General features: G+C 40.8%; 1 protein-coding gene and 1 pseudogene across 1 annotated transcript; both read left to right on the forward strand.

Moving 5' to 3' along the window:
* The first annotated feature begins 2,625 nt into the window (after positions 1–2,625).
* FOXB2 (forkhead box B2) lies at positions 2,626–4,364 on the forward strand. The gene has a single exon (XM_045781016.2). The coding sequence runs from the start codon at positions 2,957–2,959 to the stop codon at positions 4,253–4,255; it is 1,299 nt and encodes a 432-aa protein (XP_045636972.2). The 5' UTR covers positions 2,626–2,956; the 3' UTR covers positions 4,256–4,364.
* Positions 4,365–31,343: 26,979 nt separating this feature from the next.
* Positions 31,344–32,874, forward strand: LOC123781515 (replication factor C subunit 5 pseudogene; annotated as a pseudogene).
* The last annotated feature ends 39,215 nt before the right edge of the window (positions 32,875–72,089 follow it).

Consider the following 72,089-nt stretch of genomic DNA (forward strand, 5'->3'; position numbering starts at 1 on the left):
CCCAAAGAGGAGGCGCTGCTTTTCCAGGAGCCGGCGGAAAACAAACTCTCACAAGGCGTCCACAAAAGCCGCCGTTGCCCGCGCTGCGTTCAGGGCCAGAGCCTTAGAGCGCTTAGGGCACTCGGCACGCTGAGCTCCCACCGGCGGCCTCTGGGCGGCTCCTGGGCCTGGATAGGGCTGTTCTCGCACCACGTCGGGCAAGGGAGAAGGGGACACCCTGGCTTTAGCTGTCGCTTTAACTGTGGAATTCCTCCGTGGCTTCGTGAGCCCAGGAGGCCGACTGCCGCTTGGCTCCTTAAACTACCTCAGTGGACTAAAAATCCCGCAGAAATTCCATTGGTGGAAGGAAAGTTCCCAGCACGGAGTGACAGCGAAAGCATCCTCCTCTGAGATCATCTCCTCTCCTTAGGACAGGCCGAGAGGCTGCTCTTTTCCCCGGGGGCTCTCTTGCACTCTTCACCTTAACGCCCATTCTAAAACGTCAGCTGGCCTAGTACAAACTGGGCAAATAGCACTAGCCGGAAATCTAGCTCCTGACTAAAGATGAAAATTAATCTGCCCCACTCACTGCACTCCTATGAAGAGGAAGCGCCCGACAGGCAGACAGTCCCTCTCATGGTCCTGCCCTCGGGCAGCTCACCAAAAGTCGGATGCGGAAAAACACGAGACCTCGTGTCGCCAAGGCTGGAGGGTAAAAAGAAGGCTCCCAAGCAGGGTGGGCCGACAGCCTTCTGCCTTCGGGTTTAGGTAGGGAAAAGAAGAAATTAAAAACCCAATGAGACACAGCCCCTAGTTGCTCTTTTCTCTTCAAATGGCGGAACTGAAGCACCCGTGAAATTTCCAACTTCACATACCTCATTTTACAAATAATGAAACTGAGGCCCAGAGACGGGAAGACGGTATATTTTCCTCCTAAACTCTGCTTTTCCTCCCAGCCAACCGGCAAAGGCAGCCAAAACCAGAATGTAACTTCCCTGTGGTCAATTGGGATTGCCCATGGGTGTCCCCATGCGTGCAGAGCAGGAACCTGCTTCCTGGGCCCCAGCCAGCACCCAGCCCTCCTGGCTGCCGCTCATCCAGCTTTCTCTCACGGGTCACACCAGGGCCCTGTGGGTTGATCATTTTGACCTCCTATTTAATTGCAATCAGCTCGCTTTCCCTCAACGTGCTGAGGATAGCAAAGGCCGCGTTAGGACTCACCCAGGTGAGGGGACCTGTGAGCTCCCAACTTCTGGCTCCAGCTCAGACGTCACCACCCCAAAGGAATGCCTCACTCTGCCCCATCTACCCGCTCCTAAGAAGCGCGGTGGAGCCTCGATCCACCAAGCCCTTACTATCTATCCTAATGTCCTGACTACTGTCTCTCTCCCCCTCCAGGCCGCGGTCGTGGAATGCAAAGAGCCGTCTCCTGCCTCCCTATACCTGGAGCGGATCACCGGGCCAGACATACAGTTGGTGCGCAAGAAAATCGTGATGAAGCTGGCATTTGACGAAAATGCCCTTGGCTCTTCTCCTCATTAGCTTTTCCCTCCAACCCTCTGGGCATTGGGATTTCTTGCAGAGAAGAGGCCTTGAGGCCACGGTGCCCCGAACGTGGCCCAGAGTGACTAGTCCAGGAAAAAGGTAGCGTAAGGAGCGATTAGTTCAGAGCAGGTAGGTGGGAAACAGGAAAGTGAAAGGGCGGGGACAGGCGGGAGATGCATGAGAGGAGAAAGAAATTGGTGTCCTGTCCCCCTCTGCCGGGCGTCGCGACCCGGGTGGGGTGCAGCCGCGGGGACCGCACCCGGCGCTGGGCCCCTCCCCGCGAACTGCCTGCGCTCCCCGCCCCTCCTGGCGGGCGGTGAGTGCTGGGGGTGGGGGCGCCCGAACTGTGGCGGAGGAGGGGGCGGGGGCGAGGCGCGGCGCCTTGGTGCCCCTTCTTCAGCGAGAGACGCGGCGGCGGCGGAGTCCCTCAGCCTCGGTCATGTGATAGTCTCGAAGCGCGAGCTGCGGGGGTCTCCGGCGTCTCGGGGACCATTACAAAACGCAGCCAGGAGAGCGCGTCGCTGCCACAGCCGCCGCCGCCGCCTCTCCAGCTCGAGACGGGCCCGGGAGAGCGGCGGCAGCTGCGGCGCGGACCGCTGAGCCGGCCCAGGCTAGCCTCGCATCCTCCCGGCCTTCGCAGCCGCCCCCTCGGGCCCGCAGCGTGCGCCCCGCGTCCAGCGCCCCGCCCCGCCGCGGAGCCCGCCCGCGCCGCTGCTGCAGAAACCAAACTTTTCGCCCCCAGCGACTGCCTACAGCTCTCTCCCCGGCTCCCCTGCGAGCGGCCAGAGAACAGGGAGACGCGGGCTGCCAGGAGCTGAGCTTCCTTCTTACCTCGCCGCTCGCCTCCAGGAAAACCACAACTCCGGGGCGGGCTGGCTAGGTGCCCGACCAGGGGGCAGCCTCCCGGCGCTGCAAGTCTCGCCGCCCCGGCCTCCGGGAACTCGAGAGCCAACTCGGATTTAAAGGGCCAGAGTCCCGCCTGTCCTGTCCTTCCCAGCCCGCTGGTCCTGAGCTTCCCTCGGACCGAGAAAAAGCAAAGAGGACGCCGGAAGGGAACAGGGCCCTGCCGAGGTCTCCAACGCCAGCTCCAGCACTCGGTCTCTGACCACCTGGGGGAAGCTGCCGGGAGGGTGTGGCGGGGAAGCTGGCTCGCCCCTCCCGCCACTCTGCGCGCGGGTCGGCCACCGTCGGGCCAGAAGTTGCGAGCAGCGGAGAGCTGAGCTGGCCCGAGAGGGCAGCAGGCGCGGAGCCCCCCGAGCAGCTGGCAGAAGGCCGGAGAGAGACGGCGAGAGGGTCTGGGGACAGAGAGGGCAGGGTGGCGGGGCTGGGCGGGCGGAGTGGGGCTTAGTGGAGACAGCCAGGCCCGGCAACCGGGTGCGGAGCGACACTGCCGTCCAGTAGGGGCCAGAGGGCGGTGGAGGCGCCGGGGGCGATGCCGCGGCCGGGGAAGAGCTCTTACAGCGACCAAAAACCGCCCTACTCGTACATCTCGCTGACCGCCATGGCCATCCAGCACTCGGCCGAGAAGATGCTGCCGCTGAGCGACATCTACAAGTTCATCATGGAGCGCTTCCCCTACTACCGCGAGCACACGCAGCGTTGGCAGAACAGCCTGCGCCACAACCTCTCCTTCAACGACTGCTTCATCAAGATCCCGCGGCGTCCGGACCAGCCCGGCAAGGGCAGCTTCTGGGCTCTGCATCCCGACTGCGGCGACATGTTCGAAAACGGCAGCTTCCTGCGGCGCCGAAAGCGCTTCAAGGTGCTGCGCGCGGAGCACACTCACCTGCACGCGGGAAGCACCAAGGGTGCATCGGGCGCCGGGCCCGGAGGGCACCTTCACCCCCACCACCCGCACCACCCGCACCACCACCACCACCACCACCATGCGGCCGCGCACCACCACCACCACCACCACCACCCACCCCAGCCGCCGCCGCCCCCGCCGCCGCCGCACATGGTGCATTATTTCCATCAGCAGCCTCCTCCCGCCCCGCAGCCGCCGCCGCACCTCTCGTCGCAGCCCCCGCAGCAGCCGCCCCAGCAGTCGCAGCCTCAGCCGCCGTCCCACCCGGGCAAGATGCAGGAGGCGGCAGCGGTGGCGGCGGCGGCGGCGGCAGCGGCGGCGGCGGCCGTGGGCAGCGTGGGGCGCCTGTCGCAGTTCCCGCCCTACGGGTTGGGCTCAGCGGCCGCCGCCGCAGCAGCAGCAGCGGCATCCACGTCGGGCTTCAAGCACCCGTTCGCTATCGAGAACATCATCAGCCGGGACTACAAGGGCGTGCTGCAGGCGGGCGGGCTGCCCTTGGCGTCCGTCATGCACCACCTGGGTTACCCCGTGCCGGGCCAGCTAGGTAACGTCGTCAGCTCGGTGTGGCCGCACGTGGGCGTCATGGATTCGGTGGCAGCGGCGGCCGCCGCCGCAGCCGCGGCGGGAGTCCCTGTGGGCCCTGAGTACGGGGCCTTCGGGGTGCCGGTCAAGGCCTTGTGCCACTCGGCAAGTCAGAGCCTGCCTGCGGTGCCGGTGCCCATCAAGCCCACCCCCTCGCTGCCGCCCGTGGCCGCGCTGCCTCCGACGCTCACTGTCCCCGCGGCCGCGCAGCAGCCACCTGCGCCGTCCACCGTGTGCCCTGCTGCTGCGGCCTCGCCTGCCGCCTCCCTTCTGGAGCCCACCGCCCCGAGTGCGGCCGAGAGCAAGGGCAGCTCCCTACACTCGGTGCTGGTGCACTCCTAGGGGACACGGCGGGCGGGGGAGACGAATGCGTGCAGGGACTCCCGGCCCTGGTCAGCCCGGGAGGAGAAGGCGCCCTGGGGCTGGGCAGATCTGGCGAGCCTGAGCCTTTGCGGCAAAGGAAGGTCTTTGAACAGACAAACCCGAAAGCGGATTCTCCAGTGGTCTGAATAAATATAACACTTTTGGTGTCTGTGTTTATACCATGTTGTACAATCAGATTAATGAAAGGCAATTTTCAGGTAAGAGTTTCTATTGTAATTAATATTGTAAGTCAATAAGTTATGGGGGGGGAGGGAGCGAAGGAGTTTGGGAAGCCTCATTCGCTGGCAAATTGGAAATGGATTTAGACCCTCATTCCTGGGAGCAGAAGCTGGCGGAGCTAAACCTCCCGGGGAGAAATCCAACAGAGAATGACGCTTAAAACAGACCTCAGCCACCAAGTTTCTCACCTCGGGCAGCGGCCTCTCGTGAACATCCAAGACAAAAGTGCTATTCACTAAGGAAATCTCGTTTTATTAAGAAGGAAAAGAGAGAGCATTTTCATATCATTATCTTGCTGGTCAGTTAAACGGGCGAGGACACGGTGTCATGAATAAAGTCGCTCTGGGGCGGGGGGCGGCAGCAGGGACTCCACGAAGGATCTTGGGAAACAGTTCAATTTCTTGCTCTGACCTGGGGGTCGAGAAGGATAGAAGGAACAGCTAAAGCAATTAGTTTGCACAAAACAGAATGGCGGCGGCTTAAAGAGCAAAGCCCCAGATTCCAAAAGTAAAGTTCGGAGAAACACAACCAAAGAGAGACAATAAAGGCAGCTTTTTACCTGCAATTCGTTTGTGTATCAATCGGATAAGGCCGTTAAGGAGCCCCAAAATAATGTTAATTCCCACGCTCCGTTCCATTCGGAATTTTAAAGGGGAAAAAAAAATCACTTGCATCATGGGATTTTGTTCCTCTAATCATGAACGCAAGAAACCCCGCCACATCACCCGACAGTATTGCTCCTAGCGCTTCCAGGAGCGTTTCTTGGCGGTTGGCTTCCAGCCTCCGGACAGATGCGAGAGGATGACCCCGTCACTTTGGCGCGCCGCGGTCGATTTGGTATTCCCAGTGCTGTTTGGGTGCCTACGACTCTCAGGCGAATTCTTCGGTTTCAGTTCGTGAATGGGAAAGAAACTTGCCGCTGTTGCCCCTTCCCCCTTTCTGAGCCCCAGGAATAGCACTTTACTCGCAACAAACTTTTGGGAACGAAGGGGGGCGGGTAGGGAGGAGGCAGCTGCCCTTTGCCTCATCTTCTAACTCATCTTGGGCTTGTGTCCGCGCCGCGTTCGGGTTGTGACTTTGTGACAAGTTCATGTCTGCCGGTGTTGTACGCGGTGTTCTCCATTAAAGCTTCTCTCTGGATATGCCGCTGCGGGTGTGGGGATGTTTCGCTTCTCCGGAGAGGAGGCGGCAGTCTGAGCGCTCACGGGGCGGTCAAGGGACTTTACAGATCCTCCCCCTCCCCTTTATTTCTTAACTTCAAAGCTTCATAAGGGTGAGTTCACAGGAGAACCACCACCAGGGACAAGCTTCCTCCATTGCTCCTTTTATCCGTTGGCGCGATTACCTCCTGGAATTCCACCCGTCCTTACGCTGGTTTCCTGGGCTCTAGCCTGCCTCAGTGCAGGGGACTGCATTAGCAAAAACCCGCAACAGGGAATTTTTTGTCCCCACTTGAGGTTCGCTTCAATACACCATCACCACCACCCAACACCCTTTCCCTTTCCTGAGGGCCTGGAGGGCGGGCCACACCGGGGACTCCGTACCCTTGGGTAGGTGCCTGCGGCGCCCCCTTAAGTCTGGAAGGCAGACCCGGGCGGGGAAGTTGGTGCCAGGCCAGGTCTCTGGCACTGCCACGGCGGCCGACACTGACGAGGAACGCGAGCCCCGCCACCGAAGCCTGGGGGACCTGTTGCGCACCCGCTCGGGGCGCGTCCTCGGCGAGCAGGGCCTCGGGAGGCGGCGTCAGCCTGGGGCCCGGAGCCTCAGAGCGCTGGGTGGGCGAAAGGCCCCGGGCCCGCAGTCCGCTCTTCCCGGAGGGACCCTGCGGGCTGCGGCGGCTGCGGAGCTGCGCGGGGAGCTGGCGAGGCGGCCCGGCCCGGTGCGGGGGACCCGGCTGGAGCGGGGAAGCCACGGCCCACTCTCTGCTCTCCAACCTCGCGCAGCGCTCCATCTTGAACCGACTTCCCTCTGCCCAGCCAGGCCGAACGGCAGCCTCCTCTAACCTTTCATCAGAAAAAAATAAAGGGCCAGCGAGATGACCGGCACACAGTAATGACACTGAGGGGAGGGAGGGGACGGGGGAATTTTGGTTATATCTTAAAATAGGTGTTTCCACGTATCCCTTATTTTCAAGTTGCATCTCAGCGTGCAGCTTAGTTTTGGTCTCTCCGTGGAAGGTCTCAGTTTAGGTCACTAACTCCTTGAGAGCTGAAACAACTCCAGTGTCTCCCTTTCTTTCAACTTGAGACTCGCTGAGGTTTTCTGCCGGGTTTTCCTCTTCACTAGTCTGATGCTGTCGAAAGAGAGAAAAGAAGGGGGGACACTGACACGGGGGTCACAGATTTGGAGGGACTTGAGAGTCTGGCTTCTTTGTCCTTCTCTGGTTGAATGGGTGCCTAGAAGTCCTAGGGTAAAAGGACCCCTAGTTTAGGCGAGTCAATTGGCTGGAAGAAGGGGGGCACTGGATCCCAGGGGTTTGTTCAAAAGAACACCCCTTCCTTCTGATCCAGCTGCCCAAAAGGTGTGCTTTTTAGCGGTGCCCAGGGCCCCACTTCCAGGAAAGGGGTGCAGCCCAAAGTTTCCTTTAGCACATAGAGAGCTGGCCTTAGTGATAGCCCCTCCCGAGAAGAAAGGAGCCTGTGGGCCACCGCAGCAAGAAATGAGCAATTGATCCTCACAGTTTTCCTGGACCCTCTTAGCAAAGTCCCTTAAACCCCCTCCTACCTCTGTGTGGAAAACAAGGGTGTTTTGTATTTACTGGAAGGAAAGAGAAAAAGAAGAAAGGAAGGCCAAGTGAACTTAGAGATGATTCTACCCAAATTTTTATCCAGGAGGAGATCCAGATACCCAAAGGAAGCAATTCATGGCATTGAGAGTGGAGAACCTGGGCATTCATGCAAATAACAAGGGTGGGGGAGCTTTCTGCCCAAACTCGGATCCCAAGAGAGGTCCCAATTAAAGCCCCAGACACTAATACCGTCCTGAAGACCCCTCTTAACTAAAATGGGATCGCCCGTCTGACTATTGTGTGGGGCTTTATCCCCTTAAGCATCCACCACCCCATTCCCAAGCCAGGAAACTGGCAGGATTAGTCTTGGCAGACCTCTGAGATACCAGGACTGGGAGGACTCTGGGCCTGAGGCTCACTGCTCATCACCAGAATCAGATTTTCATACCTATGTGCTGTAAAACATCCATTCAAAGATGTTGGAGCCAGATTCAGTGCTTATTTTAAACATGTTAATAGAGGTCAAGCCATTAAAAAAAAAAAAGTATCGGCCTGGTAATAATCAAAGTATACAGAGAACTACAAAAGCTAATCAGAATAATAAACTGATGGTAATATTGTGGTAACCCTCTGAACTGAGTATGTGATCTCCTCTGATCTCACAGTATTTTCTCACTAGCGACAGGTTGAGATAGAGGGAAAGTAAATTCTGGATACAAATGAGATGCAAGTAGAGACACTTAGAAATGTATGACCATCTCAGTTCAAATGTTTAATAAAATCCTTCCTGGTATGCTAAATACTAGGCGAGAGAACATGAACTTCCATTCTTGCTTTCCAGGATGATAGAAAAGAATGGGCTTGCTTAGCCTGTATCCCACTTATCTGAATGCACAGGACCCTGAGTGAGAAGGGAAGAAGCAATGAGAGAAGAGAAAGATTTCAGTGTAGATATCTTTACAATAAAGGTAAGAGGAAAACAACTTGGAATCACCCATTTGATTGTATTTCCTTGGGAAGCTGAGACAAGAGCTAAGGGCGGAGGGAGGACAAAGCTATTTTAGCTGTGGTCTCTAGGAGAACAGGCTTTCCTGCAAAGGCCAGGATCGGCACAGTTGGCATCTGGCACTTAGGAAGCCTGTCAGTCAAGCTGGCTTGTGGTCAATTATCTCCTTAAGTAGACTGGCATTAGTCCAGTCAGGGAGGAGGGCTGGTAGCATCCAGAGGAATCAGAGCCAGTCAGCTGGCAGGGGTACCACTGAACTCCAAGCATCTTTGCATGGGCGGGGGGGGGGGGGGGGGTGGTCGGTTGGAAGGCTGATCAACACATGTCCTCCTGGGATTCAAAGGTGACATTTGCCTGCTTGGCACTAGTACAGAAAGACTCCAGAAGAGTATGGAAACAGAATGCCTTAGGAGGGGGGGAAAATTGATCCTCAAAACCACCAATTCTCCCTTAAATTCCATTCACTGACAAAAATTACCATCTCTGATATCCACAAAGTTATACAGAGATCTTGGTAAATTGTGGCGGGATTTGCTTCCACCACTGGACAAGAATTCTCGTTCTTCATTGTACCTAACTATGGAATGGGCAAAAAAGATAGTCTGGGGGCATACTCTGGCTTGGATGACGAGGCAAAGGTTTGAAGTGGTGGTAGTGTTAAGCAGACTATGGGGATGCGATTCTGCGTGGGGGTGTAAGAGTAGGGTGGGGGTGGCATTGGAAATGGGAGAGTAAAGAAAGGGTTTCAAAAGCCAGTGATAACCTCTTTGTAGGTCAAAAGGCAGAGTGCAGATTCAAGTGGAGGTGGGAAGTCCTTGAATTCCAAAGGGCAAAACAGTTTCTTCAAGTCCAACGTTTTCATTTTGCTCATTTAAAGTATTTTCATTAACTTTATCTGTCAAAGCTGAAATGCTACCTTATACACTTTGGGGGAGATTGAAGAGATCTGCTTGGGATTTCAATTCAGTCTTAAACCATTGTTTAAATGGTATGAGTCTGGCAAAACTCCAGATGTACTCTGTCCCAAGCACTTTTCCCCCTTAACTATCCCCTGTGTATTTTAAGGAAAATTTAAGCCACATGTTGCTCTTTCCCCCTTGCATCCAAATGTAGTTTTATTGAATTTTAGCATGGTCCATGAAATTCAAATTCTGAGTTTTAAGCTATAATATATTCATATGATCTACAGCACAGTCACATGATATGCACATATATCATTAAGCAGAAAATAAAGCATCTGAGAACTATAGTTGTATTATTATAGTAACATTTCTTGAGACTGAAGAACCATGCTGAGAATGTCATATTAAAAAAGGATTTTATAAAATTATCAAAAAATTCAGAGAAGCGAAATTCGTGACCCATGAGACTATTTTTAAAAGAATACTGCTAAGAAGGTATTTTGATTATGCTTACTGTGATCCAAATAGTTGTTTCCTGCCACAAGGAGCAGGTCTTTTGTGTGCACGAGACACCCAGGCTTTGCTTGTAAGTCACAGATCTCATTACTGTGGCATCATTTAAAAAATGCATTGAAATAAGCTTTCCCATCTGAGCCACTTCCAGCCCTGTCAGCACCTTCACAGACAGCGTGTTTTTACTGTTACTGCGGATGAATGCTTAGTAAGAAGGGAGCTGGAGAGCTGTAGTCCAGGCCCAGCTGAGCTAGATTCATTCCAGAAAGGATCCACAACATTGAAGCACACAGATGAGAAAAAGAAAAAATGGTGAAAGGAGAGGGGATAGGGAGAGAGGGAGGAAGCAAGGAAAGAAGCAGAGAGAGAGAGGCAGATGTAAGCATCTAATACTGACAAAGCAAAAAAAAAAAAGGAATTATAATTTTCTGACCAAATATTGCTTTGCTTTATCTCAGGAAACTATAGATCAATTTTTCCAACGTACGTGTCTGTAACACTACTTACCTGAAATAATCTTGGCTTAAAAGCAATATCCGTCTTCTCTTAAACATGTTTCTTAGCTAGAGAGGACAAGGCACTGTATCACTAGCTGGCAACCTTATTTATTGCCTAAAAAGAAGAGGCTAGAGTCTTCCCTAAGAATTCATCTCAGGGGAGAATTTTGCACCATTAATTTTGTTGCAATTTATTTTATAGGGATTAACCTATATCCCCACAGGGAAATGTTTAAGTGATGCTATTTGTATACTATGGAATATCATGCAGCCATCACAAATAATGTTTGTGAAATTTTACTCATATAGAAAATGTTGATGCACCAGCTGTAAACAGCGGTATGTTGAGATTGGTGAAATTGTTAAGTCATCTTCTTTTCTTGTTTTCCATATGATCTTGGTTGTTTTGGATTGTCTGCCTACACCGATCGTGTTTTACTTTTATAACCAGGGGCGAGATTACTCAAAGGTCTCTTCAGGCAGTACAACTAGCATTTCAACAAAACAGAAATTATTATTTTTTTAATGTAGCATCTTAAGTGTGGGGGAGGGGTGAAGAACTGACTGATTAAATGTACTTTAAAGGCAAAGAGCTGCAGAGGAGATGGAACCACACACATCTCGCTGTCCTCCTGCTATGCCTTTGACAAGACCCCCTTGCAGCAGATCCTTCTGCTGGGAAGAAAAGGAGCTGTCACTTTTAAGTTTTGACTCTGGGGGAATTTTGTGAAAATTGCTGTCCCATAAAACTACAATGGGAAAATGCAAAATAGTTGAAATTACAAAGAGGGCTTGCTAAAAACAACAACCAAAAAAAAAAAATTTTTTTTTTTAGTAATCTCTACCCAACCTGGGGTTCGAACAACCCCAAAATCAAGAGTCAAATGCTCTTCTGACTAACCCAGCCAGGCGCCCCAGATCTTGTGTTCTTTTGTTCCTTTTTCTACTAGCTTTCTCTCTTTTCATCTTCCACATTGCATGAAGTTTTGTAGTAGCCTCAAAGTCTTCTTGAAACTAGGCAGATAATGGGCGCTAAGGAAGTACATTCTGCTAGCTTAGGCATTTCCCCCAAAATGAAAAATAATATACAGTTTTCCAAAATAGTAATATAATTTCCCCCTTTTCCTAGTTGGCAATTCCTTTTTGTGTAGTCACAATGTTTTCAAGAGGAATGTTTGAGGGGTGCCTGGGTGGCTCAGTTGTTTAAGCGTCTGCCTTCAGCTCAGGTCTCAGGTCATGATCCCAGGGTCCTGGGATTGAGCCCCGAGTTGGGCTCCCTGCTCAGAGGGGAGCCTGCTTCTCCCTCTGCCCCCCAGCTCATGCTCTCTCTCTCACTCTCTATCTCAAATAAATAAATAAAATTTAAAAAATGGGAACATTTAAATACTATTTGTACTAGTTCAAGTAAACCCGTATTGTGTCTTCCCTGTCTACACTGAAGTTGTTTCTTTTCCAAAAAATGCAGAAGTCTGGAGCACCTGGCTGGCCTCAGGCAGTAGAGCATAGGACTCTTGATCTTGGGGTGATGAGGTCGAGCCCTATGTTGGGTGTAGAGATTACTTTTTAAAAATTTTTTAAAATTAAAAAATGCAAAAGTCTGCAAGTACCCAGAATATGCACATTTTCAGAAGATTAAACATGCCTCAACTATTATGCCAGAAGCCTGATTACTTCTAAAAATGGCCACAGGGCACTGAGATTTGGGTTTTTAAATAATTGCACTGGAGATTAAAGTTGTTGAAATTGTAAGACTGAATTTTTAACCCAAGAGAGCCAGAGAATGAAAGTATGATCAAATATATCTCATTTCACCAGCTTAGAGAACAAAATCACATCCTATTTCTTTGGTATACAAACATTTTGAACCCTCTTCCCAGTTATTCCTGGAAAACATCTTTTTCCCTGACAGGGAACCCCAGGCTGACTCAGCCCTGGTTACTCCCACCTTACCAAGAAAAAAATGTAAAGTCGAATCAGTCTGTTAACATTGCCTCTCAAACTTGAGATGCATGTGAATCTCTGGGGGAGGTTTTTAAAACACACTCCGCTGCCCCCCCACCCCCACCTGCAAAGATCCTGATTCAGCAGGTGTGAAGCGGAGCCTGAGATTATATATTTCTAATGAACTACCAGGTGATGCTGATGTCGCTGGGCCCCAGACCACACTCAAGTTCTTGGCTAAAAGAGATTTTTTTTTTTTTCATCAGTTTACCTCAGTAACAGCCATCTCAGTCCATCAGCGATACCCAAATAACTTGGAACATTAGTTAAGATCCCTACCTTTTTTTCTCTCAAGAACTCTCGGGTCCCAGGGCATCTGCGTGGCGCGGTCGGTGAAGATTTGGACTCTTGCTTTCGACTCAGGTGGTGGTCTCAGAGTCAGGGGATTAAGCCCTAAGTCAGGCTGGTGCTCAGCGAGGAGTCGGTTTGAGATTCTCTCTCCCTCTCCCTCTACCCCTCCTGCTCTCGCTTGATCTCTCTCTAAAATAAATAAAATCTTTGGGGAAAAATCCAACTCACTGGTGCCTATCAGACTTACCCATCCCCTTCCCAGCTGTCTGAGTATTATGCACTAATGCACAAGGGAAACAGAAAACCCCCACATGCCCCAGAATTGGAGCACTCCCCACCGTCAGTCACGTGAGGACAGAATAGTCAGGTTGGAAAGCAGCCGTCTTCTTCATCTAGGAGGCGACTGAGGTGGCAGCTACTTAAAAAGCAAATTAGTAAACACTAGAGCTAGAAGTCAGTTGTCATGGGACACCTGGGTGGCTCAGTCGGTTAAGCGTCTGCCTTCAGCTCAGGTCATGATCCCGGGGTCCTGGAATCAAGTCCCAAGTCAGGGAGTCTGCTTCTCCCTCTGCCTGCCTCTCCTCCTGCTTGTGCTCTCCCTCCTTCTCTCAAATAAATAAACAAAATCTTAAATAAATAAAAAGAAGTCAGTTGTCTTCTTGCTATTCCCATCTTTACGTCATAAGCCAACCCCTTTACAAAAGCATTTTAATCAATGGGCTTAAGGAGCTGCCACTTCACTTCCTTAATGTGGTGCAATTATGTTCACAGACCACACTTTCCCCTGATGCTTTATCTTTATGTCTACTATTTTATATAGGGGAGATAGGTTTTATTCCGAGTTTATATGTACGCAGGCTTATGTCTAAAATTTGGAGGATGGACCTCATGGAGATGTTCGAATGAGGAGTCAATTTAGTGAACTCACACTCTGCCTAAAAATGGAACCATTCAGCCAAATATTTACAAAACTGCGTTGTTTTCACAGTGTGCAATCTAACACAATAGTGCGCATGCTAACAAAACAAATGTTACCAGGACTCAAGCTAGCATCCCCTCTAATCCTTGAGAGTTCATGAAATTTTCTATAGTCTTATCCCATGTTCTGTGCCAGACTCACACCCCTGTCTCTTTGGGGACTTATAGTCCGTGACTTTAGAAGGTATAGAGGCTTTGTTGCTTTGTTATCTCTGACGTTTAACTCTAGCTCCCAGAGACCTGGTTCACTTTCTGGATCATCTCCACATAAAAGCATTCCGCCTCCTTTATTTGCAACCATTCCAGGGGTAAAGGGCATGAGAAGCAAACACCAATGTCTTGAAGATTTGAGTTTACCTTACTTCACTGAATTTAAATATTTATTATTTTTAAAAGTACTTCTATCATCTAGCCAGGCTTTCTCTGATCGTCTTTGCCATCCAGTCTCGTCTGACAGTTTGCTTGACCTTGACTCTCTTCTTGATCTAGTTGACCCCCCCTCCCCTCCTCTCCACCTGTTTACTTTGCCCTTCACCCTACTCCACCCCAATTCCCACTAACTTCTTATGAGGGACCATTTAATTCTCTTTCTCTCTTTGGAGACTGTAACCATTGGGACCTCGTCTTCTACAGTGAAAGTGGTCTATCAAGTTCTTTTCCTACATGAAGACAGCTCTTTTTATAAGAGGGGCTACGAGTTAGCTATTAAAATCACAGTTTTAAATCTAACTACCCACACATCTTCATCCCACAGCATTTATTCCATACTCTAGGGCGGGACCTATGCCAGGTGCTGACTATAAGACATGTTCCCGGGGCGCCTGGGTGGCTCAATCATTAAGTGTCTGCCTTCGGCTCAGGGCATGATCCCAGAGTCCTGGGATTGAGCCCCACATCAGGCTTCTCCGCTAGGAGCCTGCTTCTTCCTCTCCCACTCCCCCTGCTTGTGTTCCCTCTCTCACTGGCTGTCTCTCTCTCTGTCAAGTAAATAAATAAAATCTTTAAAAAAAAAAAAAAGACATGTTCCCTGCTGCGTCAACTATTAAGCTATTGTCTCTCATCTCCAAACCTACCCTTCCCTACTCTGCTCTGGGATGCTGGAGCTGGGACTTTGCAAACCATGTTTCTGCTTTGCCTGCTGGCTATATGTTGAGTCCTGGTAATATGGGGCTCTAGTGGTAGTTAGCAACAGTAGAAAAAGAAGAAGGGATTTGCTCCTTTCTGCTTGTTCCTTCTGGGGCTTCCTTTCTATTTGTGATTCCCGAAAGCATCGTGCAGCAAAACTTCTTCACCTTGCAGTTTCTTCCTATAGCAGCAGCTGAATCCAGTTGGAAGTTTTCCCAACGCTTGCAGAAGCAGCCTCATCACGCCCCACCTCAGAGACGCCATCACCAGTCAGCAGGTGCCCCCTGTGTTCTGAGGCTTAGCTCCATAAGGCTCGCCTCTGAGTTTCTAAGTGTTAAGAATTCCAACTTCTTCCCTTTGTACTCTCCAGTCTAGGTGTGGTAGCTGCTTTCTGCCTTGCTACGACTGTGATAGTTTAGAGTTCTCTTTCTACACAGTTATTAATATCTTTACACCTAGTTAACTATTGTTATATTAAATTCTGTTTGTAAAAATAACTGGAATGGTTTCTGTCTCCTGGCTGGATTTTGATGCATCTGCCCCAAAGAACCCAATAGTCTGAAGCAGTAGACCGGCTCCTCTGACAAAGGTGGATACAAAGTAAGTGCAGGAAAGCATGGAGGAAAAAGTTCAGGTTCAAATTTATAATATGAAACCATATGCATAGGCATAGATATGCTAATACATATCAACGAAGAAAAACATTTAAAATGTCTTCGCTTTTACGAGTAATAAAATATACTCTTTTAAAATAAAATTGTTAAAGTGTGTATTTATAGTAGCATAACCTTGTGTTCCCTGCAGGACTTCATTGCAACATGGCTTTGAAAAGTGGCATGGATTTGCAGAGAACTTTTGTGATTGCAGTGTGACAGACCCAGTCCAGCAGCTAATTCCCCAGGATGAGGCTTCTCCAGACCACACTGTTTGATCTCCACTCTCCAAGAGTCAAGGAACAAAATGATCCAATGCTCCCGGGAAGGTAGGAGGCTAGAGAGACAAAGTGGTCAAACAAACAATCAATCAAATAAGGTCAAAACTAATCGATTAGGTCGAAGGTAAATAGAGTGTTTTTTGAAATTTCTGAATTTGATAATTCTGCTTATAGATGTAATATGAGGATATTGAATTTTTAAACTAGTTACAATAATAAAAGTAAGTAGTTAGCAGCCAAAGCCAGAGCTTTTCACTGGAAGGATACTGGCTCACCTTAAGCCCCTTAAGAACGTCCCATAAAATAATTAGCAAGTTGGAATAAACACACATCAGGGAATTTTGTATGGTTTTCTATTAGAGCAGCAAAGATATATTTAGAAATAGTAGTTCTGACAGAGTATTCAAGTGCTTTACAAACCAAATAGCTATTGAGGAGTGTAAGAGAAATTTGAGCATTATAGGGTCCGTGCCAGATTTATTTTGATGTCAGAGAACAAGTTGGCCAACTACCAACTATTTTGCTGCTTTGATACTAATATTTGTGGAAACTTTTTGAAAGTTTCTAAAGCTATCTTTTTCATCTTTGTATCTCTACTGACTAATATAACACCTGACTCATGTAAGTTCTTAAAGGTTTGTTGAAGAGGAAGAAGAATTTAGTTAATACATTCCACCATCCTGATTTAATGAATATTTAGATGTGTAGACCATCTGCCTAACTGTTTAAAAAACAAAAACAAAACCTTAGATAACTAAATCCTAGTAAGTTGAAATTGCTTCAAGAGAGACTGAGATTCAGCTACTTTGCCAAGGTCATTTAGCTACTTGGTGATAGAGCCAAGATTGGGTCTCAGGGCCGCCAAACTCACACCAAGTTCTTATCCACAGTCTTTTTTTTTTTTTTTTAAGATTTTATTTACTCATTGGACGGAGATAGAGACAGCCAGTGAGAGAGGGAACACAAGCAGGGGGAGTGGGAGAGGGAGTGGGAGAGGGAGTGGGAGAGGGAGTGGGAGAGGGAGTGGGAGAGGGAGTGGGAGAGGGAGTGGGAGAGGAAGAAGCAGGCTCACAGCAGAAGAGCCTAATGTGGGGCTTGATCCCATAAGCCAGGATCACGCCCTGAGCCGAAGGCAGACACTTAACCGCTGTGCCACCCAGGCGCCCCTCTTATCCACAGTCTTAAACTGCCTCAAAAAGTCTCTGAAACTCTTTGTGTTTTGGTTTTCACATCTGTAAAACTGGACAAAGAATACTTACCTAATTAGGTTTAATTTAACCAATAAATAAAATCGAGTTTGTTGACAATCAAAATTGAAATTCCTATTTTCAAAAACCAATTGAGAAATGTTTCTTAGTAACTGGAGACAGATTGGGAAAAAAACTCTCCTAAAAATTAGTATGATTTAGTAAAGGAGGACAGCTGAAAGGGGGAAATTGTTTTGGACAGTATTTTTTTTTTTTTAAACTAAATCCAGGCAATATTTCTTACAACTTTTCAAAGCTATGTGATGATTTTAAAACCATATTTATAGAAACAATTTCCTGGCTTTAAAATTAATTTTGGTATTATATGGTATTTACTTAAAAGTAACTCTTCCTTGTTTCGAAAATATTAAAAGTATACTAACGGGAAAATTGTAAAATGATTTGAACATTATTTAGAATGAAATTTTAGAATATATCATGGCAAGAAGGCGAACCTTGAAACCAACCATAATTAAAAGTTCATGTGAAAATATGGACTCACCCAAGATGATGAGCGACAATGTTCCATATAAATCATAACCGCTCTCAGCACCCCTGGCATATTTTTTTTCTATTCATCTCTTGGGCTCTCAATTCTTTCTATATCCAACTATTAAATTGTGTCTTTCCTTCAAAACCCAACTAAAAACCAACTCTTATAGTGCCTAATGGATTGCAGGAACACAGTATTTCCTTTCCTTTTTTCCAAGGAGTCTTATCAATTTTCCTCTACCTTCCTCTGGTCTCTGCTATTAATCTCTCTTCCTCATTCTTGGAGCTTCTTAAATCCATGACACAGTGTGCCTTGATTTGGGCTGGGTTTGTCGCCGGTTCTTCTGCCAAAATGAACTATAGAATAGGATGGACTTCATCTTTATGGAAATCTTCCTATTTCTCACTGCATGCTGTATGTACTCAATTAATGTGTGTGTGGATAAGAGAATTACTCTTGGCTGGTCTCCTTCAAAGCTGATTTCTAAAGAGACAGGTAAATTCTCTCTTGTCCAACTCTGTTTGGACATCTCTTGATATCCATTCCATGTCCTGCAACCTGAAATTATGTGGGACTGATGGTCTCCATCTCATATTCTTGTAACCACTGAGGGTGCTCAATTTAAAACATAACAGGTGCCCCAACTGTAGGTGGGCAACTTGCTCCATAGCAGATTTAAATTGACCAGGAAGATCATTTTAAAGTTCTAACCCTAGACCTCTCACTATGAGAAATTCTGACCTTTGTGAACATCCAAAGGGCAACATGGTACAATGAGAAGCACTTAAGCTTTGAACCCCATATCTGAAATTTACTACCTCAATTGCTTTAATGATAGTAATTGATTGAATATTTATAGTTTACCATTAATCCTCAAAATAACTGAAGGCAGTTAGTCTAGACCAAATCCCAGAGAGTCAACTTTCTTCCCAACGTCACGTGGCTAGCTAATGGTTGTACCAAGAGTGGAAACCAAGGCAATGAAACTCAAGCCCCAACTCTTCAAGTGATACTGCTTCATTAAGTTCCTTAGCTTCTCTAAATTTTCTCATCTTAAAAACCAAAGAAGTAATTTCTATTTCATGGGGTTGTTGAGACAGCAGTCCAATGAACATTAGCTTCCTTTCACCTGGATCTGTGGAACTTCATCAACCTACATCTATCTAAATTAAGATCTTTGGTAGAAACAAGGGAACCTTCCATGTAATGCCCTAAATTCCACCCCGTGTTTTTCTAACTGATTATTGACTTCCCAATGACCCAGATGTTCAGTGGATGCAGAATTGGGTCTCCAACAGGGAGCAAGATGCCTTCCTTGGTCCTCAGCAATTTAAACACATTTGCTGTGAATGATTGAGGGTTTTAAAAGAGCACTTGCCACATTTTATTGACAATAGCTTTTCTCTTCACAAATAGAAACAATTGTGTGAATTTACATATGTATCAACCCAAGATGGGTTAGCTGTGTAGGACACTGGTGAGGAAAACTAAGGTCTAGCAGGGAAACTGTCTTTCACAAAGAAGAGGAAATCTTACTCCTGCTTCCCACTGAGAAAAATAATGGACAAAGAAAGTACAAAGGACCTATAGTACCCTCCTTTTTTTCTGTAAAAACGACCAACAACCAGTGACAACATTCTGATGTTGATTTTTTTTTAAAAGCTGGTACATCATCAATTTTCATTTCTTTCTTCTTTATTCTTCACATATGGTGAGATAAGGCCAATGAATATACACTTTCTGCTGAATCATTTCCTTTTGATCCTTTCCCCAACTCTTATTCAACTGAGAAGACGTGGAGAGATATATATATATAAAATCATGTATCTCTCTCTCTCTTCCTCTCTCTCTCTCTCTCTCTCTCTATGTATATTCCCCTCAGGTAATAGATGAGGGGACCCTCATTCTTGTGTGTGCAATTCCCTTTCTGCCTATGCGACACTGGGAAAATTACAGAATTTCTCTGAAATGTCGTATCCTCACTCACAAATGGTAGTTGTGCAAACATTTATCAAGCACTCTTTATGTAACACACAGTGTGCTGGGAGGTGTGCAAGGAGGATAATGTTGCCCTGGTTCCTTTATAAAACCTTTGCAAGATGAAGTGCTCAAATGCTTTGTTCAGCTCCAGGGGTTGGTCAGTCTTATGCTGATGAGGTCATGCAAACGGAAGCTCTTTGTGAACTGCCAAGTGTGTGAAAGATACTAGTGAGGCCAACTTTGGTAATGAGGGTAGCAACAGTGATGGCCATGAGGAGGAGGATGCTGAGAATCACCACCAACCTGGGTTTAGGAAAGGGTTGATGCAGCTCTTCTGGACTTGCCAAGGGTTTCAAAGAGGCAAACAAAACCTGCATGGGCATGGGCATGGGCATGGGCTAGGAAATGGGGGAAGTGTCAGCCTTGATCTACTAGAACGTTGCTCCATGGAACCTACAGAACATATACAAACATTGAGTTCAAGTTCTTAGAGATTAGATTCCTGAGATCTCAGTTACATGTGTCAGTAAGCAGCTTAACACATATTACAGACAAGATCCCAGGCAAAGTTAGGCAGAAACTCAGACATAAAAGGGTCTGCTGTGTTTTCAGTAATTTTCTAAGTTGCTCAATGGAATTTACAGGCTGAAAATTTTCAGAGCATCTCACTGGAAAAAACAGTCCCGGAACTGATAACTTGCCCCTCCACATACTGTTATTTTTAGTACACTGAGTGCTCGTTGCCGTAAAAGAGCAAAGTGAAATACTTGACATCCACGCTAGTTTGCTCCTTGAGTTAAATGAGATTAAAATCTAGGCATGAGAAATTTTTATCTCTCATTTTTTTCACGTGGTATCAATACAGCTTCTAAAAAGAATCCCAAAGTCATTGCACTCTATTACTGTCATTCTTTAAATAAACGTACTTGAGATTCCTGAATTTCTAACTTAGACAGCTAGATGTGTATCATATCATAATTTGTACTAAAGCCAAGATTCAGAACTCGGCAGCCAAATATCCGCTTCATTTTGTGTAACGATGTGTCATTGTAGATATAATCAGTGTGGATAAGAATCTAAAATAAGAGTTCAAAATTATTTGTATAAATGCAAATCCAAGGGCTTAATGCCAGATATATTCATTCCCTATTGCTCCTGTAACAGATCACCACACAGTGGCTTAAAACCATGCAGTTCCGGACGTCAGAAGTCCAAAATCAGTTTCACAGGGCTAACGTGGAAGTATTTAGCAGATCTGGCTCCTTCAGGAGGCTCTGACTAGGATTGTGTTCCTTTACCTTTTCCCACTAGTAGCCACCTGTATTTGGCTTATGGCCCCTTCCTTCATCTTCAAAGCCTGCTTCCTTTATCACATCACTTTCTCCTGTAGTCAGATTTCCCTCTGCCTCTCTCTTAACAAGGACACTTACAATGATACTATCATAAAGATATATCCCCATCTCAAGATCCTCCAGGATAGTCACCCCATGGCAAGATCTTTTATTTAGTCATATTTGCAAAAATCCCCTTTACCATGTAAATGAACACTCACAGATTCTGAGGATTAGGATGTGGACATGTTGGGGAGCAGTTTGTCTATCACCAGATGCATCACTCATGATTGAGGGCTTGTATGGACCTCACCCAGACTTCCTAATGATAAAACAGCTTTTGATTCCATGTCTTGATTTGTTTATAACAGCGAGTTCTATGGAGAACTCCAACTAGAGCAGCTGGCATTCAAGATCATGAGAGGGAATAAATAGAATAAAAGAGAAAGTTGGGGCACCTGCCTGGCTCAGTCCATAGAGCATGTGACTCTTGATCTTGGGGTGGTGAGTTCAAGCCCCATGTGCAGAGATTACCTAAAAATAAAACTTAAAAAAAAGAAAGTAATAAATATAAAAATCCCATTGTATATTTCTTAGATTAACTGAGGACAGGATGATTTTATCTCTGAAGAGATCCCTCGCTTGCCCTCAATCTCCATATGTTTAATTAAAAGCACACCCAAAGCCAATGAAAGCCAGCCCGTGTTGAAAATCTTCCGGAGTAAACAAAACAAGAGATACTCAGTGGAGATGTATTAGTTCTTTATCCAGGTGGTTCCTCCTGGAACAATTTTCTTTCAGTTTTTGATACTAACATAATATAAAAAAGTCAAATCTGAAATCTGATTCAGAACAATCTCCTAAAAAAGAAATACAATTTTCCAGGAATAGCTAATTCCTTAAACTAGATATTTGAGATGCGTCCTCAAATACCTAGACCAAGTGTAGACAATCTGACTAGTCTGTCAGTATAACCATAAAATGTATTTGAAAGCGCCCTTAACAGCCTAATTTAAGGTGAAGAATAGATATTTCACTTTGCTAGGCAAATGCAAATCTATCACAGGAGAAATCTTCATTTGACCTTTGAAGTGAAGATTACAAGACAGGGAGAGTTTGATCCTTCCAGCTTTTAGGATCTCATCCCTTTAAGGGGCGGGGGAGACAGGGGGAAGGCTGGAGGAGGGGGAAGTCTGCCTTTAATCCCTGTGGGATTGAGAACCACGGATCCACCCCGAGTATTGATATGCAGAGAAGTAGCAAGGTTCAAGGAAAAACTGGTGAAGGTAACTGTTCCTCGCTTCAGTGAAAAGGTAGAGATTTACACTGTTAACACCTGAGGATCTTCACATTTCCTCATTTAAAGAAAATCTATGCATGTGTTAATATTAATTATAAATTTCAGGGGTTCAGGTGCTAATACCTGGTGACTCCTTTATAAACCATATGACAAGCAGATGTCTGTAATAAGGCAAACCTTATCTTATAAAATTGTGCAGGAGGCTATTTTATTTTCCAGAAGATTTATGACATGTGCTCAAGTAACACAGATCTGTGCATCTAAAAGTTAACTTAAATCTCAGTTTTCCACTGTTGTCATTACTGGGCATGTGGAGAAAGTGTTTTGAATTCCAAATAGGATTCCCCCCCAAACAATTTTATTTTTATTTATCTGTTTATTTTTTTGAAGTAATCTCTGCACCCGACATGGTGCTTGAAATCACGACCCTGCGATCAAGAGTTGCACACTCTACCAAGTAAGCAGCCAAGTGTCACGGTCCTCCCCAAAACAATCTTAAATATCTTTTCCAATAATCGTATGGGATGGTATACTCCATTTGTCTCAATAGTTGTGTTCTTAAAATATAAACTACATTTTTATAACCCAAATTGAATGTTAATAATCCCAAACTCCCACGATGTAAAGAAATTGGTGTGCTTGTGTTAAAAGCAGATCCCACAAAGATTATACATTATTTCCAGTAATGGAGAAACTGAGGCACAAGATGAATGAGTGGCTGGCCCAAAACACCAGCAGACAATTCTAGCACAGTGAACTGACATCAGACTTTGGACCTCCAACCAAAATCATGAAAAATATACTAACTTCCCTCCCTAAAGCTGAACATTTTAAAATTAAGATATTAACTGCAAATTTAAAATGTTAAAAAAGATTAATCCTCTTTGGTCTTCCATGACATTGTTTCGAACACAAATTCCCTGGAAAATTACTTCAGTTGTGCACTTCTTCCTGTCCTATGTTGACCCAAACTTAGTTGTCAATGGATTTTGTTTTGTTTTATTATTTAAGTCTCATCCAACCCTTTTCCCTGGCAGTCAAGGGAATCTTCTATCCTGAATAGAAACATTCAGATTTGCTACTTTTAAACTCAAGGATTAGCTTTGCACTTGGGGAATCTTTGGGTAGCATCAAACCCACCCTACAGAATTCTGCAATTTAATTTCACCTATGAATTTAAAGGGCTTACAGCTGTCTTCACAGTTAAATGAGGATTTACAGAGACGTTGCCTTCCCGGGTGGTGGAGAGAATCCCCCAACCAGAGGACTTCTGCACTCCCCGAAGAAGATGGTTTGACCAATAAGGGTGAAATTAGCACGCACACATAAAACATACATGAGACTTTCAGAAAATGCAGATCCAGGGGGAAATCTTAGAGCATCAGTTACTTTGAGGATTTTTTTTTTTCTAGTTTTGATTGGTTTTTTTGCTAGATCTTCGTTGGAAAGATTTGTGTGCTTTTACATGCACAGCTGTGGAGTCTCTGGGGAGATTTCTTGCTCTTTTTCATTTTTGCATATCGGCCAAAAACCAAGATCTAAGCGCCAAACATAGTATCATAAGCCCCACATATGAAGTAGGTGATTCTCCGAAGGGTGCTACACAAGGAACTGATTAAAATCCAAAGTGGGCATTGTTGCCGCTAGACAGCCCCAAGGGTAGCATGATGAGGAGAGAAACAACTGAACAGGTGGGAACCAGGGCTTTGTGTTGTGGTTGTGCTTGTTGTTATTGCCGTGTGTTTGCGTAGTTCTCACTCTGGCTCTAACCATTCAACATAGATGTGGCCAAATTAATGGAACTTTTGTTCCGTACCGGTGAGATAAGTATCTGCTGCACAAATAAATCAATGAACAAACCTGAGATTGATCTTTGCTACTTGAACTTGGCTGAGCAATTTGATCTCTGTGCCTGTATTTCTTTGTCTCATGAATTAATCTAAATAAACTCTAGGATTTATTCTGGTTCCAAATATTAATAGTTAATATTTACAGAGCACTTACTGTGGGCTAGGCAATGTTTTAAGCACTTCCATATACCAAATTCTTTAATCTTCACAAAATCTTAACAAGTAAGTAGTAGTAGTACCCTCATTTAACAAATAAGGAATCGGAGAGAGAGGTTAAATAACTTGTCCAATGTCAAATAGCTTGTAAGTGGCAAAATAAAAAATAAACTAGGAAGATCGATTCCGAAGTTCATACTCTAATGACAATTCTATTCCAGCTCTCTAAAATGCTATGGACAAAAGGTGAGGATGTGAATTTTTATGTACTACCTCAATCTAGATCTCTCCAAAATGTAAACATTTTATTTCTATTAGCAAAGAATATATTAACCTTAATCTTTGAATCCCACCCCAACCTGAATGCTCACTGCCTTCCGAAGACCAATCCTATCTCTTGGTACCCCACCCTTAATGTCATCTCTTGCTTTACATCATCTGGCTCTTACCCTGGGTCTTTGCCTGTGGCTGGGAGAAGATAGGAGAGAAGCCATTGTCAATCATTTGAAAACAAACAGGAGCAGAACGTTGAGTGTTGTGCTTTGGAGGATGCATAAAATGTCAAATGAAAGTCCAATAGGAAACAGATCACACATTTTAAATAAGGTAATTCGGAGCGTTTATTTATAAATGGACTAGATATTTATAGGGAGCTTAAGGGAACCACAAGGAATAATACACCAACCTGGGGTTAGTAGCAGCAGAACTTTTACAACCCTCCTTGGCCTGAAGGGAAGGCAGTGGTCACCAGAACCCTGAAGGAGGGAGTTCCGTTGAGCAGCCACCTTTACCTGAGTAATGACCTTGGATGGAGGGACACAGCCAGACTGAGGCCTGCCTGCAGAGAGAGGAAGAGAAACTAAATATCTGACCTCACTTTTTTTTCTCTAGTCTCCTGGGAAGGATTCCCGCTGGCCAAACCCAACAGGAAATCAGTAGGCTAGGGAGTCGGTTTGTGTAATCCACAGATCCCCCCAGTAGTCTCCTGGGCAAGGAAGTGGGGTAGACAAGAATGAAGATTATACGCTGAGGAGCAAATGCAAGATACCTGGCAGACCTACATCAAGTTGATATTTACTAAGAGAGCTACTGTGGGTCCAGCAAGGTTATTTACCCAGAAAGAAATTCTGAAGACCAACCTGTAGCTCAAAATTTCCTGTCCGAACTCCAAGAGCCCTTAATACTTACCAAATGGTTTGATTTTACCACTTTTTATCTATATCTATTTTATAAGTAATTTTGAAGAAATGTCTTTCTTTATGCTCTAGTCTAAGATTTAGAGGTCAAAATGTTATAGTTTTTCCTAAGAACATTGTTTAAAATTTTCGGTGAAGTAACCAATGCAACTTCATCTCAAACCCATCCCTCCAACAGACCCTGCAGCAAGTGTTAAGATAGAGTAATAATTGCTAGTTTTATCATTAAAGTATTGAGAACTTTCAAAGAGAAAGAAATGATCTGCCTTCTTGTGGCACCCATCAATAACGCACCTAGCAGCTTCATATCCTTTCAATTCAAAGCACCTTTCCATTCTTTTACTAGTGATTCCTCTCGTTAACTATTCAAAGTAGGTCAAAGTTTGTTTTGTTCTGTTCTGTTTTTTTCCCCAATTAATAAACCTTAAGGGCAAACAGATTAGGCAACCATTGAAGATCATGCATGAACATGATCGACAGGAACAACATGGCGGTGGAAGCACTTAAATTTAGAAATTTAATCAGTGTTAAACAGCAATAACACCTCAGGGCAGCAACTTCTTTTTTTTTTTTTTTTTAATATTTTATTTATTTATTTGACAGAGACAGAGACAGCCAGCGAGAGAGGGAACACAAGCAGGGGGAGTGGGAGAGGAAGAAGCAGGCTCATAGCAGAAGAGCCTGATGTGGGGTTTGATCCCATAACGCCAGGATCACGCCCTGAGCCGAAGGCAGACGCTTAACCGCTGTGCCACCCAGGCACCCCAGGGCAGCAACTTCTAACTCTGAGGTCAGGGATATGGCTAACAGAATAGTTTCTAGTGATTCAGAAAACAAGTAGAATTCTGCATAGCCAGAGAGCTCTTTCGTTACAGAGCTTGTGTTAGTGCAGCATACTTTGGCCTATTTGGACTAAGAAGCAACTCTAACATGGGCGTGGTTAACGCATAGATCTTTTTCTTCGGCTCACAAAATCGGCTGGGGTCCAGCATCTTGCAGACCAGTTCCCTTCCAAGTGGTGATTCAGGGATCTAGGCAGTTTTCATTTTGTTCCTATGTCATCTGGAATATGAGACCCCCAGCTTGCCACACAGGAGAAGAAAGAACTGGAGGGTTTCATTTACATGCTTTAGTCCAGAATTGATACACATCACTTCAACTTAACGGCCTTTGGCTGGAGCTAGTTACACGACTCTGCCTATCTGTTAGAGCTGGGAAATGTGTCAGAGCACATGGATATTTGGTGAAAGATAAATGTCTCTGCTAGTGTCGCATCTCCAGACAAGTATGCAGGCAGAACAGGAGCTGCTAGAGTGGGTGTGTGGGGGGGGGCCCTTAGGTACATTAAAAAGAAAAGATCCTTTTTAGTAAAGGAGTCTTGTTTTCTCTACCTTCCCTTGGATCTAAACTTCTTTACAAAAGAAGGTTAAAACTGGATATGTTGATTAACGTAGGATTACCATTGAATATATAATTATAACAGCACAGGAATTAGAGTCAAATGCTGTATCCTCAGCTCTACATTGGGGATTTTCTCTAGCATCGGTTTTTTTTTATCTGTAGAATGAAAATGAAAATGCCTCCCCTTAAGGGTTGTTAGGAAAGTGGTTATAAGAGCCAGGAAAGGAGTTCTGAGAAGAGACAAATGATCAGAGACATGAAAGCAGAGGAAGAATTTACAGATGAGGGGGGCTAGGAAAAATGATATAAGAGAGGACGCCATTTCAGTGTTGGGAGGGACAACTTCAAGTAGGAGGTTTGAAAGAAAGTCACTGGAGTGGAGCATGCAGGGGGGAGTTCCTTGTAGGTATGTTCAGAATTTTGGTCCCTTAGGATAACTAAGAGCAAAGGGAAGACCTTAATGGAGACCTCTTTGGTTTGACATGAAGGGAATGACATGGTCTGGTTGTATCTTGAAAAGATCACTCAGGTTGCCTTGGGGAGAATCCACTGGGAACAAAGAGTAATGTCAGGGAGACTCATCAAGGGATCGTGGAAGTAGATCAATGGAGAGATGATGATAGTTTGGATTAAGGAGGTGTGGAAAAAAGATAAAATGGAGGAAGGTATTTAAAAGCAAAATTCAACAGGACTTGATGACAGATGGGATCTCGTGTATTAGGGAGAGGGAGGTGTGGAGAACAGTTCCTAGGTTTTTGGCTTGTCCAACTGGATGAATGGTAGGTACATTATTCCCTGAAATTAACCCTAGAAGGAGACCAGGTGTGGGATATGGGAGGAAGATCAAGAGTTGACTTATAGGTGTGCTGAATTTTAGTTCCTTTGTGGAATTCAAGTGGAGATGACAAGAAGAAATCTCTGTGATTTATTAAATGCCTAGTGTTTCTGGCACATAATGCGCCAAAAAAAAAAAAAAGTAACTGTTGTTGTTATTATTATTATTACTACTCTCATAGCCTTCTATAATCTGTACCCAATTTACCCATCCAGACCAAAACAATACTATTGCTTTCAGATAAAATAAGTCATCTTATTTCCATCTAATCTATTTCCAACCTGTCCATCCTTTATGGCCCAGTTCAGATGTTACTTCTACCATGCTCTAAGCTGTTCTGTCTGAGGCTCTCTTCTTTCTTGACGCTCTCTTTGGGCAGTCTTACTGCTCGTATGACTGCAAATGCTCCCCAGTGCATAAGTATCTCAACTCCAATTTCCCTCTTGAGATTCAGACTCACATATTCAACCATCTCTTGAATATCACTAACTGGTTGTCCCACAGGTACCTCAAGTTTATTAAGATTATCACACACTTATCACTTTCCTTCAAACTGCTCTTTCTTCTGTGTTCTGTATCTTAATAGATGGCAGTGTAATTTTTAATACAAATCTGAACATCACATTTCAGTGTCTAAGTTCCTTAAGGCACAAATAGTATCTGTTCACAACAGTGATGGTGATGCTTGGCACAGTGTAGGGACTCATTACATAGTGAAGAAATGAATTAATTACTCCTTACTCTCTTTTATTCCTCACATTCAATAAATTACTGAGTCCCGTCAATTCTTCCTTCCAAATACTCTTTTAATCTTTCCTATTATCATGAATAATAACCTTGTTCAGGCCACTGTAATTGCATTAATTAATTAATTAATCTTAATTAATCTCTTTGCCTCCAGTCTTGTCTCCTACAACAGAGATGGCTAATTATATCCAATACCCACATCCTCTTCTTCCTTTTGGTGATAGAAATGAGCACCATGCCTCCCAGCTAGAGACCACATTTCCCAACCTCCCTGGCACCTTCATATGACCAAGCTGCAATGTCACCCGGCCAAGGATGTTCTGGTCAATAACCTGAGAACGGAAGTGACATGTGCACCTTCTGAACCACATTCGTAAAATAGAGATGTTTGTCTTCCTCTTCTTTCACCTTTCTGCAGTCTGGATTGTGACAAGATAGTGTGAGTCAAGTTCGGGCTTACAAGTGAAAACCTTAGGGGATGAAGGAGCCACAAGATAAAAGGAAACTTATCTCCTTGGACTTTCTGCCACCTCAAACTTTAATGAGAGAGAAAAAGAATTCATCTTATGGAAGCCATGATTATTTGGCTTCCATTAAAATAACCAAACCAATGCCCTATCAATCCCTTCTTTCTCCCAACCAGAATCTTTCTCTTGAAATGCAGCAAAAACAATGTTATTACATTGCAAATCTGATCAGAACTTCCCCCTTGTCTTATTTATTTACTTTTTATTTTTTTTAAAGTAATCTCCATGCCTCACATGGGGCTTGAACTCATGACCCCAGATCAAGAGTGGCATGCTCTACCAACCGAGCCAGCCAGGTGCCCCTCCCCTTGCCTTATTTATTTTTGTAAACTTCAGAGGGCTTAGTACCTGATCTTGTTTATAGCAAACACTCAATAATATTGATTGTTGATTGATAAATTATGAAGCTCATTTTCTAGCAGAACTTAAGTTATGAAATTTAACTCTTACTTGTATGTGACATTGTGCATAATCACTGAATGAGATAGCAGCTTGAGACTTCCTCAACTTTTGCAATCACCCTGGCTGGGCTTCACTCCCTTCCACCCCCCGCTCCATTATCTGATGACCAAACAAAGGGTCAGCAATCTTTCTGATGATGAGAATCATCCATAAAGGACAGAACTCCCTGCAAGTGCCACTGACCACTGTAATGGCAAGGAAGGAATACAATAAGATATTGGCAGAAGCAGAGAAAACAACACAGAACTCTGTTGAGTGAGAAGCAATAGGAAGTCATTAGAAATTGATTCATACTTGGTGATGAAGTCTGTACTTGTGACCACTACAGATTAAGCCATTATAATATCTTGAGGTGCTGCATTTCTACTGGAAAGATGATCATTATACATTTAGATTTCTATTCAGCTAATGTTCGTTGAGGCCCTACTCTATATCAACAGCTGTCCATGAAAAAATTTCCTAAAACGTTTCAATGTTTCAAGCTCTACTCCCCCTCCAGAGAGGTAGACGACCTGAGTCTTGGCAGGATCTCCCAAAACAGGACCATATTTGAAGTACCCCCCTACGTGTATCCTCCCAAGTTCCAATCCATTCAACTCCTAGAGTTGGGCTAAAAGGTGGATGGTGTCAGAGATTTCATCAAGCTCAAAGCTACCTCCTCCCCCAAATGTATATTTTTAAAATATTTGTTAATTTATACTTGTATACTTTGTCTGATAACTATGAGTTGTCAGTGAGATTCTCTCATAAAGCGCCATTTATAATGCAGTTGTTTTTCACAAAGCACTCCATTACACTTGTCATTTGGAAATGAGAACCACATTTTTATGTGACACACAAAACAAATTAAACCACACAAAGGCACCTGGGTGAACTATACCTTCAGTTGGGTCCCTACAATTCCTCATTAGTTTGCATTTACTTTCTCTTCTTGTTCTTTTTTATTTATTTATTGTTCAAAATTTACAGTTCAAAGAAATTAGCTAATCTAGATGTTAAAAGGAAACGAGGATCATTTGGAACCGAAAGTGTCCTTGTTCATAGTGAAATTTTTAAGTGATGCAAGTTTTTGTTTTTTCCCCCATGGATTGTAGTTCGCAAGGCAGAGAAGAAGTTTTAAAGCAAAGTGAATAACCAAAATTCCCAATTGCTTAAAAAAAAAATTGCAGCTTGCTTTCTAAAAGCTTATCTCAGTTTTAAACCCACTAGTTTTGAAAATTCCTGCTGTTGACCTGAGCAGAAGAAACACCTGAAGCCTTGAGGCAGAGCAGCTTTTAGAAGAAAAAAACACATTAATATTTCATGTGGAAGGAATTTTTCAAGGTGCATATCAGTTCTCCAAACCAGTGAGATCGCTCACTTTCACCGCCAGTATGTGTCTTTGAGTTCCGTTTGGTATAATTACCTCTAGTCTTATTTTTACTGTGTTTTATCTCAAAAATACTTGTCATCATATAGCAAAAATAATAGCAATAATAATAAAAGTAAAGTATACATAATAGTTTTCCCTTGGACATTACACAATAAGCATATATTTGACTACTGCTACATGCTCTTCACGGCCATTATAGCAGGCAGAATAATGGTACCTCCAGATGCTTATGTCCTAATTCCTGGTACCTGTGACTAGTACCTAATTCCTGGTACCTTATATGGCAGAAGCAAACTTGCAGATGCAATCAAGTTAAGGACTTTGAGATAGGGAGATTATTTTGGATTATCTAATCAGCTGGGTCCTTAAAAGTGGAGAACCATTCCCAGCTGTGATAAGAAGATATGACTATAGAAGATTGGTCAGAGGGATACAACATTGCTGGATTTGAAGAAGGAGAAAGGGGGTCATGAGCGAAGGAATACGAGTGGCCTCTAGAAGCTGGTAAAGTCAAAGAAACAGATTCTTCCCTAGGAATGTTCAAACTTGGGGACATTTGTGTTATTGGTGTTGCATTAGCTGTGCTATGCTCTGGTGCTGTACTTACACAATATTCCTAGAGAGCTAGACTGGACAACTGAACAGGCATAACTCCAGATGGAAGAGTAGAATAAATAAATCATTTTAAATAAATCAAGATGGAGGGGTACCTGGGTGGCTCAGTCGGTTAAGGGTCTGCCTTCACCTCAAATCATGATCCCAGAGTCCTGATGGATCTCTGCTCAGTGGGGAGTCTGCTTCTCCCTCTGCCTGCCGCTCCTCCTGCTTGTGCTCATGCTCTCTTTCTCTCCCTTTGTCAAATAAATAAATAAAATCTTAAAAAAATAAATCAAGATGAAAAATAGAATGAGATAAAATAGTTTAATTTTACAGTTACTTTAGCTTATGTCTTATTATGACAGAAGTTTCTGGAGCCAAACTTGGAAATACCTTTTTCCATTGTGTCCTGTTGGATGGGCAAAAAGACATGATAAATATTGGGAAGGTGACCCCAGGAAAGTGAGGAGCAGGACTTCTCTGAAGGCACGGTAGTCACTTTCTTCAAGGTAGACAGCTACATATTAGCTAATCAGACACGACTATTAGCTCCCAATAAGTTTTAGTTATTAGTAATTAATTGTGACCCAAGGGAATGTTATATAACCATGAAAATTATCATGCATACTCATTTTTTAATAGATGTTCATGAGATGTTGGTAGAAAAAGAAGGTAATAGAACAGCATGAGAATGTGAGTCAACTGTTATTTGGAAAATTTTGGGAGGATATATAACAAAATATTTACAATGGCAATCTCTGGGCAGTAGGCTTTCAAGAGAGGTTATTTTCTGTTTGGTTATCAATATAACTTTTTTTTTTTACAATGATTGTAAGCCACCAGTACTGTATAATAACAAATGTTTCTAAATGTATAACAACACTAATATGAACTTTCCAGAGTCAGATTTTCATTTGTAGCTGTGCAGACATGCTAGGGATATAACAATTCCCCTTGGAGCCTCAGAGCTGGTTACCTCCATGGCAGACAAAAGTAGGAAACTGACCTGCGTTGAAAAATACCACCCACATTTCTCATCAGGACATCCTGAGAAACATTCAAAAACTTGTCAATGAAGTTTGATTGCCCTATCTGCTTCTCAATAACCCTCCAGGGATAGGAAAGACAACCCTAGCCCATGCTAAGCTATTATACAAAGATAAAAAAAAAAAAAAAACAGCAACTTACTCTTGCAGTAATAGATATCATTCCAGGACCAATCCTGTACTTTACCAGCACAGGACAATGTTTAAGAAAGGCTTAAAATTAGAGGCTAACTAATGCCATGACTCCAGATACTGAGAATGCTTAAAGTAGAGTAATTGAGAAATTTATGAAGGATCCATATTCTACCTCATTTGTAACTCTCTGTTGAAGATTTTCCTTGCATTACAGTCCTGGTATATAATGTTCCAAGTTAGTCTTCTGACTTCAGAACTCATTGTTGCCAATGTAAGACATATCTAAAGAGAGAAAGTTGCCATAAGTGAAAGTAGACTGAAAGCACTTGTAGTTCTTTTCAGTGGAGGTATGTGAAGGGCTCTTCATGTCTAATAGAGCACCAACATGGTTTTTGGGAGGGGGGTAGGACAGAATGTATACCTGTATATGGAACACCATCTCAAGTGTGATTTTGCCAACACTCAGGACTGGATTTTGAATCAAGACCTTACCACAGCTCATAGAAATACTCTGAAGAGGTTGGCATTACATAATATTCTTCTTTGACTTAGAATGGACTTTACATCATCAGTTCAAATACATTTATTGACCAAAATGGCAGACATTGAGTACAAACTTTTCGTTTATACCAAAAAGAAGCAGATTCAGCTAAATTTCCTAACTGCTGCGTTTAAATCACCAGAGACTCTATTGTTGCAGAGGCTTAGACTTCCAGCTATAATTCAAAGAAATCAGCAGTAGCAGTTCGAGAACAAAACACATAGTTATGTGATCAAACTATAGTCACCCAAAATTATCGACAGTTTCAGGCTTCAGTTGGCAAAATTTTTAAAAGTACTGCATTTGCAGTATAGTAAAGATATAGAAGACAAGGTGTGATATTTAAGTACTTTATTGTAGTATTTGTCTTTTACAGAAAAAAAAAACACCAAAAAAAAGCTTATGTCAGTCTTAAGGGTTTTACTCTTCAGTTGCTTAGATGAAAGGAAATTGGCCAACCCATCATGGTTTGGAATATAAGGCTTTCAAATCTAGTATCATCAAAGTTTCTTATGAACATTCGTCTTCAAAATTAAGTTTGAAAATATAGTCTTAGGAATTGTCTGTATTTACACTGAAGCAGGTTTTACTGGGTTTGTGGCCAGAGAGATGATATAATAAACTCATTTATAAGTGTGCTTTCTCTTCTTGAAGTAGAATTACCAGCAGCCTTCTGATTGTGGTGTGAAAGGCGGACAAAAGAAAATTGTAAGTGTAACATACAACTAGCCTTCAAATGATACCATTTGATACCATTGATATACAAAAAGTACTTTCTTAATGTAGGACACTTGAGAGAAGCCAGACTCTAAATCTATAACTGTTGAAAAGAAAGGACATTTTGTACAAAATTAGCAACTTATTTACAGTAATTATATTGTATTGACGTTAGCACTCTTCATAATTTTTTAAACATCAGCTTTCTTGTTATTTCTATCATATATAACCCTTCTTTCTCTAGCAAGACAGTTATAAAGAGGTGGTCCTATTCAATTTGGATTTATAATCAGGCCTTCGCAGTCTAAGGATCACAGAATTACCATTCTGTTACTAGTACCATTCTGATACTCAACTTTCTTTGAAAAGTTGGATTTTATCTTAGTGTTAAATTCTTGTATTATTTACAAGGAGACGTCTTCTTTCATCATCAATGATTTCCATAGATTTCATCATCTACCAAAGACATCTTCAGAAGTTCAAAGGCTAACGACCAAGTAGAGAGGTCTCAGATTTTCAGATAACCCTTACATTAACGATTTTTACTAAGTAATTTCCACCTCAAACAAAACTTCACCAGTCTCTGAAATATATGGGTGTCAATGGCCACTTAAAATTTTTAAAAATACATTAAGTAAATTTAGAAGCTAAAGTGGTGTCTTAGAGTAAAATCACATCTCAACTGGCAGGAACACCAAAGCATTTGACATAGTGTCTCAGATAAGAAATGAAAAAACATATCTAAGGAAAGTTTTTGTTTTCCAATGACCATCAGCTAATTGAATAATGGTTTTACATTTCAGCACCTTCTGGGAAGGAGTACTACCACTGAGAGAGGTTAACAGCTTGCTTTGTGGGCACCACTGGTCTATAGTGACAAAGGACAGTTGTGGTTCTTAGCTCTCTCCAGCTCCTGATCCCAGCTTTCCTTGGGATCTGGAGATGGACAGCTGGTGCCAGATGCGTGCTGAAAGAATTCTCAGGAAACTCATAGAAATAGTTAAATTCACAGTAAACCTGATTCAAGTTACTGAGTGGCCACAAATTTCCTTTTTGCCTGTGGATGTTCTGCAGCCCCGGTAGGGGTTTACCTTTCAACTTGTTCCTAAATGTTCACTTCCCTTCTGTGAGTAATCATCATCATCATCAGTAACATTTTTGGTCTTACTCTTTGCTAGGTACTGTGCTGATAATGCTGCGTGCATTATTTATCATTTTTTTTATTATCATATGACGCTGAGCTGGGTGTTCTCCTATCTTCATTTACAAGTATAAAAAATGATTTAGCTAGATCCTATTTCACACAGGGGCTAAGTGGCATAGTCCAGTGTTGAACCCAGGCAGTCTAACTCACAGCCCACTATCTTAACCACTGCTCTACCAAGCACTCTACTCAATAAAGGAAAAAGTATTAATCATCATTGAAAATGTCATAGATTATAATTATGCCAGTGTTTTTTCATCACTACCAACTCAGTAACCATATCATCTTCTCTAAGAGCTTCTCTATGTTTTATAAAATATTTCATTCTTGCTCTAGGCATAAACACTGGGGAGTGGGGGATGGGTGCAGAGAGAAGGGGGCCTTCTCACCACTGGAGAGCTGATTAATTTATAATTAGCGAAGGCTAAAAGGTCCCTTTCTGAAACTTTTGCTTGGGGGCCTAGAATTAAAACTTAGTCACTGAATCCTGTCTCTTTTTTGGGGAAGAAGATCCATCACTAGGTCTGAAGTTCCCTCTCCACAGCTCAACTGAGACAGTTCCCTGATGTGGAGTTTCAATGCGGAGCCTCTGCACGTGATCCGTATATAGTCTTTTGTGCTTATTCTCAAAACTCCATCTTTTACTTTTTTCAACTGTATATTATAAAAAATTTTAAATATACAGAGAAGATGAAACTATCTTTAAAAATAGTACAATGGACTGCCATCGACCCATCACCACCTAGATTCAACACCCATATACCTGCTACCTAGTTGTTAACATATTTTGGCATATTTAAACATATTTATTTATATTGACCCTTGGCTACTTAATACTGTAGTGTACATCTTCTAAGAATAAGAACATCCTCTTACATAATCACATGCCCTTAACATATCTAAGAAAATTAACATTATTGCTCTAATATCATATAATACCTAGTCCAAATTCAAACCCCCTCATTTGTTCCAAACTTGTTTCTTATGGCTGATTTTTAAAAATTAGCATTAAGACAATGTATATGCATTGCATTTGCTTGTTGTATCACTTGGTATTTTTTATTCTAGAAGAATCTTTCCCTATTTGGTGTGTGACACCAAAATTTTAAGGAACGTAAGAAGTTTTTGTATGATGTTCCACATTCCGTATGTGTTTGCTTACTCTTGGAGTCATTAACTTTTTCCTCTAGCCCTCATAATTCCTATAAACTGAGAAGTTTAAGGGTCTGAATAGATTTTGGCTGAAGTACTTTATAGGTGATGCTTTTGGACTTGGGTTGCATGATGTCAGGTGTGTCATTCCTTCTAATCTAACAGAGATCTTGCATTTGTAAAGATATTTCTTGGGGCGCCTGGGTGTCTCAGTAGGTTAAGTGTCTGACTCTTGATTTTGATTCAGGTCATGATCTCAGCGTTGTGAGATTGAGTTCTGTGTCAGGCTCTGGCTGGGTATGGAGTCTGTTTAGGATTCTCTCTCTCTCCCTCTGCCCCTCTCCTCCAGCTCAAGCTCACACACACTCTCTCTCTCTCTGAGAAAAAAAATTTTTTTCTTTCTCTTTAACATTAGCAAGAAATCCATGGGGTTATACTTTGGCATCATTTGAATACACTGTTCCACTACATCTTTTCATTTAATGGCTTTATAATCCATTGATGGTCCTTCCATCTACCATTCCATCTTCATTGACTGGCTTTCATTCTTGTATAGAGTTTGAAATAATTATTTTTCTACATGTGATTATGACACCGACTTAATAGGTTCATGTGCTTTTAATTTGGGGGTTTGATTTCAATTTTAGAGTTTTTCCTTTTTATATAAAAAACCCTTATAGAGTTCGAAGTTTAAAGTATATGAAAATACATATAGCAAAAGAATTGAAAGCAAGAACTCAAACAGATATTTGTACACCCGTGTTCATAGTAGCATTATTCACAGTAGCCAAAAGGTGGAAGGAACCAAATGCCCACTGATGGATGAATGGAGAAATAAAATGTGGTACATTCATACAATAGAATATTATTCAGCCTTAAAGAGGAAGAAAATTCTGACCAGTGCTGCATGGATGAAACTTGAGGACATTATGATAAGTGAAATAAGTCTGTTACAAAAAGATAAATACTGTATGAGTCCACTTATATGAGGTGTACCTAAAGTAAAAAATTCATAGAAAGAGGAAGTATAATAATGGTTGCCAGGGGTTGGGGGAAGGGGAAAATGAGAAGTTGTTTAATGGATACAGATTCAGTTTTTCAAGATGAAAAGAATTTTGAATACTGAATGCATAACAATGTGAAAATAGTTAACACTACTGAACTATACATTTAAAAATGGTTAAGATGGTAAATTTTATATTATATGTATTTTACCAAAATTAAAATGTTTCAAATTTTAAAAAATGTTAAGTTCAAAATAAAAAATTAAATTAAAAATAAAAATTAAATTTGAATTTAAATTAATTTAAATTAAAAATACAGACTCAGGATGGCTTTACCAGTGAGTGCTACCAAACATTTAAGGAATTAAAGCCCAACCTTATCAAATTCTTCCAAAAAATTGAAGAGGCGGGAACACTGCCAAACCCATTTTATAAGGCCAGCATTACCCTTATACCAAAGCCAGACAAGGACACTACAAGAGAAGAAAATTGCTGGCCAATATCCCTGCCAAATGAACATAGATGCAAATATCCTCAACAAATACTAACAAACCAAATTCAACAATACATTAAAAGGATCATAAGCCATGACCAAGTGGGATTTTTCCCTGGGATACAAAGATTATTCAACATTAAGGAAATCAATAAATGCGAGCCACTATCATAACAGAATGAAGGATAAAAATCATATAATTGTCTCAATAGATGAAGAAAAAGCATTTGACGAAATTCGACATTTGTTCATAATAAAAACTCTCAACAAATTAGGTATAGAAGGACTGTACCTCAATATACAAAGGCTACATTTGATAAATCTGCAGCTAACCACATACTCAAAGGTGAAAAGCTGAAAACTTTTTCTCTAAGATCAAGAACAAGACAAGGGGGGCGCCTGGGTGGCACAGCAGTTAAGCGTCTGCCTTCGGCTCAGGGCGTGATCCCGGCGTTGTGGGATCGAGCCCCACATCAGGCTCCTCTGCTATGAGCCTGCTTCTTCCTCTCCCACTCCCCCTGCTTGTGTTCCCTCTCTCACTGGCTGTCTCTATCTCTGTAGAATAAATAAATAAAATCTTTAAAAAAAAAAAAAAGAACAAGACAAGGATGTCCACCCTTGCCAATTCTATTCACTACAGTAGTGGAAGTTCTAGCCAGAGAAATCAGTCAAGAAACAGAAATAAAGGCATCCAAAGCAGAAAAGGAAAAGTAACTGTCTCTGTTCACGATGGCATAGTATTATATATAGAAAACCCTAAAGATACCACCAAAAAACTATTAGAAATGATAAGGACAAAAAAGTTAGTTGCAGGACAAAAAAGCAACCATAAAGATCAGTTGTATGTCTATACACTAACAACGCACTATTTGAAAAAGAAAGTAAGAAAACATTCCCATTTACAGTAGCATCAAAAAGAGTAAAATACTCAGGAATAAATTTAACCAAGGAGGTAAAGGTTTTTATATTAAAAACTACAAAACATTGATGAAAGGAATTGAAAAAGAAATAAATAAATGGAAAGATAGTCCATGTTCATGAATTGTGAGAATTAGTATTATTAAAGTGATCATGCAACCCAAAGCTATCTACACATTCAGTGCGATCTCTAAAAATTCCAATGGTATTTTTCGAAGAAATAGAAAAACAATCCTATTTTTGTATGGAAAGTATATGAGAACCCCAAATTAAAAAAAAAAAAAAAGACCTTTAATAGCCAAAATGATCTTGAGCAAGGAGAACAAAACTGGAGGCATCGCACTTCCTGAGTTCAAACTGTACGACAAAACTATAGTAACCAAAGCAGTAAGGTGTTGGCATAAAACAGACGCTAGACCAATGGAACAAAATAGGAAGTCCAGAAATAAATCTACACATATACAGTCAATTAATTTTTGAAAACAGCACCAAGAATACAAAATGGGGAAAGGATAGTCTTTTCAATAAATGGTGTTGAGAAAACTGGATAACCACACACAGAAGAGTGAAATGGGGCCCTATCTTCCATCATAAGCAAAAATCAACTCAAAATGGATTAAACACTTAAATGTGAGAACTGAAACCATAAAACTCCTGGAAGTCGACATAGAGGGAAAGCTCCTTGACATTGGCATTGACAATGATTTTTTTGGGTATGACACCAAAAGCACAAGCAACAAAAGCAAAAATGAACAAAATAAAACATAAACAAAAATAAACAATCTAAAATGCTTCTGCACAGCAAAGAAAATCAACAAAAGGAAATGGCAACATGTGGAATGGGAGAAAATATTTGCAAGCCATATATCTGAAAAGAGGTTAATATTCAAAACATATGAAGTACTCCTACGACTCAGCAACAACAAAAAAACTTCATAAAAATAAATTTTTAAATGGACAAAGGACTCGAATATATATTTTGCCAAAGTGAGCATATGTGTGACCAACAGGGATGTGAAAAGGGGCTCAACACCATTAATCATCAAGGAAATGCAAATTAAAACCATGAGATAACATCTCACACCTGTAAGGTTGGCTATTTTTATAAAAATAAAACAGAATAAGTGGTGGTAAGGATGTCAAAAACAGTGTCCCTGATACACCGTTGGAGGAAATGTAAATTGATAACAGCCATTATGGACAATAGTATGGAGGGCCCTAAAAAATTTTGAAATAGAGCTATCGTATGATCCAGCAATCATACTTCTGGGTATATGTGCAAAAAAATCAAAAGCAGGGTCTTGAAGGGAAATCTGTTATTATGAATAATAACCAAGATATGGAAACAACCTAAATGTCCAATAACAGATGAATGGATAAAGAAAATGGAATATATACATAAAAAATGGAATATGATTCTGCATTTAAAAAAAGAAAGAAATCCTGCCATTTGCAGCAATGTGGATGGATCTGGAGGACTCTGAATAACATAAACCAGAGTTGGAAAGACAAATAGTGAATAATCTCATTTACATGTAGAATCTAAAATACTCCATAGAAGCACAGAGTAGAATGATTATCAGAGGTTAAGGAGACTAGAATATGGGGAGATGGCGGTCAAAGGGTACAAAGTTTCAGTTATGCAAAATAAGTAAGTAGGATCTCTACTAGATAGTCTAGTACCCATAGCTACAATACTGTATTGCATATTCAAAATTTGCTAAGATGGTAGACCTTATGTTAAGTAATCTTATCACACACACATCATCATCATCATCATCATGAAGGGGGTAGGAAGAAACTTTGGGAGGTTTTGGATATATCTATGGCCTTGATGGTGGTGGTTCCACTTGTATACTTGTCCCCAAACTCTTCAAGTTGTATATATTAAATATGCACAGCTTTTCACATACTAATTGTGCTTCAATAAAATAGAAAAAAAAAGTATATGAAGGGGTGCCTGGGTGGCTCAGTCAGGTAAGTGGCTGACTCTTGATTTTGGCTTAAGTCATGATCTCAAGGTCATGATCTCATGGTCGTGAGATTGAGCCCCACCTTGAGCCCCACCGTGGGGCTCCACACCCAGTCTGCTTAAGATTCTTTCCTTTTTCTTCTGCTCCTCCCCCTCAACTTGCACGCACATGTGCTTGTGTGCTCTCACTCTCTCTCTCTAAAAAAAAAAAGTATATGAAAAGGTATAATTAAGAGAAATCTCACTTCACATCCCTCTCCCCTCTATCCTAATAGGTAACTATTTTTATTCATTTCTGATTTATCTTTCTGAAATTTCATTTTACAAACTTAAGAAACTACATATATGCACTATTTTCCCTCCTTTCTTACACATAAAGATAATACAGAGTGTGAGGTATAAATCCAATTTTATCCCTTTTCATAAAGATTATAATGAAGTAAATGGATTCATAGCTTCATATCTTTTGATGTTATATAAAATGTATCCCCTCTTATTGATGGAAACAGTGGAAGTCACACAAATGTTCTTTTTTTTAAAGATTTATTTATTTATTTGGGAGGGGAGGGGCAGAGGGAGAGGGAGAGAGAATCTTAAGTGGACTCCAGGCTGAGTGCAGAGCCCGAAGAACAGCTCCATCTCATGACCCTGAGATCATGACCTGAGGTGAAACCAAGAGTCAGCTGTTTAACCGAATGCCCCACCCAGGTGCCTTCACTCAAACTTTCTACGATAGAATCTCTGGCAACTTTTATTTGCACTGTTACTCAAATGGAGAAGACTGTTCCTGGTGCACATGGACAGACAGACAGACAGACTATATTTAGCCTTTAAAAAAAAGGATTTTAGATTTTGATAACAGTGATCAATTTCTAATTGACATTAGTCTCCTTGTCAAGGTTCCTACACTTGGATCTGCATTTTCCAATAACATTGATAATATAACCTAAGAAAACAACATTTGCTCTTCAAAACAAATACATAGAACCCCAAAATACATAAAGCAAAAATGATATACCCGAAAGGAGAAACAGATAATTCTGCAGTTATTGTTGGATATTTCAATGCCTCTCCCTCAATGATTGATGAAGTAGACAGAAAACACACAGAATCAGCGAGCGAGGCAAATGTTATTAATGATAACTGCTGTTTCTCTGCTTAAGTTCCAGTTGCTCTGACGACCAATCCTACTCCTTTCCTGACGTCTGGCATGGAATGGGCTTTACGTGGTCTTTCAGCTTCTGATAGGTTGAGAACTTGGAAAACAAGAGCATGAAAGTTGCATAATCAGCAATTCAGGATATGGAGAACATGTTAAACAATCAAATGGTCACTTTCACTGAGACCTGTTCTAAGAACTGAGCCAACTGAAGAACATTTAAGCGACCCCATCACCAGCATAAAATATTCAGCAGGGCCACCCTGAACTACCATGCCACAAGGACCTTCAAGGACCTCTTGAAGAATTAAAGTTGTTCCCTCCTTCAGTGTCCTGGGAATCACCTACCAAGGTCTCCAGAACACCACCAGGGAATGAAAACCTTCGACTTTAATGCTGCAGGAATTTACACAGTAGCAATAATGCCAAAAAGCAGACTGGAAGAGGGTGCCCTAATGGAAGATTGAACTCTATGATAATTAGAAAGTCCAGAAGCTCTCCTCTAAATTACTCTGGTTCAAGTTCTTACATCTCAGACCTATTCCCATGATTCAAGAAATATGGAAATCTCATCATGCATCTTCTCTTGTTCTTACTGATTAGCAAAAATCAAGCACCAGGCCTAGAAGAAATAGGTGGGAGTGTGTTTGCTGGTGTATGAGTCATCTGGGAAAGAATGCCTGACCCATGGTTGTGATTTGACAATAGGGCATACAGACACACATCGCAGCCGTGGGTTCCCAACAGAACTGTCTACAAAGGCTGAACACTTACCTGGGGCCATGAGATAGTCAACACTCAAGGCACACTGATTCATTTGTTATACCAGCCATGGAGGGGCTTGAGGAAAATAAATAGAAATTACATAGGTCTGGCTGTACCTTGGAAGGTCAGTCCAAAAAAAAAAAGGATTTTAAAGATGTAAGAGAGAAATCTGTGAATTTTGGCACTGAGCAAAAGGCAAGTTTCTTTACTAAGTGTTTCTTAGAGAAGAGTCTATTTTACCAGTTTCTAGTATGTGACTTACACTCTAAACACTAATTGTAGACCATTGTTGTAACTTGTCTGCATGAATTTTCAAGCTTTGTGTGTGATAACTTTCTCAAACGCCGTTGGAAATAGAAATTAGGAGCCTGGCACATTTTCTTCAAGAGAATAAATGATTGACCTTTATCACATTTCATCAAATAACATAAGGTAAATATAAAATCATAAAACTGAGGAGTGTGTAGGGAGGCAAAACTGAGGCTGGTGAAAGTCTTTGGCTGCTCAGACTTCTAAGCTGTTGGGTTCCTTTAGTTTCCTTCTTTAAAGCTGTCTTTTCTAGAAAACAGTGAGACCCACACCAACTACCACATCGCAAAGACCCATCCTTTGGGTCAACTAGGAGGTTGTAATTTTACTGTTATACTTGGATGGAAACAAGGAGATTAAAGACCTCTTCAAATCTTAGGCAGAGCCATTGTCCGGAATGGAACATACCTGCTGTCATGGGCTGCCTTTTCCCTTTGCAGGTGCGGCAGTCATGGTATATGGAGAGCAGTAATAAAGATTCTGAGACTTCCACCTGAGGAAGGCTGGGAATACAGAGAGGAACTAAGAGTTTTCATGGTTATTGAACCCAAACTACTAAGTTTGTAAGACGAACTCATAATACCCACTACCTCCCTCCCCACAAAAATATCTTATTTTCTTCTATTTTTTGGTTCAAGTGTACCTGAGTCTACAAAGTATGAACAAAGGAGAAAGTGAGGAGGGAAGCCCACCCAGCAATTTTGTACAAAAGCTGTGTTTATACTCCATGCTTACTAGGTTTGGTGCTAAGAAAGAGTTTTCTAACAGTCAGTCTGTGTCATACACTAGGCTGGAGCACTTCATTTTGGCCCTTGGGAGATTAACCAGCCACTTGAATGCTGATTTAGTGCTTAAAGGAGTAAAGACTTTAAAAGTCATGGGGCTGTAGCTTGCAGAGTTTAGAAAATAAATCTTTCAGGCTGCAATGCCAGGCATTATGGCTGCGTAGATTTTTAAAGGGCCAAGGTTTCTATTCATCGCAAACGATTTCTGTGAATTCCCAAGTAAGAGAAAGTCTTCAAATTGTAGTATACTTTCGTCCTGCAAACTCTCACCCCCAAAGAAACTATTTGTCAGAACATTTTTAAGCCTATTAGTTCATGTGAATACGTATGCTCTATATCCCAGCGTGTGGTAGACACAAAGACCACAGTTTGCTATGGGGCAAGAAATTTGATTGACAAATGACATTAAAGGAAAGATCTGTTAATGATGATAAAGTTAAAGATCACTCTCCTCTCACCTAAGAAAAATTTCTGTTCTGGTCTTTGCTGGTAGTAAGGGAAACCTAGTTAAAATCTCATTAAAGAACCATCCCAACATCGCAAGGGCTTAAAAGAAAGACTTAACATATTAATTTGCTGAACAAAGCCCACCCCAGCCTACAAACAATCTATTAGCACATTTGGCAATGCAGGGCTCTAACACCCAGTTATTACTACAACCTCGGGAAGCCAAGGCCTTCATGCAGCCTTCCCCGTCCTCACCCCGCCCCCAACCCCTTTGCACCTGGACCCTGGTTTTTGTGTGTGTGTGTTATGAAGAGGGTTATTTTGCCATGGAGAGAGGAGGACTTTCATGACTTCAAACATGGACATTAGATCAAGTTTTTATCTTCTCCCATAATCCTGTCTTTGATGTCACCAGACTGAAACCTCTCAGAATAGAAGGGGAGAGATGTGAAAAGCAGCCTAGTTAATTTATATGTTTAAGTGCCGCTGCCCTAATTCGCAGGGTAGCATTTTTATTGTCTTCTGCTTTGCATCCTAAAGGCAGGCTTACGCCAGGCAATTATGAATGGCCCTTCTGAACAAATAATTGAAATTCACAAGTTGTGGGGTAGGGTTAAACAATGTCTGGGTTGGAGGTGTGAGGTCATCATGTTCCCGGGGGCATTATTAAAGTTACAGGCATTCTCCTCACAGGATAAGTATTTGTCTTACATTAGCTTTAATGGCGACTAAGCAGGTAAACTACGTGTGCTAAGGACTAAATAATCTTGGGGAGTCGCTCCTCACAAGGCGATCAGGGATCTAGGGCTCCTTTGCCCTGTGCAAATAGCAAATGCTCCAGGAAATGCGGGGCTCCAACATGGCGATCCAGTTTCAAAATGGGAGTGAATATAAAATGAAGTCTGGAAAAAAGTCTTTTCATGGTAAGAAAAATGGTGACCTATGGAAATTCTAAGAGTTCTACAATTCTAACAGTTTAGCTTTTCTCTTTCACGCAGCTGGGCTAGTGTCATCTACAAAGGAGGCTCGGGGTGAACATTCGAAGATGAGTATATTTGCACATGTGCATTCATGCTCACACACCCTTAGATGACTAATTAGAAATTAATTACTCCAAGCCCAATTCTGCCCTCTGCTGTGTATGTCCAAATTGCCTAATACAGTGGCATGTTCTCCAAGGAAAAGATCGATGCTGGCTTGTAAAACATAATAGGATCTTGCATTATCATGGGTATTTTGTTCTAAAGTAGAATTCAGCAGAAGGCAGAACAAACAGCAGTCTTAGAATGGCTCCTGTTCGCTGAACTTTTACAAGAATCTCTTAATAAGGAAAAGGGACTCTCATTTCTGAGGTTGTCTTACTACTCAGGGCTCTGTCCGAATTAATGGCCCCTACACCATTCTAGTGAAAAAGCCAATGAATCTCAACAGGACTGTTCTAATAAAAACAAACAAACAAACAAAAATGCTAATGAGGAGTCTTGCTTTTTCTCCTCGTTTCTTAGTATCTATGGGCTACTGTGTGCAGTGAAAATGAAAAATATGCAAATTGAAAAGTGTGTAATGATAGTATTTACTGATGAAAATGCTGAATCATTTGGTGAATGAATGGTGATGTTTTTCTGGAAGATTCTAAATTCCACCAACTATACCTGTGTGAAAGACTCTAACTTTTTCTACCAAGTACAAGAAAATTTGTTGTGTTCTTGCAACAAGATATCCTGAAGTTAAATTTTAAAGCAACAAAAGGGATGGTCTCCTCTATATCCAAAACCTTAATTAATATTGTGATCTTCTCATACAAAATTCTGTTTTCTCTTCTTTCTTCCAGAAAATGTTTGAATTGTCAAGAAAATCTCAGAATAAAATGGGATCGGACTTGCAAAAATTTATAGTCATCCATACAGTTGTGTGCATACAGGTAAGCAAAAATGATCAGATGCAGATATAGATGTTCATTGCAATGTTGTTTGTAACCATAAATTTTAAATTTTGCACATGCCCCTTAACAGGGACTGGTTAAATAAATATTGTACCTTGTGAAATGGATGGGGCCATTAAAAATAATGAGTTAGATTCAGAGATGGTTTAAGGACTTTAAAGCCCTAAACATTGAAAATATTATGGTGTTCCCCCAACACATAATTCCAAGTTAAAATAAATTTAAATCACGAAACTCTAAACGCCTGTATACTAAATCAAAACAGCTTCTTTCTAGAATTTTTTTAGATTCTGAAAGTATCTTGCAACACACTTTGTATAAATTTATCAGCGTTGGTTTCTTCCTTCCTCCCTTCTTCCTTCTTTGCTTCTTTCCTTTCCTTTCCTTTTTTTCCCTTAAGATTGATTGATTGATTGATTTTAGAGAGAGAGAGAGAGAGAGAGAGCCTGGTGGGGAGCGGGGAGGGAGGGGCAGAGGAAGAGGGAATGGGAGAATCCTCAAGCAGACTCCCTGCTGAGAGCAGTGTCTGATGTGGGACTCAATCCTGGGACCCTGAGATCATGACCTGAGCTGAAATCAAGAGTCGGACATCCTACCGACTGAGCCATCCAGTCACCCCTTTTCCTTTCCTTTCCTTTATCTGCCCCTGCTTTGCCAGTTCCTATCAAGCAATGCAACATTCAATAAATCTATATATATTTGTAGAAATTATGTGGGAGATGTATTGTTAAAAAAAAAACAGAGGTAAGATATCATATATAGTGTGGTAATAGTAATAAAAAACATTAGTTGTAAATGCCTGGACACATTTATAGAAGTACCTATAAGCAATGGGTAACAGTAGTTAACACTAAGAAATGGGATAGGATGGTGGGGAACATGGGAGAAATGGATATTCCTGTTTTTCACTTAATAGCCTTTCATACTGTTTCAAAATGTACTTTATCATAAGAATGTGTTTCTTTAATAATTTGAAGAAAAATTAAACGGTTAGGAAACTGGGAGTATAACATTTTAAAAATCCCATGGGTGTGGCTATAGCTGTCTAGATGAAGCCCCTAGACTTGGGGTTTTTTAACAACCAATGCTCACCCACCTGAATGTGAATCAAAATCACAAAGTGAATTCTTTCAAGTCCAGTGAGCAGAACTGACTTACTCTGAGACAAAAGACAAGAGTTTCCATTTTCATTATCATCTGGGTTTTGTTCCTTGAGACAAAGACTTTTATGCTCCTCAGTTTTTCTGATTCAATAGAAAAAACTAGTATTGGAAAACCAAGCAGCAGAACAGAACAGTGGCCAAGAGCAAGACTGTGTCAGAGAGCCTAGGTTTGAATTTTGTCTTCAATACTTACTTTATTTTTAAAGCTTTTATTTATTTATTTGAGAGAGAGAACGCACACGTGAGAGAGCATGAGCTGGGGGAGAGGCAGAGGCAGACTCCCCACTGAGCAGGGAGCCCAATGAGGGGCTCGATCCCAGGACCCTGGGATCATGACCTGAGCCAAAGGCAGTCACTTAACCGACTGAGCCACCCAGGTGGCTTACTTACTAACTTTGTGAACTTGGGCAAATTACTTAATCTCTCCGTTCTTCAGTGCCCTCCTCTGTATCATGGAGATAACAGTTCTCATTTCAAAGCATTGTTGGGAGCATTAAATACAATGATTGTCACCAGTGCTGTGCACTTAATAATTACTGGCTATAATTAAAGAATTTTTACCTTAATACATGCTAGAAGTTAGTATTCTTGCATAGAGAATCTGATTGAATCCTCAGAGCGGAGACAGAGGTTCAGAAACTTGAGTTACAATCCATAGGGCTAGCCATGGATCATTCTAGCACATATTTTATTCTTTGGTTTTCTACAGATCTGAATGCATTTATTAAACAAGCTGACTTAGGACCCAGGACCCTCCATGATAGAGATCCTGTCCTCCTGTAGGAATTTCAGATGGGTAGGCTCAGCACAGGGGACCCTCTCAGGGGAAGATGGGTCAGCCATATTGCACGAGACCTTACATCTAGCATTTTCCTTAGGTAAATTCACCAAGACTCAAACTCAGAAACTTAGTGTTTTGTCAGGGGGGATTCACTTTATTTGAGCTCCAGAGCCTGATGTATAAAACCAAACCATGGGAAATACTATGGTGATACAGAAAAAGGTAACTCATGTTGCCTGACCGGAGTGGGCTCCACGTGGGTACTCTACCTGGGAAACCAAATTAGAGCCCAAAGCTTGTTTGGTGCTTGTGCACCCAGAGCTGGGGGAGCTAGATGTTGTGCATTTTTACAGATCTCCTCCAAAGAGCCATCCTTGACAAACTGACCGACGAGGCACCAAGGGCTGAGATTCCCTCTAGGATTGAAGTTAGATGGGCTCCTTTCCTTTAGTGGGTATAACTGTCAACCCTTTCCAGACTGACACATTCTTTCTTTTAATATGTATTTCATACTGTGCCTTCTGCAAGGCCTAAGTGAACATAGCTCTTTGGGGAACTTTTCCTCTCTGAGTATTTATCAATAAACCATTTTATAACTTAGTTCTCAGATGCTAGATTTTTTTTTTTTCCCCTAGGGTTAAAGACAGTAGAGTTGTGCTTCTCAAAGCATCTGTAGTGAAAAACCAGGCTCCCCCCACCCTTATTCACTATGAACTAATATTTTTGTTAAATACAATAAAATTGTCACAATGATGTCACTCTGCTATAGACATTTCTAGACTGACACTGTCACTTTTTGTACTTACCTTTTGGGACTGGTAACAGTTCGAGGACCACTGCCAATCCACAAACCCATCTTTGAGGAGCACTGCCCCCAAAATACACACTTGGTTGAATTTTAAACTATTTTTTTTAAATAAACACTCATTTCCTAAACATACATATCTCCTTTTTTCCTAAGCATACATTAGGCTGTTCCCCCTTCTCTTCTCAATAGGAGATTCCTTCATCTTTCTTATCTTCACTTCCGGAAATCCTGGCAGGTTTCTGAGGGCCAACTCAAGCCATAACCCAGCTGGACAGTCATTTCGCCTTCTCAGATAAAGTAGCACTTCGTGTCTCCCAGACTAGACAACAGGGTCTTAGTTTAGATTTCCCTCCGAAACAGATTCTGAGTCAAGGATTCATGTACAAAGTGTTTACGTGGGACATGATTTCAGGAAACACTGGTAGAGAGCAGAAAATGGAGAAGAAAAGGAAGGGAACACAGCCAATGAAGTGTTCATTATTTAGAATGAATATTCAAGCAGGGTTCCCATGTGTGATTTTTTTTACTAGATGTCAAGTAAGTATGATATCAGCTGTCACCCTTCAGGAGGTGTTAATAAATAGATTAATTCTTCATCTTTTCTTTCATTGAAAAGAGACTGGCTTTGTTGTACTGCACTAACCCAAGTACTGCATATGCCTGGACGGAGAAGCTCTCTGGAGCGCTGAGTCCTTTCAGATGCGCATAGTCAGCCGCTGTCGTAGGTGGGGCAGCGCTTCTCAAACATGAACGTGTGCACGTACCACCCTGGCGTCTTATAAAAATGCAGATTCTGATTCCGCATATCCCGGGTGGGGTCCATGATTCTGCTTTTCTGTCCAACATCCTAGTGATGCTGAAGCTGCCGGTCCTCAGACTGTACTTTGAGTAGCAAAGGTGCAGGTAATAGGATTAACTGTGTGATCTTTTAGGTTACTGGCCCGTTGAATATCTTTGTTTTACGTCATTCCCAAAGGGCTTCAACTCCACGTCCACTGCTAAGCAGGAGCCAATTCCTACCAGCTCCAAAGAGGCGGCTAAATTTTCAGGAATTTCATAAGCCAGTTGTTAACACAATTGGTGGTTGCAATTTCGTCATGGAGGGGATATTTACACCATAGAAATTGGCAAATGCTACAGAACAGGGTTTGTATTTTTGAGAGAGCCGGTATATCAGCACTCCTTTGCTTTCAACCCAGAACACTACCTTGCCCTGTCAGGCACATACCTAGACTGCTATGAAGGCACTTTGGTCCTAAGTGGGGTGTGGGTTGGAGGGGACTATAGAATATAAGGACTCAAGAATCTCTAACCAGAAATCAGCATGGAAATACAAGGCTAGGTGATGGTTGTTGTTATTATTACCGTTACTTATTTTGTTCTTCAGAATTTTTACTATGAAAATATTTCAACAAAGCAAAATTGTCTATTATACCATTATCCATAAAAGTGGAAAGAGTGAAATATTCTGTAGCCATTAAAAATTATTACTAAGCCTATAGAAATATATCAAATGTGTATAGGTTATGGTAAGTGGAAAAAGGGGACTACAAACATGCAATTTGTTATTTGACTGTAGGTTAATTTCAACTTAGTAGAAACATGCATGCATATGACAAAAAGAAGGAAATATATACAAACAAAAATAGTTATGTTATAGTGCTAGCATTAGAGAATTTTGAAAATTTTTCTGAATATTGTCTTTGCAAATAAAACATAACAAAGCATTGCAATAAGTCTATGTGTCTTTCCAATTTAAAAGAAAAATACAACCGAAAGTAAGAACAACCAAGCAAAGTCAGGAGAAATATTAGTAATATTTAACTTTTATCAGTGTTATATGTGAAGGGCACTATTCTGTAATTTTTTTAGGATTTTATTTATTTACTTGAGAGAGACAGAGCAAGAGAGAGAGAGAGAGTGCGAGCAGGGTGAGGGGTAAGGTGAGTAGCAGGCTCTCCACCGAGCAGGAAGCCTGATGCAGGGCCTGATTCCAGGACTCCGGGATCACGAGCCGAGCCAAAGGCAGACGTTCAACCAACAGAGCCACTCAGATGCCCCTATTCTGTTCTTTTTAAGAATTAGCTCATTTAATCCCCACAACCACCTATGGTCTAGCAAATCTTCTTACTGCCATTTTGCTGATAAGGAAACTGAGGCACATGGAGGTTTTGTAATTTTCCCCAAGATAGCCGATGAACCACATAGTTGGGTTTTAAATCCAAGCGCTCTTGACATTGATAAATTCTTGACCTTTGTAAAATAGTTTTTACAAAATTTTTTAAGGACCAATAATCCTGTCCAAGGCAAGAAAGATTCAGCCATAACTCTTTCTTTGTTTGAAAGACATACACTTGGACCCGTAAATGAAACATATAAATCTAAAGGCAATTAGTTTTAGGTCTTTTTTTTTTTTTTAAGTAATCTCCACACCTAATGTGGGCTCCAACTCAAAACCCCGAGATCAAGAGTCACACGCTCTACCGACTGAGCCAGCCAGGCGCCCCTAAAGGCAGTTTGTAAGAGACTTGACAGCCACTCTCCTGAAGTAATCAGATCTGTGTGGATTGAGGTAAGAAGTGGCTTCTCATTCCTTCAGACAAAGGTGAGCTGCAACTCGGGTCTAGCTTGTTCCCTCGTTCTCTCTACTTCATGTTCCTCTAGTAGCCAAAAGATATTGCATGGTTTAAATTTATTATGTTGGCAAACATCTGACCTCTCTTTTCTCATGTTCATCATCAGCCAGTGTGGTTGAATACTATGCAGTTCATCCTATGACACTCATTTGTGTGGGAGAGCAATGTATGGCGGTTAGTCATTCAACAAACATTTGTCAAGATCTCAAAGTGTAGGAATTCTTAGGAAATACATGATGTAAATACCGTATTTACAAATATAAAGTATAATCCTTCTCACATACAACTATACAAGGAATTTTATTCTGTGAAATACCACTAATTTTACCAGCACAGAGTACCGACTCTCTTATTAAATAAAATGGACAAGTCTTTTTTCTTTAAAAATGTGGTCTTCTTTCTTTAAAAATGTAGCAGAGTGAAAATATCTCCAGATGGATAAATAAGTGACCTTGTGCTAAGATATTATGAAATGAATTAGAAAAGATTGTGATTGCCTTTCATTTTAAGATCAAAGAGGTATTTTCCCTTAGAAAGAGTCAATATTTGATTTTACAAATAACCACAAAATTGGAACAAAAAGTCATATTATTCCAATAAAACTGTATTCAAGCATTATAAAATAGATTTTGCAGGTATCTGGTTGCATTTCATTGTCAGTTGAACAGGAAATTCAGACTAGAAGTCTCTCATTTCAAAACACAGTTTAACTGAGTTCAAGTTGGTTTTTGCAAACAAGCATTTTTCATTTTAAAAATTGTTAAACAGAATTGACCATCTTTGTAACTTTCTAGCTCCAAAATGCAAATAAATTGTCCTCTAGGTGCTCCTTGTGCATTGTTGCAAAACCTACATCCTTTTCACCTCTTTTATAGTCCCTTTTATGGCCATTAATTTTTAATTCTGGAGACATAGTCACTGTGTTTCTGGTTCTCTGGTGGGAGATAAATGTGATTGAGATCCTGTTTTATGTATGCTTGGGGTTTGTGGTTCTGATTGTATCTATTCCCCCAAGAGAAAAATTGCTGGTTTCCACAACCCCTTCCTGGATGGTCATAAAACAAATATTAAATAATGGCAATAAGCTATGAACCTCCTATAGTGCTCCAATTTTCATTTAATGATTGCTGTTGAAGTATGGCCGATGGAAAAACAGATGCTGTAGAGAATTCACACGATGTACCCAGTGGATAGACAATATGTATTGCTTGGACCCTTGAGACCTGCTGGTGCAGGTACAGAGAGTACCAACTGGTATTTCTTGGCCATACTTTCATAACTTACAGCCCTCTGGCATGTTGGGAGCACAGATGCTACCCGAGTTGTGTCTTCTCCAATTGGATTTCAGATTCCCAAACACAACTGGTTCGGACACTTAAAATAAACAAACATTATAAATCTGTTACATTTAATATTTTGTGTACCCCTCCCCAACAGCCATTTAATGTGAGGTTTGTGGAGGAGTCAATGCTTTTAAAACCTTCAGCAGTTCCATTATTTTCAGCAAAGAGTCTGCAAGAGAGCTGAAAGAATTTAAAAATGCAAGTATTCATGACATTCTCAAGCTCATCTAAGTATACTCGGACTTAATTACTGGTAATTTTGCTTACAGGCGTATAATCCACTCATTGCTGTTATTATCAGTCTTCTGCAATGATACCGGCTAAAATGTATAGGATCTGTCTAAAATGCTGCAAAGAAAGATATTTAAGTAGGTATTGTGATCTAATTATGTGTGTGTATAAGCATAACCGTCTGTCCCTCCTCCCCATAACTCCCCCCACCTCTACCTCCACCCCTAACCCCCACCACAAACACATCTTAAGTCAAATAGGGATACTTTCTTTCTCATATATCTGTAAAAGATCTTTTTAGGAAACTACTGGATATGTCCCTCACTCTTCTCAAAGCCTTACATTTTATTCCTCTTTCCCAGAATTAGGTTAAATTTTTTTCTTTGTAGCAGCAAAAATGTTCATGAACATAAATTAAAGCTAAATAATACCATTTAATTAGGGATCTCTTTACAGATTGCTACAATGCTGAACACTCACTTAGCTGACCCCAACTACACACTTAGTCTTTATCTATATAACATTAACCAAACGATCAACATTCACAAGAGATGGGGGCCTTTCAGATAGATTCAAATAAATGATTTGCAAAGAATCATCAAAAATTGATTTGTTCAGAGCTGGGCCATTAAATGAATGAATGAATGATATGGGATTCAGTTATGAGAAGGGGGATGGTGCTTTGCTGCTTATATATTATCCTTTACCAAGAAAGGAAGGGAGAGAGAGAGGGAGGAAGTGAGGGAGGGAAGAAAGGAAGGAAGGAAGGAAGGAAGGAAGGAAGGAAGGAAGGAAGGAAGGAAGGAAAGAAAGAAAAAGAAAGGAAGGAAGGAAGGAAGGCAGTTTTATGATGAGGGAAAAGAGAGCTGGATTGGGGTTGGGGGGGGTAGTTATCTAAAAATTGGTCCTGGCAATTTTTATACCATTTACTATCTCTGTCACCTTAGGAAAGTCAGTTCACTTCCTGAATATCAGCTTGCTCCACCAAAAACAGTAATGATAATACACACCTTCCAGCAAAGGAAATGAGAGTTTCATATAAGAGATTTGGAAACTACACACCCATTCAGTGTGTTAATTCAACTTCAGTTTCTCTTACATCTCCTGGATGAGAAGTGAAATGCCTTGTTTTCTCACTTGAGTTAAATTGTATTTGTGATATGAGGGGTTTAAATCATGTCCTAAAGAGTTGGTGGCTTTAGACATTAGTCAGATCTTCTATAGACCAATGTCTCTCAAACTTCAATATTTATACGAATTGCCGGAGATCTCATTAAAACACAGGTCTGGGTGAGGTCTGAGCTTCTGCTTGTCTACTCAGCTCACAGGTGAGACCAGTGCTTGCTAACCCTGCTTGGCTCTTGATAACATTAGGGGCTACTTCAACACATCCACACACTGAGCACACATTATTTATTGGATCAGAGCGCAGAGTTGTAAGTGCTGCTGCTGATGTCATTCGGGTTTTTTTCCATGGTGATAAATACATCCTCTGGGAATGATTGCAGCCAACAAAGAAGACTGTAAATGGAATGACAGGGTGAGGCAAGCAGGCGGGAGAGTGGTCTGTGGAAGAATCCGCATCTTCTCCTTCTCCTGGCTGTCACTCATGATGAATGGCTCAACGCAGAAAGGTTGGACTCAAGTGCAGTGGTGACTTGCAATTAAACTCTGCATGCATCCTTTGCCATGCCCTTCATTAGCATATTGTCCATAAGATGTACCATAATTATGGTCAATAATGCATACCATATCAAGGTGGAGACAAACCTTTATTTTGGTGGCTAGTTACAAACCTGAGAGTCTGCCTCTCTTATTAGGGAATTTAATTTGCTATGTTGAAGCATAATTTTTGGCTTTGTAACATTAGGAGGAAGCAATGTAAGAAATTTGGATGTCAAATTAGAATGAAAAGCACAAAGACCAGCTGATCTTCATTGAAGTCATTTAACTCCATAGTCTCCATCATTTTATCAATTCATTTATCCAACAAATATTTATTGAGTCCCTACAACATGCTAGATGCTGTTCTGAGACCTAGGATAAAAGAGTGAACAAAACAAACTCCCTGCCCTGGTATAGCTTACAGTTTGTATGAACGAATAAATACAGAACCCGGCAGGTAGGGATAAATGGTACAGCAGGAAAAGACAAAGCAAAGCAAGGAAGAAAGGGAAAGATGTGGGAGTTCTATTTTATGTGGGGGGCTGGGAGCAGGGCTGGTAGGGGGTAGAGAGGACCTAAGGAAGGGAGAACAAGACACATGGATCTATAGCTAAAGAGATAATTAGGCAGAGAGAAAGGAAGGAATCGAGAACTACAAGATTTCTGCCTCAAGCAACTGCAAGAATCAGGTTGCCATTTTAATGAGGACCTTATGTAAGCAAAAATGAACCAAGTATTAAAATATTCTGGGTACCATTCTTCTAAATTCAATTTAAAATTCAGTTTTAAACTGATAGGGAAAAGAGGAAAAAAAGAAAATGAGCATTGTTGTCTCCGAAAATCCGCTAAGCAATCCTCTTTAAAATATATGCCAATGATTTTTTTTAAGAACTAGAGAATAATGCTTCATTTAAACCATTTTTTACATAAATGGTAATTATTCTTTTAGATACACAGACTTCTTTTCTAAAAGTTTATCGAATTTGCATACACATATTCCTATAATCTGTTTCATAAATTAAAAAAACTGGTACTACATATTTATTCTAGAAGATCTGTTACTGAGCAATAATACATCCATAGGTCAAATCAATACATCAAAAAGTCAAAAAGAAACATCATATCTATAGATTTAGAAAAAGCTTCTGATAAAATTCAACACTAGGGAATTTTGCTTCCAGGAGTATAGAGTAAACATGCTTTTCCCTATTTCTCCCTCTAAATACAACTAAAAACCCTGGATATTATATATTAAACAAATATAAGAAGATTGTGAAAGGTAAAGAGAAGGAGGCAGACTGGCTAGAGAGCTTGGGACCATAGAATGGCACAGTGGTGAATTCCCAGGTTTTCTTTTTACCTCATACAACCCAGACTTAGAGCTGAAAGAGACGGTAAACCAGAAACACCAATGGGTACAGATGAAAAAAAGTGCCAACAAAGCCTGCTCTCTCTAGCCAAAGGACCATGAAAGGGATAGTCTTGAAAGATGCAAACTCTTAGCTGATAACCACCTACCTCAAGCAGGCAGCCCAGAGAAGACTAACCCATCCCTACTCTCACCAGCAAAGACTGAGTGGGAAGCTTAGACATCCATCTTTGTGAGGCTGCAACAGGCATCTCAGCAACCTGCCCTGATGGGATCGGAAAAAGGCCACATAGGGATCTGGGACTTGCATCCCTGCTGCTGGTAACTAGGTCTTCCCCACATCTCTGCTATGTCAGTGGAGACCAAGTGGGGAGCCTGGACTTCCACCCCAACATGGTAGTAATGCAGAGCTTCATCTCTCCCAGATGGGGTAAGGTCAGGGGATGCTAGTAAAGAGTCAGGACTTTTCCCATTACCCAGCAGTAACAGGCCACCTCCCCAGTGGTTGGCATTGAGGACCACAGGAAGGGACAGAACTCCCATTCCCTCCTGGCAGTCACAAGGAATCCTTCCAACTCAGGTATCAACCCAACTGGACTTCTACCTTCATCTGGCAGTAATGAGGCAGCTCACCCTTCCACTCTGTTGGAGTAGTGCCAGAGAAAGCCAGCTGGAACAGAAGGTGTAAATAAGATCCCAAGTCTTATAACACAATATGAAAATGTCCAGGGTTCACCTAAAAACCACTCATCATACAAAGAAGCAGGAAAATCTCAAATCATGTGAAAAGATAATCAATAGATGCCAAAAGAGATAGAATTATCTGGCAAATCTTTTAAGGCAGCCATGATGAAAATGTTTCAATTAGCAATTATTATAAACATGCTTGAAACAAACGAAACATAGAAAACTTCAGCAAAGAAACAGAAAATATGAAGAACTAGGGACACCTGGGTGGCTCAGTCAGTTGAGCGTCTGACTCCTGATTTCAGTTCAGATCATGATCTTGGGGTTGTGGGATTGAGCCCCGTGTTGGGCTCCATGCTCAGCAGGGAGTCTGCTTGAGGCTTCCCTCCCTTTCCCACGGCCCTTTCCCCTGCTCTCTCTCTCTCTCTCTCTCAGGTAAATAAATAGAACTTTAAAAAATTTTTAAATGTTATTTTAAAAAAGAAAATATGAAGAACCAAATGGATTACTTTAGAAATGAAAGCACAGCAACGGAATAAAAAGCTCAGTGGATGGGGGACAGAGGGGAAAAAAATTAGTGGACAGAAAGAACAAAAGGCACTGCTCTGAAGAACAGAGAGAAGCAGACTAGAGAAGAAGAACAAAGCGTCAAAGACCTGTGGTACTCAAACAAAAGATCTAGCACGTGTCATCAGATTCTGGAAGAAGAGGGGAAAGCGGAAAATGCTAAAAAAGTACCCACAGAAATAATAGATGAAAACTTGGCAAATTTTGCAAAAGACATAAACCCACAGCTTCAAGAATTTAAATGAATGCCAAAGAGATTAACCCAAAGAAATCTACACCGAGACACATCATAATTAAATTTCTGAAAACTAAAGATAAAAAAAAAAGATTTTTTGAAAGTAGCCAGAGAAAAATAACACCATACCTACAAGGGAAAAACAGAATTACAGCGTATTTCTCATCAGAAAACGCGGAGGCCCAAAGAAAGTGATGTATTTTTCAAGTGAAATGAGCCAGAGAAAGACAAATACTGCATGGTATCACTTATATGTGGAATCTAAAAACTGAAAACTAAAGAAAATAAAACTTACAGAAACAGAGTAGAAAAGTGTGACTACCATGGCTGGGGGATGGGGGAAAGAGGAACAGGTTGGTAAAATGGATACAAACTTTCAGGTATAAAATTAATTAAGTAGGGGCGCCTGGGTGGCACAGCGGTTAAAGCGTCAGCCTTTGGCTCAGGGCGTGATCCCGGCGTTATGGGATCAAGTCCCACATCAGGCTCCTCCGCTGGGAGCCTGCTTCTTCCTCTCCCACTCCCCCTGCTTGTGTTCCCTCTCTCGCTGGCTGTCTCTCTCTCTGTCAAATAAATAAATAAAATCTTTAAAAAAAAAATTAATTAAGTATTGAAGATCGATGTATAACATGGTGACCAACATTGTATTTGTGTAATTGAAATTTGCTAAGAGAGTAAATTTAAATCTTCTAACAGAACAAAAAGTAAATATGTGAGGAGATGACTATGTTAATTAACTTAATGGGGAGCATCCTTTCACAATGTATACATATTTCAAATCATCAGTTATACACTTTAAATATCTTACAATTTTGCCAGTTCTACCTCAATAAAGCAAAAAGAAAAGAAGAATCCTTTAGTCTATTGTGATAAGAAAAAAGGAGAGGTAGGAGGTAAAGAACTTTAGAGAAGAATGCCATCTAGCAAATGCAAGAAAAAATACAGAATTAGCAAACCAGCATTACGCAAACACCTGCATAGTAATTGAGCCAAGCAAGGATCATGAATGAATGTTAAAAAACAATTTGATGAGGGGCACCTGGGTGGCTCAGTCGGTTAACTGACTTTCACCCAGGTCATGATCTCCAGGTCTTAAGTCAGTGGGGAGTCTGCTTCTCCCTCTCTCTCTCTCTCTCCCACTGTCCCTCCCTCCATTCATTCATTCTCTCTGTCACTCTCTCTCTCTCTAATAAATAAATAAAACCTTAACGAAAACAATTTGATGAGGGGCACCTGGGTGGCTCAGTCGGTTAACCAGTTAACCGGTTAACCGTCTGACTTTGGCTCAGGTCATGATCTCCAGGTCTCGAGTCAGCGGGGAATCTGCTTCTCCCTCTCTCTCTCTCTCTCCCTCTGCCCCTCCCTTCACTCATGCACGCTCTCTCTCAAATAAATAAGTAAAATCTTTAAGCTTTTTTTTTTTTTTTAAGATTTTATTTATTTATTCGACAGAGATAGAGACAGCCAGCGAGAGAGGGAACACAAGCAGGGGGAGTGGGAGAGGAAGAATCAGGCTCCTAGCAGAGGAGCCTGACGTGGGGCTCAATCCCAGAACACCGGGATCATGCCCTGAGCCAAAGGCAGACGCTTAACCGCTGTGCCACCCAGGCGCCCCAATAAGTAAAATCTTTAAAAAAAATTTTTTTGATGAAAAATTGTCAGGGAATATGATATTCATGCAGTCTCAAAGTATGATGCTACAGAATCCTTATTAATTATAAAGGGAAATATATATCTTTACAATGGAGAAATCTTGTGCACATCACCTTAATGACATCATCAAACTTGGCATTATCAATGATAGGACAAGCTGTTACTATGTGCCTCCTCATATGATGTATTGGAAAGTGCTATCACCCCATATTGCAATCCTACCACAAATGTTTAACTCTAAGGTAATCACGAGAAAATAAATGTTCAGATCCAGATGGTGGAACATTCTACAAGACAACTGCTCTGGAAATCCTCAAAAGTATCAGTAATATGAAAAACAAAAAAGGCAGGAGCTTCTTGTACTAGATTAAAACAAGACTAAAAAAACCTGACAACTAAATGTTATGGGTAATCTTTGATTGGATTCTAGGTTTTTAAAAAAGCTGTATAGGGGCGCCTGGGTGGCTCAGTCATTATGCGTCTGCCTTTGGCTCAGGGCGTGGTCCTGGTGTTCTGGGATCGAGCCCCAAATCAGGCTCCTCTGCTGGAGACCTGCTTCTTCCTCTCCCACTCCCCCTGATTGTGTTCCCTCTCTCGCTGGCTATCTCTATCTCTGTCAAATAAATAAAAACTCTTAAAAAAAAAACATATTTAAAAAATAAATAAAAAATAAATAAGCTGTATAAAGACATTATCAGAGTAACTGGTGAAATCTGAATGTGAACTGTATATTATATTATTGTATTTATCTTAAATATCTTGAGAATGATAATGGTACCACGATTATGAAGGAGAATTTATGCTGAAGTATTTAGAGCTGAAGTGTTGTTATATTTGAAAGTTCCAAATGATTCAGGAAAAAAGAGAGAGACAGTGTGTGTGTGAGAGAGAGAGAGACAGAGACAAAGACAGAAACAGAGACAGAGAGAGCACAAATGTGACAAAATGTCGACAGTTGAAGAATACGAGTGAAGGGTATAGAGTGACTATTCTGTATATCACAAAAATCCAAACCTTAGTGGCTTAAAAAAAAATCACCATTCTATTATATTTCACCATCTTGTGGATTAAGAATTTGGGAAGGGCTTAGATGGATGACTGTTCTACTCTCTGTGGCATTACCTGGAGTCCCTCTGTGGCTTTCAGCTTATGGATGGGCTGTTCCAGAGAATCTAAACCATGGCTGGTACCTTGGTGGGGATGGATGAAAGGCTGGATTTAGCTGGAACCCTCTACCTCTCCTTGTAGTCCCAAGTTCTCTCTGCATTGCCTCTCCACCAGGGTAGTTAGTTGAACTTATGTGATGGCTCAGAGCTTCAAGAACCATACCAGAAATAACCACTCCTCTTAAAAGCTAGGCCCAGAGCTGCTACAGGGTAATGTCTGCCATTTTCTTCTGCTCAAAGAAGTCTCAATAGCTCAGATTCAAAGAAAGGGAAAAGAAACCTTTGGTGTCAATGAGAAGAGTGTCAAATAATTTGTTCCCATGTCTAGTCTTCCACAATAGTTTCTGTAGTTTTGAATATTTTCAAAATCAAAACTCAGGGTAGGGTAGGGAAACCTCAAATGAATATATATGGCAGGTTTTTGGGTGTGTATGTGTGAGTTATGTTCATACCCTAAGCTCCTAGAAATATAATTACTTTTTTTTAAAGATTTTATTTATTGATTTGCTAGGGAGAAGAGAGGGAGAGAGAGTGCACAAGCAGGGGGTGCAGCAGGCAGAGAGAGAAGCAGACTCCCTGCTGAGCAGGGGTCCTGACACGGGACTCGTCCATCATGACCTGAGCCGAAGGCAGACGCTTAACCCCCTGAGCCACCCAGGAGTCTCTAGAATTGCTTTCCATTTTGATAGACATTTCCAGGTTGCTCTCCCAAAAGAGTGTATCACTTTATTTGCCTACCAAACATGGATGAATGACTATATTCTCCATATTTGGTGGTAGTTTTAAAATATATTTACAATGTGACACCCCTCTTATCATAAGATAGTCTAACTCTTCCACATGTGGTGATTTGCTTCTAAAGAAGAAATGACAGCAGAAGTGACAATGTGTGATTTCCAAGGCTAGGTGGTAAAAGGCAAGGCAGCTCCCACCTGTATATACTGGGAGATACTCTGGGAGCCCTGAGCTGACTGGTAAGTGTTCGGCTAGGAGGGTGAGAAACTTTTCAGAGAGCTAAGCAGGGCACAGATATATAGATTTTTAAAAACCCATAAAACATAATAGCATAATATATAATAAATAAATATATGTAAATTCCCTATGCTTTTTTTCATCCCCATGACTTATTACTTCAACATAAGAATGTGAAAAATAGATATTTATTTGAAATTGTATATTCGGTGTTATTTGCTTTTATGCTAAATAAATGCTGTTATTTAAAAATAAAACAGTGATAAGCCTTGTTAGTGAAATTAGAAGTGATTAATAGTAGGACTAATTAAATAAGTAGTAGGTGTGAGAAAATATAACAGTATGTTATGATGTTTCTATCTTTTCATACAGTAATTTATTTGAATTCTTTTTAAAACTCTATTAGATTTAAAATTCTTTCAAGTTAAATTAATATACATTCTTAGGATACACAAATGCAGGACTTTTTTTTTTTTTAAGATTTTATTTATTTATTTGACAGAAAGAGACAGCGAGAGAGGGAACACAAGCAGGGGGAGTGGGAGAGGAAGAAGCAGGCTCCCAGCAGAGCAGGGAGCCTGATGCAGGGCTCGATCCCAGGACCCTGGGATCAGGCCCTGAGCCGAAGGCAGACGCTTAATGACTGAGCCACCCAGGTGCCCTAATGCAGGACTTAAAAAAAAAAAAAACATATTCAATAGGAATAGTAAAATATATATAATTCATTAAAAAATGAAATGTTTCTTTCTGTCCCAGTACAGTAGGATATTTTTACTCTGTTTCCTTTTCCAATAAGACTTCTCCAACTGCCTGAAGCCTGCAGGATATCCTTTTCCTTTCTTTTCTTTTCTTTTATGCAGTGGTGAAGCTGAATACAGTCAAAAATAAGATATATTTCAAGTAAGTCATGGGGATGAAAGTACAGCATCGGGAATATGGTTAATGATATTGTAGTACCTTCAGCACAGTAAGCATTTTGTAATGTATACAATTGTTGAATCACCTGGCCGTATACCTAAAACTAACATTATATGTCAAATATACTTCAATGAAGAATTTAAAAAATTTTAATGAGCAATGAAGAACTTATGGATAAAATATCAATACGTAGGGGAAAGAGGCTTCTAATAAAAAAATTTAAGAGATTACAGATATCCTAATTTCACCTTTTGAATGGAGAGCTACAAAATTAAACAAATGCCTTTCTAAATTTTCATTTTAATAAGAGAAAATTTATTCTCAACGTTCTCATTTAAAAAAGCAGCCATTGTCTTGGCTCTTTAATGGAAAAAAAGAAAAAAGAGAAAAAGGGTAAGATACACTTTGACTTGCAGTTCTGTTCTTATCAAGCCCACATTACACTAAGGCCTGGTGTCAGTCCAATGGGATGTTAGTCAAGCTAATATCCTCCCAGCAAAGGCAGTTGAGCATAGAATACTTAGGCTAATTGAATTTAAATTAAAAAAATAAAAATATAACTTAATAAGTTTCAGACATGATTGTTAGGCTGTAATGTATCTTAGGATATATGTGCTTATATTATAATACTAAACCAATATTATAATACCAATCCAATATCTATGTCACTTATACAAGATACAAGATTTTTGCTGTAACGCATTTTGCATGTCTTATATTTCGATACCTTTCACAAATCTTTCACACATTACACATATCTTGCTATACAGCTTCTAATTTTATTTAACCAGATATTAATAAATAGATACATATATGAAAAAAAAAGAATACTTAGGATTTTACTTACTAGCAACAGCAGGGCCTAGATAGTAGTGACCTAATGATGCCCATCTCCTCTGCACCTACAGACTTGTTCTGGGGACCCGCTCTTTGTCAGGACCTTTGCACTTCATCAGGAGAAGTTATCCCTATCTAAATTGTCCATTTCTAACACACTGAAGCCCATTAAATGTCATCACTAATTAAGCCCCTCTTTCTCAAGGCAAATGGTTTTAAAAGCACAGAGATCATTTGAACTTGTAAAATCAAAGGTAAATCCCAAACAAGTCACAGTTTTGGGAAAAAAAAATCGAAAAGGTCCTGTTTAACTTGAATGCTTTTTTTCTCATAGCACTTTTTTTTTTTTAGTTCTCAAGCTGATTCCAAACTAAGAACTGTGGTTTTTTTCCCACTGTAAGAGTTTTTGTTGAAACCTACACATAATATCAAACAATCAGGTGATAATCGGTTCATCTTTTATGAGGTGTCTTACGACCTCTTTAGAAATCATTAAGCCAGTTTTGGGGAAGGTCTGGCTGGATGAGTTCTGCTCTATGTGGCATCACCTGGAGTCACTAAACTATATGGGACATACTGTTTCCAAACTACATGGGACAAATTACATGGGACATACTGTTTGTCTCACACTTTGAAAATCTGATTTTAGGACATGCCAACATTTTTTAAAAATTTAAATTCAATTAGCCAGCATATAGTTTCAGTTTCACATAGCCAATACCATTAATTTCAGCTGCAGAGTTCAAAAATTCATCATTTGCATATAACACCCAGTGCTCATCACATCACCTGCCTTCCTTAATGCCCATCACCCAGTTACCCCATCCCCCACCCACCTCCCCTCCAGCGATCCTCAATTTGTTTTCTAGAGTTAAGAGTCTCTCATGGATTATCACCCTCTCTGATTTCTTCCCATTTGGTTTTCCTTCCCTTCCCCTAGATCCTCTGCACGATTTCTTACATTCCACAAATGAGTGAAACCATATGATAATTGTCTTTCTCAGATTGACTTATTCTCCTTAGCATAATCACCTCCAGTTCCATCCATTTGGATGTAAATGGTAGGTATTCATCCTTTCTGATGGCTGAGTAATAGTCCATTGTATGTATATGCCATGTCTTCTTTATCCATTCATCTGTCAAAGGACATCTCAGCTCTTTCCATAGTTAGGCTATTGTGGACATTGCTACTATAAACATCAGGGTACATGCATCCCTTCGGATCCTTACTTCTGTATCTTTGGGGTAAATACCCAGTACTGCAATTGCAATAGAGGGTAGCTCTATTTTTAACTTCTTGAGGAACTTCCATACTGTTTTCCAGAGTGGCTGTTCCAGCTTGCCTTCCCATCAACAGTGTAAGAGGGTTCCCCTTTCTCCATGTCCTCGCCAACATTTGTTATTCCCTGACTTGTTAATTTTAGCCATTCTGATTGGTGTGAGGTGGTATCTCATTGTGGTTTTGATTGGTATTTCCCTGATTCCAAGTGATGTGGAGCATTTTTTTATGTCTCTTTTGGCCATTTGTATGTCCTCTTTGGAGAAATGTCTGGTCATATCTTAGGGCAGGCCAACATTTTGACATCTTTCTCTGGCCAACATCAACGATAGCCATCTTGTAAGCATGTGAATCAGGGGGCAGGCTCCTTCCATTTAGTTTGTTTTTTAGACAACATATAAGCAATCTTTTACGTAATGTTTTCTGCAGTGTTATTAACATCTTCATAGAAATTAGATATTAGAAATTAGATGAGGATTTTGAGTTTTTAAATTTACACTTGCCTGGCCAGTTGTCTCAACATTATTCATTGACTGGTATGTATTTTACCAACTCTGGTGGCTTTGTACTGTGTCAATTTGGCCCAACTGGAACTGTGAATTACGCTTGCCATTACCCTTTTCCTTGAACAGAGAGTTAGCTTTTTATTTTTATTTTTTTATTTTTTTAAAGATTTTATTTATTTATTTGACAGAGATAGAGACAGCCAGCGAGACAGGGAACACAAGCAGGGGGAGTGGGAGAGGAAGAAGCAGGCTCCTAGCGGAGGAGCCTGATGTGGGGCTCGATCCCAGAACGCCGGGATCACGCCCTGAGTTGAAGGCAGACGCTTAACCACTATGCCACCCAGGCGCCCCAAGAGTTAGCTTTTTAAGTCTTTCTGGTGTTAAACACTTAAACATCTGGAACTCCACAACATTAAATCAGATTTTTATAATATTTCCCAGAAGGTCATGAAGCACATAGGACTTTGCCATGTTCCCTTGCCTTTGGTACCTTAGTTACTTCAGGTTTACTAGCTCTTCCTACAGTGGATTTGTAGAAGAAAGAGCAGGATTTGAAAAAAGGTCAGTTGCAGCATAGTCATTCATGTAGTAGAGGCTCCATATTTACTAGTTCTGCTCACGTATTCGAATTTAGTGGAAAGATTTGGTGTTTAGAGAAGTTGGAAGTGATGATGAATGGGGAATGCTGGTTTATCTCTGGCTTTCGATTTTCCATTTCCTCTGTTTTTCATGATTATGGGCACACCTTAGTTAGATCTGCCTGTTCACAAATGACAACAGAAAACCTGAGATTAAAACATTAAATGGAAAAAAAAAAACCATGACATTTATTTCCAAAGCAACTAGTTAATTGTCAGCAAGAAGAGATCACTGTTGGCGTGTTGGTTCAAGTGATGTAATTGTCACTCTCAGCAAAGGAATCACCTCTTCTTAGATTTAGCCTCATTTCTCGAATAAGACATCATCATAAATATGATATAGGATTCATTTCAAAAGATCAGACCTATTAAATCTGTACTGGAGACTGCTAGAAGATGTAATTTTTAAGTACATTAAACACTCTTAAACACATGACCCTCCTTTCCCCAGATACCTCTGAGAAAATGTAATTAAAATGTAGTCTGTGTTGTGATATTTTTTTGAAGGGAAAACTCATCAGATCTTTACAACATTAGAATATTGCATACCACGAGTGTTTGACTTTATTCCACTGGATTCGACAATAAGTGCATAGTACTTATCTCTGCTTATAATGGAGAACCTGAAATGTGTGAAGACATGCTTCAAATGATGAAGAAAATGTAAATGCATCTGGTTTAAGGGGAAATAGACTACCTGCTAATTGCTTCAAGAATTGAGTGATTTGGAAGACCTCAGGAGAGGGTTCATTTCTCTGATTTGCATACACTTGGCTCGTGCTACCTGGCTTACTACAAATGCCTTGATGATGTGTGTGTGGAGTGTTCCTCAACAACACCAGAGATTGAGAAGGATCCAGTGACCCTGGGGACCAGAGAGCTTCCTCCTGCTAAAGAAGCTGCCCCCTCAGTGATACCCAACCCTTAGGAGAGCAGACTTCATGTTTGATAAATGATCTGGTTTTCTTATAGGCCGTTGTTACTATTATTCTTATTTTTTTATTTGCCAAAAACTAATTGTCTTAATTTTCACGGTGATTTTGGAGAGCTTATTAGTTAACGTAACACATTTTACTCTTGTAGAGACCCTCTCTTAGTTTAATAAAGGGGTAGAAAAAGAAAATATTATTTTTATTCTCTTCCAGAGTTTTTAACACCTGGTGGTGTAAAGAATCAAGGACTCTTAAAACCACAACAATCAAATGCAAAGATGGCTCGTAGCCTGTCTTTTACGCAGGTGGAGAGCACGAACTCCCTAGAGGGAGGTGAATGGGACTAGAAAGCAAAGGGTGGAGAGAAATAACACAAAGAGGAGGAAGGAGATGGTGAGCACACATCCATACAGAACGAGGACAGAGGAGAGCTGCAGAGAAGGGAATAAAATAAAGATGGAGAAGAAATGATCAGACAGGGAATAAATGGGGACAGAAATAGGATAACACAGAAGAAAAGGAAGACAAGTTAACAAAAGAGGGGAGTAGATTAAAGGAAGAAAAGAAAGAACAAAAAAAGAAAAAATATGTAATATATACTTTAATATGGATTGTGCATCATAGTAAGCCACTTAAAAAAAAAACCTCCATTTTTGCCCCATTTTAAGTACATAGACTGCAATAAAAATCAGACCTTGCATTCTAATGCATGATTTTCTGAACTTCATAAACCTGTGTCTTCGATATTGAGATTAGCAAAGCTGGAGAACTAAAGTACTCTTTCCATTGCAGACGAAAAATATTTTTAAACGATACCTCAAAGTAACAGCCTCAAAGTAGATATACATGAGGATAATCAAAATGTTAGGATTTTTCATTTGTCTTGAGTACACAACCATGATTTGGAACAGCGTAAAGGGTTGAAAAGCATGTCAAGGATAAAATGCACTTTAAAAATTAAAAGATTCGTAAGGTTAACTTTCAGAGAAATCTGTTCAATATGAATGTAAAAATGAATAAAATATAAGGTCATAGGCAAATCACCCTGTTTTCATGAACCTTGATCATATAATAGAGGTTACATTTGTTACTGAAATGTGAATGGAGATGGAATTCAAGATAAGGTATTAATCATAATTAGAATAACTATGACAGGTCTGTGGTGACAAATACTTAACAAGTAGTAAGAATGCTTATTCATAACAAACCTCTTAATTCATTAAATTCTTTATTAAAAGGGCAACCTCTTAATAAGTTCAACATAAAGTTGGTATAACATGCTATTTGCATTTTCTCTCTTTTTATTTCCATTTTAGGGATGTATTGTTAAGTAATTGAGATAAATCATTTAAAACATATAATTACTTGGATATAGTCGCATAGTAATTCCCTAAGCAATTGTGCGGTTATAAGTTGTCAGTGTGCATATTAATTTATCATACCCACCAGCCTCATCTTCATTGATTTGCTACTAGCTGTTAGAAAAACAGATTAAGAAGCACATGCTGTCCTTCTCTGAAAGTTTCATTGAGGCACAAGGAGGGCAAACACTGCTTTCCAATTAGAATCCTGCTGTTTGCCAGGACTTGACAATGACTAATTACAGTTCTAAATGACTTAATATGTTTGAATGCATGATTATTTATAAATACATTTTAAGATCTGCATAAAATAATCGTGTCTGTTTTAAATATGAAAGGCTACTTTTTGTACAACGGGCAAAGACCTGTTGAACACCTGAGGTCAAAGGAAAAAAGACGTCCTAATGTTACCGTTACAGCTCACCTCGTCAGGCACCACCTTGCAAGAGGAAACAAGAAAGAACGAGTTGTTCACGCAAAGGAAGTTGTACAAGGATAAATGCTACGTTTAAATCTCAGCTCTCCTGAGTATAAAATTTACCAACCACCACAGGATTTTGGGAGGGACTCAAGGTTCTTAAAACATATAATTACCTTCTTAGCATTGTTGCCAGAATGAAAAGCTTAAAAACATGTAAAGTACAGCACGTTGACCACTGCGTTGGACTGAGTAAGCATTCAATAAATTTTCATTTTTATTGTTAGTATTGGAGCGATAGTTACAACAGTAACAATCGTTAGCTATGTGGCAGGTCTGGCTGGAGAAGAATTTGTGGATACATAAGTGAATTTTGAAACCTTTTATGGAATTCTTTTGGTCATCAGTCACTCCTTGATAAGCTTCTATGAGTCAGGCACTGTGCTAGGCATGCAAAACAAGACGGACACCACGCACAACCATCAAATTTGTTTCCATCGCGCTGTAAGTCAGATAGACAAAGAGAACAGAGTGAAGTGGATTTCTGAGTGTTTTGTCAATAAACTACCTTCTGCCTTTAAAATATGTATGAGTAGAGAAACTATTATGTTAAGCAACACGTTTGCACACCAAGGTTTAGCAAATGTTAACTTTTCTTCTATTTTGCATACACCTCTGTGAAAGACGCTCTGACAGGGGCCCCCACTGATTTCCCACCTCCTGGCATCCAGGCCTTCATGTAATCCCCTCCCCTTGAGTGCAGGTAGGACATGTGACCTGCTTCCAACAGAGTATGACAATGGTGATGAGCTAGACCTCCAATGATTATGTTATGTTACGTAAGACTCCATCCTAGCAGACTCAAGTGAGTGATTCTCCTTCCTGGCTTGATGAAGTAAGCAGGCATATGGAGGAAGCCCACATGGCAAGGAACTTGAGTCAGCTTCTAGGATCTGAAAGCAACCTCCAGCCAACAGCTAACAAAATGCTGGGGACTTCAGTCATGCATCCACGTGGAAATAAATTCTGGTAACATCAGAATGAACTTGGAAGCAAAATCTTCCCCAGTTGAACTCTGAATGAGAATACTGCCCACCTGACACCTTGAATGCAGGCTTGTGAGGCCCTGAACGGAGGACCAGCTAAACCATGCCCAAACTCTTGGTCTATGGAAACTGTGACATAATGAGTATGTGTTGTCTTAAGCCACTGAGTTTGTGGTAATTTGTTACATAACAACAGAAAAACTAATAGAACTAATGATATTACAAATGCCTCAAAAAAACACCGTGGCTCTCAATTTGGCTATGTATTGAAAAAATTTTAGAACTGCAAGAGTTATTTGGTATACGCTTCTTGCCTTTAAAAGGGGAAAGATTTAAATAACTCTCGGAGAAATGTATCAGTATCATGACAAAAAGCTCAATACCTTACCCAGGAATCATTCAAGTGTTTAATGGGTCTTGCTGACTTAGATTTTTTATGTTATCTCATCTACAGAGTTAAAACCCATTTCATTATAAAAATTTTTTTCTCTAAGTTTTCTTTTTTTGACCATATAAAATAGGTATTTTCTAGTCTAGAAACTTTATATTTTGGAATTCTATCAATCATTTTGTCCTCCAGGATTAAGAATTCTGATTATTTTAGTATTTCCTTTTCATTATGACTCATTTTTCTAATTTTTATTATTCATTTATTATTTCTTTTTTACAGAGAGAGTGAGAGAGAGAGAGCATGAGTCGGGGGAGGGGCAGAAGGAGAGGGAGAGAAAGAATCTCAAGCAGACTCCCCACTGAGTGAGGAGCCTGACACAGGGCTTGATGTCACGACCCTGAGACCTGACCTGAGTTGAAATCAAGAGTTGGACACTTAAACAACTGAGGCACCCAGGTGCCCCATCATTATGACTCATTTTTTAAAATCATCTTTTCTGTTCTCTGGAATTCCCTATACTTGGTGTCTTCTCTTTGCTTTTTTAGATTCACTCTTCATCCTTCTCCGTTCTGCTACTCTGGGCCCCAAGAGTTGACTTATATGGACCATAGATAATAATGGGTAAACTTTTCCAGTGATAATCATTTCAATTTCTTTAACTCTTTTTCTAATATTTCAGTCTTTAGGTATTATCTACTGACAGTCTATATATTTTGGTTCTCTTACACACCACTGCCCCTCCAACATATACTTTTATTCCTTTATCTAAACAAATTATATATAATCCTGTTTTTATTAGATAGATATTCTGTGTTTACATGATGATACCTACATAAATATTATTCACAATGGAGTACATCAAATCCTATGATTACCTTTCCTTTCTTGCATGCTTTTCCCCCCTAGAGTTAATGATTTCATCATTTTGTCCATATTTTGTTCATTTCTATGAGTCAATTACCAGTTCATTCCCAAACTTTCTAAAAGAAGAAAAAATCTTTTGATATGCCCAAATATATCAGACATATAGTTTATTTATTTATTTTTTTCTGGGATATATCCCTCCTGGAGCTCACTTTCCTCCTGCTCCACTCTGGACTGCTGCACAATTGTCATTCTGAGAATCTTCTTCCACTGTCATCCTGAGATCCCTTTTACCCTTCTAGTTCTTATATCCTCCATTTTCTGATCCTATACTCTTTCTTTCTTGGTTTGCTTTCTTCTTTTAGTGGAATATATCCTCTAAGAGCTTTTTGAGAAAGGGAACATGAGAACAAATTTGGGGAACATTCAATATCTGTAACTCCCCACCCCGTCACTTGATGGATAGTTTTTCTGGGTATTGAAAACTAAACTGGAAGCCATTTTTCCTCAGGATTTTGAAGACATTCCTCCATTGTCTTCTAGTTTCCAATGTTGCAGTGTGAAATTCAATGACATTCTAATAATTGATCCTTTCTGAGTTGTTTTGTTTGGTTACATTCAATAGCTTTCAGAATTTTCTTTTTCTAATGTACTGAAATTTCACAATTATGTGCTTCGACATGGGATAAGTGGGTCTTTTTTTTATTTACTGTGCTAAACCTTCAATAGATTCTTCAGTCTGGACTTAACATTCTTCAGGTCTAGGTATTTAAAAATGTTTCTTTGATGATTTCATCCTATCTCTTTTCTCTGTTCTTTCAAGAAGTGCTTAAAGGTTATATAAATATTGTCTATGTGGATAGACTGATACTTTGTTTTTTCTTTTCTCTCTTTGTTTTACCAACTAGAATATTTCCTCAGATTTAACTTAGAACTCTTCTTTGAGTTTTTAGTCTCTCCTATGCTTATAATTTTTAATACTCTTGTTGACAGAATGTTTCCTCTTATAGCCTTCTATTCTTGTTTCATGGAAGGAGTATCTTATTTCTCTGAGGGAAATAATTATGGAGTTCTTTGAATACGCTTTCGCTAGTGAGGTTTTTTTAATGCCCTTTGATTTCTTTTTATTTATTTCTTTTTATTTTGGTCTCTGGCTTTCACTTTGAGGCTTTCCTCAAATGTCTGATGATCTCTTACTGTCCAGACTGAGGCTTTAAAATGATAATCGTAATTTCTGTGTGAATGTGTGGGGCTTGGGGTTTTACTGACCAGTGATCAGGATTTGGGTAGATGTGACCACTCCCAAATATCAGTATATATAAGTTTGTTCCCCTTGGTCAAGTTTGGCTCCTCAGAGAAAAATTCTCCAGCATTCTGTACAGGGGAATATAACTGTATGCCAGTATTCACAAATCTAGCATGGGAAAGGGATTAAGGAGTTTATTGTTCTATATGTCAAATTTTTCTTGATCCCTCTATTTTCAATACAACACCTCATTCCAGCCCACAGTCAGCCTTGGTGCTCCTAAGTCCAAAGCTTTTCTGATTTGGGCTCTTTGTTGTAAAACATACTCCCTTCTACCAGTATGGTGGAGGAGTTGTTGTCTGGCTACTTGGGGCAGAGTAAAAGATGTGATAAGTGAAAGGAAGGGTGCCTAAATCATCCCTGCCCGATAGAAAATAATTTGTACCACAAATGTGAGCCTCATATGTAATTTTAAGTGTTCTGGTCACTTTTTTTTCAAGTTTTAAAATAAAGTGAATTAATTTTATCAATATTGTTTATTTAACCTAGTTTACAAAAAATATTGTCATTTCAATGTGTAATCAGTATAAAAACATCAATGAGATATTCAATCTGCTCTTTGTCATACATTTTTCATTTTCAGGATTTACATCTCAATTGGGACTAACCAGATTTCAAGTGCTCAAGAACCACATAAGGCTAGGGGGTATGGTAACGAACATTCCAGTTCTAAGGGGTATGAAGTAAAGCTATAAAACGCTTAGCAGAAAACAGGATAAAATCTGTGCAACATTGGGATACAT

Source organism: Ursus americanus, chromosome 34 (genome assembly GCF_024610735.1).
Source record: "Ursus americanus isolate L20-20 chromosome 34, mUrsAme1.1.p, whole genome shotgun sequence".
Taxonomy (NCBI): domain Eukaryota; kingdom Metazoa; phylum Chordata; class Mammalia; order Carnivora; family Ursidae; genus Ursus; species Ursus americanus.

What these genes read in the sequence shown, in the direction of transcription:
- FOXB2 (XM_045781016.2), top strand. Translation starts at nt 2,957, where the DNA reads ATGCCGCGGCCGGGGAAGAGCTCTTACAGCGACCAAAAACCGCCCTAC.